Raw genomic sequence first — 69091 nt, forward strand, 5'->3', positions numbered from 1 at the left:
GAATCATTTCTTATATACGTAGATAAATAAACAGGTAAGACATTGAAATAATTCGCTATTATATTTTCTGTTTTTAACTGACTTTTAATCAACGCTTTCATTATTTCTGTGTACAGTTTTTAATTTTTGTTCTCAGTTTAATATTAACGAAATTATGTGCGGTAAAGTACCAATCCACACCCTATTACTTACGATCGTTACGCCGGTTATGTTTTATAATAGCATTTCGAGAACGTATATTCATTTTAATCTGCCTAACCAAAAGCCGGTAATAAGGAGTGTAAAGTCTTCACAATGCATTCTAAATGAATTCTGATTTTGCCATCTAGAATCATGGGCACAAAAAATTTAAGACAAAAACAATGTCTAGCAAATTCTTGCAAATTCTTGCAGATTATGCACAGTAAAGCTGGCTAAAGTATTTATATTAATTTATTCTGTGGTAAATACAGAAAAGGGGAACTACATTCTTAGTTTTTGTTGTTGTATATAATATCGAAATGAAAGAAAATATTATGACTACTTCATTTGTAGAGCATTGGGTATGCTATCGACTTTTAAAAGTATTTTCTCTGATTTGTTAAAATGTGTCTAAACATTCAAGTTTTCGCCAAAAATGTCTAAGGGATGGTTGATATGTAGACATCTGTACAGTTAGATGGATCGTTGATTGTTCATAGAAAAAATGTTATAATTCGGTACGTAACAGTATTGCAGAATTATGACTAGATTATTTTTATTCGGATGATGAAGGTACATTATTATGATACTTTTTTTAAACCTTAAACAAACCAGTGAACTTTTCTTTAGGGGACAATATTTATTTATGATAAATAACCTATGGCATGAACATTAATATCTGTCACAAAATAAACGCCCACTTATATAAACTACTGTACATCAATAATCGGTACAGGTATATGAAGCTGACGATCCATTGATAGAAGTGTCGAGTGTCATTGGTCGTATTATCATCCAACACGCCAACAGGCACTTGTCTCAGACATTTGTGTTCCTATATACCTTAATATATTATAACATGTGTTATATTAGGTATAATTTGGGGCGGGGGTCCGAGACAAGTGCCTGTGAATACATACTAATCAATTGTAAGTTCTATTTTGTCCAGTTTTTTATATCGTGTTTTTAAACAAATTCTATCCAACAATTATACAATAGAAATACACAGATCCTTCGGGAAAAAAGTACTCATATAATTCCGTCTCTCTTTTGTATTGTTAAATATCCATCAAATCAGGGTCATAGGTAAAAGATGAAAGGTCAAACATTTTGAAAGATGCCAGCATCAATTATTTGTTTTCTAACTTTTGAATATATTGGTAGAAAAGAAACATGCTTTCATATTCAACAGGATGCAGCAATAAATAATCGAATGCCTTTTATATTTTTCTGAAAAAAAGTTTCAATAACCAAGTTCTGAGTAATCGTAGCTAATCATATATAATTATCTCTATTGTCTATCTCACTAATGCAATAAGTATCAGATTTAAATATATATTTTTGATATCAAGAAGAGTAAATCATGTGTACATAAGTCTTTATAATAAGTCTGATAACATGGAAATGCTTTCATTAAAAACAAAATAGGTTAGAATAGAGAAAGCTTCCTGTGTTTTGCTTGTTTCTTTAATACTAGCAAACATTTTTATCAAGTGTTTCACATTGTTTTCGGTAACTTTTAGTCTTGAAACGGACATTGAACAAAAGGCGCTCAATTGGAACAAGTGTTTTCTACTTTTTTTTTCAACAGGAAGTTTCTCACACTTTGTTTAAAGAAGCATTAGCTACGAGATATTTTTATTTGTTCAAACATATCCCTAATTTATATATCTGAAGCAGAATGTGTAGTAATCTACAGAGAAACATTGATAAGGTCCATTTAGAACTACTAGTATTCAAATCTTTACTTTAGCTTAACATTCCCAATTAAAATCATTTCATGTACCTCTTCATAAATATAAAAATCTGAAAATATGCATGGTTTGATTGTCAATTGTACAACTCTCAACCGGAGACACAGGCACTTGTTTCTATCAATAGGAAGGTCGACTATCCATATAAATAGAAGCTTCCTATGGATAGAAACAAGTGCCTGTGACCGGAGATCAAAAGACACAGTCTTAGCTAACAACTGATAGAATAAACAACTACTAGAATATGTCATCGTAATATTCCTAGAAATCCAGCGGCCTGATTTATAAAATTTAAAACAAAACAATAATATTAAAAAAAATATGATGTACACCAACAAACGACAACAACTGAATTACAGGCACCGGACTTGGAACAGTCACATAAGTTCGATAGAATAGATGAAGCGTTGCATGAATTGCAGAACTTATGAGCGGAAGTACAGAAAATGTAACGGACAGAAAGCTGGATTGATGATCTTAAATAGTCTAGTTTTATGCATATAGTAAACTTGAATACAGCAGGTAGCTTTTAATCCGAATTAAATAAGTATATTATCCATTCCTTATATTCATGCAAAGACTCTTTTAACAGAAATGTTACCGCATCTCTGGAAAACTCAATATTAAGAAATTACGTCCGCAAACATACTAGTAATAACTCTATGACATATTTTGAATTGAATATATACTTATAGAGTAATGTCATACGGTCAACCTCCTTATAATCCAAACTACGGATGTCCCGGATATGGTCCTCCACAGCCATCCTATCCGTATGGACAAGGCGGACACGGCGGCGGATATCCACAGCAACCGTATCCTCAGCCATATTATGCACAACAACCACAAACGTAAGTTACGTTATTAGCACATATAATCTTTATTTTGGAATTCCACCTAACTCAGGCAAAGATGATTTTCTATCGCAGTCATAACTTATTTAAAACCAAATTCATACACACACCGATATTTTCAAATTTATTTGATCAAACAAACATTTTTTAAAGCTGGCAAATTTTAGTAACCTTAGTGGGTCTCCGACAGTCCTCATCTATATACTCTTGCTTATAATATCTTATTAAAAATCGTTTGTCTGATTCCATCAAAGGACGTCTTATGGAGAGACATAGAACTTAGTTATACTGTGTACGTATGCTGTTACTGCTTTTTCCACATTGACATCACTTTAATATAATTATAGTCAATTTAACTATCGTAAGTTTATTGTCTCAATACTACGGAAGCGTATTAGGGACATAGTAAAAATTAAATTGGCAATGTACTTTTTTTTCAAAGTCCAAAGTTTGACATTTCAAATCTCGAAATTTTGACTTAAACTTGAAATTTTGACTTTTTTAAAACTGGAAATTTCGACTTTCTTTAAACTCAAGATTCGACTTATTGTTAACTCAAAATTTCGACTTTTTATAAACTCGAAATTTCGACTTTGAACTCGAAATTTCATTTTTTTAAATCTCGAAATTTTTAATATAAAGATAAAATTTTGACTTTTGAAATCTCGAAATTGTAACTTTTTCTAAGTATTTTTAAAACTTTGTTGTTAGTATTCAAACAGTTATTACAATTTTAGAAGGAGTAGACATGGACGCAAATTACTAAAGCGTCATTCATACATTTTGGCAATTTAAGAAATTGGTTTTATTCTTAAATTAATATTGAAGAGTTTCATTCGGAAAGAACATGCATGTGATAGAAAAAAAAATTTCCCCCATATTTCATGTTTTAGTTTCCACGACATTGTCATAGGATCGTCAGCCCATGTTTTATAGTTGGTTTTAAAGGCCTGTTTTTCCCAAATAGCAAGTCACTGACTATGCCTTGTTTAAACAATGGTAAATTAAGTGGCAAATATGCCATGCATATTCAGGACAACTCATGAGCTGCTCAGTAATCTAGTTTATGAATTTTGAAATGTTGGTTCTTTTTTCTGGAACATTTATTAAACTCTACAAGTTGGCATTCTTATGACACAACTATTAACCCTTGTCTTTTTATATTAGACTGTTGAATACAAGTTTGGCTACACGTTTGGCGTAATATAGGTGTGTCGGAATAACGCCCGGGGTTGTCTTGATACTCATATCTAAAGTCCAGACTTGAAATATATATTTGTACGTGAAACATATCATTCCATTTATTCTTCCGCGAAAACAAGATTTTCTTTTTTTTTTTTTTTTTTTTTTTAAATGTTCAAATATTTTATTTGAATTTTACATTTGTTAGAGATACATGAAGTACCGGTACCTTATCCCGGCCTCGTTAACGTTAGTATATAGCATTTTATTGATAAGTAAGTACTTGTTAGTGCACAATATGTATATATAGTAATAATGACATGTATGTAACTGAATAGAAATATGATAACAAGATGTATAATAAATTCTAATTTATGAAATTAATTTAATTTTTTCTGCAACCAGATTATGGAATTTTTCATATTTGCCTTCTTTATTTATCAATATTTCGTGATATTGAAGAAATTCTTTTTTGAAAATTTCAAACATATTAATTTGTTTTGTTTTTTGTTCGGATGTATAGTATCCTTTGTATACAGTAAAAATAATAATTGTAATTAAATCATTTATACTGTAGTAACTTGTATCGTTTATTTTGTATCCGTACAAAAGTGATTTAATTGATATGATGTGATGTCCTATTTTAAGTTTATCAAGTAAAAGTTTTATTTTATCCCAAAATGATTTCAGAAATTTGCATGTTAAAAAGTAGTGCTCATAATCTTCGATGACATCACAAATATTACATAGCGGAGTTTTAGTTATTTTCCAAGAGAAAAGTAATTGTTTGGTTGGTAAAATGTAGTGCAGAAATTTCCATCTTAACATTTTGAATTTATTATCTTGTATATAATAAAAGATATAATTTAGCATTTGTTGTCTTTTGTTTGTGTTGTTTTCCAAGATAAATATGTTGTCCCATTTTTGAAATCCTATTGGTTTTTCATAATATCTATTTAAGAGGGAGATGTAAATGTCTTTGGAGGAAATGTTTTTAAGTGATACCATTTTTCCTTTTTTATCTTTAAATTTATATTCGGAGTCAGTGGCAACTTTTGTTTTTAATGATTCTTCTTTAGTTAGCTCTTGTAACCACTGTTTTGGTATTGCTTTCATTAATATAGAATATTCTGAAAACCAGTTAGCATGACAGGAAAGTTTATCTAAGATCATGTTTTGATTAAATTTTCCTTTATTATCAATAATGTCATTTAAAAAAAGAATTTTGCTGTTTATCCAGTTTTTGAAGATGAGACATTTACCGTTTAATTTGATATTTTTATTGCCCCATATAAGCTGCTGTCTTATTTGTTTATATGATAGATGATTCAATTCCTTTTCAGATTTTGTATTTATCCATGATTTGATTATTCTTAAGTAAAATTGTGGAATTAGTTCTTTCAGTTTATAGACCAAATTAATATTGTTGAAATTCATTTTAAATATAAGGAATTCTTGTCCAAATTTATCAAAATAAAATCTTGGCAATACTTTCCAATTGGGTGATAGATCTTCGTTTTCGATGAGTTTTTTTACCCAACTAATATTTATCGCTTCTAGATATTTATCTATGTTTATCATTTTAAGCCCGCCAGCATGGTAATTTTTACTTATTATATCCCTTTTAACCTTTTCAGATTTATTATTCCATATAAAACTGTATATTATTTTTTTAAATTTTGCTAGGTATTCGTTATCAATTTCGGTTACAGATGCAACATAAGTAATATTCGGTAAGATTAATGATTTAACAAGAGTTATCTTACCTAACATAGTTAAATTTCTTTTATTCCAATCTTTAATTATTTTTTCAGATTTTTCGTATTGTCGTTGCAAGTTTAATTTTTTACACTCATTTTTATTAAGTCCAAAGTATATTCCTAAAACTTTTATAGGTTTTTGTGTAAAATTAATGTTTTCAACTTTATCTTTGCAGGCTTTTAAATTGCCGAGCCATATTCCTTCTGTTTTATTTCGGTTAAGCTTTAGGCCTGAAAGTGATCCAAAAATTTCTATAATATTCAGAGTTAATGACACTTCTTGTTTTGAATTTAAAAATAAAGTGGTGTCGTCTGCAAGCTGGCTTAATTTTAATGTATGGGTTTTATTATCTAGTTTAATTTGAAAGCCTTTAAAATTTTTATTTTGTCTTAATCTACTAGCTAAAATTTCAACAGCAATTACGAAAATTATAGAACTCGCGGGACACCCTTGACGGATACCGCGCTCAATGTTGAAGGGTCTTGAAATCCAGCCATTATTTAATATGCAACCCTTTATATCTGTGTATAAAGTATTTATCCACCTCAAAAGAGATTCCTGGAAGCCAAATTTCTTTAAAGAACAATACATAAATTCCCATTCTAGCGAGTCAAATGCCTTTGTGAAGTCTAAAAATAAGATAGCTCCATCTACATTGAATTTTTCCGAATAATCTATAATATCCTGGATTTGTCTAATATTAAATCCTATATATCTGTTTTTTACATAACCGTTTTGATCACTATGAATGATTTTATGCAATATTGGTTTCAGTCTTTGTGCAAGAGAGTATGCTATAATTTTGGTATCTACATTTAGTAAGGTAATTGGTCTATAATTATCTAAATTTAATGGGTCATTTTTCTTGTATATAAGGGTAATCAATCCAAGTTTCTGAGAATTTGTTAATTCTTTTTTTTCATAGCAATTATTAAAAACATCTACAGCAAAGGTTTGTAAATTTGACCAGAAAGCTCTATAAAATTCAATTGAGAGACCATCGATACCTGGTGTTTTATTAAGTTTCATTTTAAAAACAGATTGTGTACATTCCTCTATTGTCAGGTTGCCGTCAATTTCATTACCTTCTTTTGTACTTAATTTGTAATTTATTTTAGTTTTTTCAATATAATTTTCAATTTCTGTTAGATCAGGATTAGTTGACTTATATAAATTGACATAATAATTTCTCCCCGTTTCTAATATTTTGCCTTGATCTTCTGTTAATTCTCCTTTACTGTCTCTTATAGCAGTAATGTTTTTCCTTGTTTGTCTTGATTTTTCTAATCCCAAAAAATATTTTGTATTTTTTTCGCCCTCTTCTATCCATTTAACTCGTGATCTTATTTGTGCCCCTTTTATTTTATCTGAATATAAAGTTTGTAGTGTTTCTTCTGTTTTATTTATTGAATCTATTATATTTGGCAAATTATTATTTTTTTCATCTATGTAGTTATCGTGAATTTCATTCAAAAGTTTAAGTTCTTGTTCTAGTTTTGTAATTTCATCTCTTTTATGTTTAGCTTTTATTTTACAATGTTCTATAGTTTTCTCTCTAACTTCTATTTTAAAAAGATCCCACACGATTGCTAGACTTTTTTTATTTCTTAATTTTTCATATTTATCTATCAAAGTATTTATTTTTAGTTTGTATGATTCGTCGTTAAGGATATTATTGTTTAATTTGAAGTATCCCTTTCCTTTGTTCCCTTGACAATGATTAATTTTAAGTGAAATCGCTAAGTGATCTGTATATTGAATTGTTGCAGGTCGTATATCAGTGCTGAGTACTCTTGGTCTCACATCTTCACTTACTAGAAAATAATCAATTCTACTAGCTACTTCATTATTTTTTCTTTTCCAGGTATATTGCGTTTTATTTGGATTTATAGCTCTCCATATATCTATAACTTTTAGTTTTTTTATCAGAGTTTTTAGCCCATTTGTCTTATTTTTTATTTTTTGTTGATCTTTTCTATTACTTTTTCTATCTTTTATATTAAGCGTTTCATTCATATCACCGCCTATGATAATTATACCAAGACTATATTTTTCAATGACACTTAAAGCTTTTTTAAAGAATATATTTCTATCTTTACTTGTGTTTGGGGCATAAAGGTTTACAAAAGTAAATATATTTTTGTCGATTTCTATGTTGATTAAAACAATTCTTCCGTGTTGATCTACATATTTATCTATGATTTCATACTTAATTTTTTGGTTGATATAAATCGAAACACCTCTTGATTGTGTGCTTCCAAAACTATGATATAAATCGCCCGTAAATTCTTTATCTATTAAATTGTTCGAAAAATGTGTTTCTTGTAAAAATATTATGTTGCATTTTTGTTGTTTTATCCATTCTTTTAGTCTAATTCTTTTTTCATATTTTCCTAACCCCTGACAATTTAAAGAACATATATGCAATGGATTAAGTGACATCTTGATTTTGTTTTTAAAAAAGTATTTGATACATGTATTTCAAATATAAAAAGCATAATATACATACAAATATATACAGAATTTAGAGATAAAAATACAATCATATGTGCATCTCTAGTGACAGTTTTAGCTTTGACTGTACATGTGTGAGTTGCTAGACGAAATATAATTACATGTACACACATACATTTAATTTCATATTGACCGACTTTAATAGGTTTCCACCTATTTCTATATTTAGAATTGTTAGCTGGTAAAATATATTGACCTTCACATGTAAAACGATTAATTCGCACGAGGATTAACTTTAATAGACTAATATACCGTACATAGAAATATATAAATGTGATGGATGTAATATATATCTTTCTGAATTGGTGAGTATTGAATTTATTTTTCGTTAATTGTATATTTTTAAAACACTTTTCAGAAATAAAGACATTAATAACCAAGTAGCAAAAATAACGGGAGAATATTATCAAATACTTTCGTATGCTTGTGATAACAGTACAGATAATATTACAACTATTTTGTTTAAGGGGCTTGACTTTAATTATACAGATATTTAGCAGAACACGGAGATTCTGATGCAAATAATTAAAAGAATGAAGACATAATACATGAATGAAAACTTTTGAGGCTACAACTAAAAAAGGATAATTATCTGCATATAAAAACAGGTATAAATAGGTCAAACTGATTTGTTTACATTTTGTATACAGGTGTGTGGAAATGGCGATGGAATTAATTTGCATATCTATATAAATATAGTAGAGTGCTATTGCTTTTCTGTTTACATGATTATATGACATAGCGCACATATTGATATTGTGGTACAATGAAGCACAAATTATTACATATATATATATAACTATACTAGTTGTTTCATATGAAAAAAAAAAGAATTAGTTTCATTGATCTATACATATTATATTGACAACAATCTATATATAGAGTTTATTGTTTTATTTTGTTTTGTGCAGAGTATATACAATCTAATGTTATTGTATCATACACTGCCACATATTTTTTTAATTGTTTTTTATGAATATATATAAAATAGGAGTATATACAGATATTTGTACAAGTACAAATTATTATGTCCATTGACTTAGGCATTGTTGTATGGATAATATATTTTGAAAGGAAATGGTATATGGTAACTGTTCTTGTACCTATGTCTTTGATGATTTACTGGAATCAGTTTGTCTTTTGTGATATTCATCTGTAGGGGTTGTTGCTGGTCTTTTCCCCTGTTTTTGTACTGGTGTTGTTGATTCAGGGTTTACAATGAATTTGTCTATTGGTCCTTTTGATTCAACTTTTGGCTTGTTTTTTGTTTTGTCTTTGTTTTTCTTTTTTCTTGTTTTTTTCTCCTGTGAATCAGGATCAATTTCTGTAACGACTTTACTGATAGCTGTTGTTGTTGCTGTTATTGCTTCTGTAGGTAGCAATATGGACTGTGAAGGTGGGGTTTCACTGTGATCAACATGATCACCAATGTCAGTCTCTTCCCCACTTTCACTTTCACTAGAATCAGACTGGTCATCTGTTTTATTAGCTTCATTGTCTGATGCTGTTTTACTAGGAGTGTCATTATGTGGTGCTGGTTTACTAGGAGTTTGGCATTCTTTTGCTTTATGCCCTTCTTTTCCACATTCATTACAAACCCAATCGTTTTGGCATTTGTCCTGTTTGTGTCCCTTTTTCAGGCATTTTTGACAAGTAATATGTGCATTTATGTAGATTTGGCCTTTGTAATATATTTTGGCATTGTACTTGCTTATCCTTGTGAATCTGGGTAGTGTGCCTTCCAATGGTTCGACAAAAAAGATTCTGTCTCCAGATTGGCAGTCGGTCATTTCGCCATTTATTCTCACTCTCTCTCTGAAATAGCTTGTAACGACTACGCCATTAGATTGAAAGAACGAGAAGATCATACCGTCCTCAGCTGATAATGGAATGTTGGACACACGTATTCGGAGGTATTCTGGGCGTTGTTCAGCTACAGGGATTCTTGGGTTTTTATCGTATACTGTTAAAAGTTTGTTACGTATAGATACACCTCTTGTAAGGAGGTGATCTCTTGCTAGTTCTTGTGCAAGATAAATACGCCACATTCCCTTGACTCTTTGTAACCCTTTCATTTGGAATCTGGGTACCTCTGAACCGATACTTTTGTAAACTTCTTCATGTTGTAAGAAGTCTTTTTGTTGGAGTTCTGTATTGCCAAATAAATCTGTTTCTAAAATGAATACCGGTTTTACTGACCTCAGTTCCTCAAGACCTTCATGTATCGGGTAAAAGTTGGTATGTTTATGATATGCTGGTTGTGAAACCGCATCGGAATATGAGTTGATTTCAGCCATGTTGTTTGTTTTGGTTTTCTTGACTGGTTGGATATATTAAATTTACGGTGTTAAGCGTTTGTTAAAATGTTTAATATACTTTTCAAACTTTCCTGATTGTTATTTTCTGTAACACTATACAAATTGGTAATCTTAGACGAATATTTCTTTGGTTATTTAACAATATTTAAGGAGCACGACGAGTTCCGTGGATATCGTTCGATGCCCCTTACATCCTTTTCTATCTAAAATGGTTTAGTTTATTAAAATATGCTTATCAAGATTATGATGTATATGGCTCTCCGCTTGATGATAAAAATGACTGTGAATGTGATAGTTGCAAGCGTATAAATATTGAGGAAAAGTCGAAATTTTGAGTTTTAAAAAGTTATAATTTGGAGTTAAAAAAAAAGTTGAAATTTCGAGTTTAGAAAAAGCAGAAATTTCGAGTTTTAGAAAAGGCAAAATTTCGATCGAGTTTTAAAAAGGGCAAAATTTCGACTTCTTAAAAAGTCAAAATTTCAAGATTTTAGAAAGTCAAAATTTCTTGTTAAAGTAAAAATTTAGTTAGAAAAGTGTCAATTTCGAGTTAAAGTCGAAATTTTAAGATTTGAAATGTCAAAATTTCGACTTTGAAAAAAAAGTTCACTGCCATTTTTGTTTTACTATGTCCCTTATACGCTTCCGTACAATACTGTATACCATAACCATTTAATATAAATGTGTTTGTGCTAATAAATATTGTCTTTTGTCTGTCACTTGTTAGTTTACAGTAACAGGTGTACTTATAGATCTCTGAACAATGGATAAATATTTATGAGACAAGTGTCTGTTGTTAGTTAGTACCAACATTATTTTTTACATACAGAGTAAGTTTGGTTGACAATACACGCATTGCTGTATCATATATGTCCCTGAACCAATAAAGAACGATTTGAACTCCCATACACATCTTACATAGCAAAAATCACAACACAGTGTTCAGGCAGCAGAAACATTCTGTATGTACTAAGCTATTACGTATCACCATCAATGCCTGTCTCTCTTTACAGGGAAATTTATAAAAAAGAGAACCAAGTACTTGTCTATAAATTTGAGTTGGTAAATGACAATATCTGCATATCGTTTGTATGAGACATAGTGGACATGCTTTTAATCATGTTAACTTCTTTGTTTTACAGAGTAGTGGTACATGACAGGGATAAGAAGAAAGATGGCTGTCAATCGTGTCTGTATGCTTTACTGGCCGTTCTTTGTTGTTGTTGTGTCTGTGATATGTTAGACTGATGTAGAAACATTTGTAATCAGATACTTTAAGTTATTTAAGAATATTGTTATAATTTTACACGGATAATACTTGAACTTTTTATTCAGAGTATTTCACTATGGATGAGTCTTTCTTGAAAATATGATTACAAGCAAGAAATATAAAATATATGTATTTTGTCAGTAGTTATATTGATATGAATTTAAATTAAATTCTGAATTTAGACTACCATTTAATATAGGGTCTTTCTTCGTGTACCACACAGTGCAGATAAATGACACACACTATGTCTGCTTATACTGTTATTTTGGTATGATGGATATTTGTTTCATTATGAATAAAGCTGTATTGTATTGTATTGCTTTGTTTTGAAAACTATGATATATGATTTATTAATTCCAATGAAAATCATAGAGCTGAGTCCAAATTCGGGTATTGGTTCCATTATTATGTTCTCCACTTGCATGTTGTCACAACCCCGTCCTCTTTCAACAAGCATCAAAGAAAATAACCGTATCGACTCTCTTGTTTTCAGCTGTCATATAAAATTGACCATGATAATCAAAATAATTATCAAGAAAATTCTTCTGATTCTTTCCTAGAACATGCTATTTTGAATTGCCTTCAAAATTTACTTAATTTAACATTTTTAAAGTGTTAAGAATAAGATGAAGTTCCGTGTGCAGTAAAAGAACTTCAAGGTTGTTAAGTCAAAAGGTCAAGATTAACATCAACAAGAAACTTTGCTTTATAAAAACTTTTGAATCATACTTCCCATCTTTATCTAAATGTCTATTTTCCATAGTGACTAATGCACATCTAGTGCATGCTAACATAAGTGTTGGCATTTGGTTTACCACTTGGTATACTTTCAATTGCATTTGTTCATTTAATAAAGCCCAGGGTGACCTGATGACATAAACATATTCACGTCTACACACTTTGTTCGACATTTTATTTTAAGAAAGACTTCCTTTTCGAACACCCTTCTGCTGAATAAATAAGCATTAACGCACACAAGAAGACATCAAAAATGTAAAAACAAAATGGAATTTTATTTCACGATCTCTAACAAAATGAATTAATCAATATAAATCCACAAAAAGTGTAAAAAATAAAAATATCAACAGATCTTAAACATAAACATTAACATTAACTCTTAATAAATGATAAATTGGATTTTACTTTATTTTGATCTGCTATCATTTGGAATCAGAATAAAAAAAGAGGAGGACACTGTTTTATACCACGAAATCTTAAACGTAATGTTCAGTAAATCATTATAAATCTATCGAAAACATCTTTCATACGGTTGCTAAAAAAGACACAAAAAGGCTTCATTTTGAGATCTTGTAATAGTATTTATGAAAAGGTTTTCTTTTATTTTTTCTAATACAAATATGTTGATGTTGTTCATCTTCGCTAGCCAAGGGTTACGATCCACTCCCTCTTCAAGAGAGCGGGAGTGGATCGTAACCCTTGGCTAGCGAAGATGGATGTTGTTATACTTGGTATAAAAAACTATGTCTACAAAGGTCAAATAAGTTAATTTTGCAAAAACGATAAACTGTTTATAGTGTCCAGAATATATCATTCTATACATTTATTAATGAAATTATCATTATATGTATTTGGAAATACTGATTAAATTTAGATAAAATATTACACAACTTAAGTTTTAGAACAGAATGAGAAAACATCTATGAATATTCATGAAATATATTAATGTAAAACAGCTATTTTGATTAAGTATTCCAGTAAACTTTTTACACATTTGATTCGAATAACACCAAAAATAAACCATTAAATCAAGGAATACATCATCTATAGAAAAATAAAATAAAGGATATTTAGGGTTAATTTGTCCGCATATATTTACATTATTTGTAATTTGTACACGTTTACATAAGTTTTGAGTTATCACATCTACGTCTTGTATAAAAAAAATAATTCCCTAAACAGAAAATGGTTCTATGATCAAGAAAGAACTTTAAAGTAAAAACAAGCATGCTTTGATGAAATGCAACACATCATAATGGATTTCGTATAGATATAGAACCGTGTATATATATATATGTTCTTTACTACGCTGGTATTAGATTGTCATTAAAAGTCAAAACTATTCAAAACTATTTGGTAGGAATTACGCATTGAATAATAGTCATGTATATTCAATCAAAGTATCTATTTGTATGTATTTCGAAATATACATATAATTTTAAATCTAACACATTAAAAACATACAGTTTTGAATCATTTTCACAAGAAACTGAACATCTCTATACAAACTTTTCTGTCCAAATCAAATTACACATCAACCTTGTGAGCTCTATTGTATGACAAATAAATCAAAATACATATATATATATTATATATGTCTCTCATTTTCATTATAACAACAACAGAGAAATTGTACGAGCTTGAGCAAGCACTGTATTAAAAACTTTGATCAGATCATTCGATATGTATAAACGACATATAATACTATTCTTCTTTCATAAACACAAACAGATCTTTGCCATTTATAATTATAACAATATGTGATGATTGATGGACGAAGTTAGTGAAATCTTCTCAGAAATCCGAACACAGACAGCAACAACACAACGCAGCTAGTAACACATACAGACATGTATCGTCACTCTTGTCTCGTCTTTCATGTACCACAACCCTACAACAATGTCAAAACAGAAAACATGTCAAACAGAAGTAGGAATGAAGCCTGGTTAATTAATAAAAGATTTGTTATTCACAATTCATAATGTAGATTAAACCATTTAAAAATCAATTCAAAAATTTACTGGCTTATAAGTTTACTACATTGTATGTAAACTTGTTACAACTTTTACTAAAAAGTTGAAACAGTGAACTGATTGCTTAATATAATTTCACGAATGGGTTGTGTATTTTTAAGTAACCACAGTAGTGTACCGACGTTCTAACTCCGAAAGAAGCGAGACCGGATATATAAGGGAGCTACCATTTGATTTTTATGGGGGGGGGGGGGGGGGCTAGGATGAAATTTGAAAAAAATAAGCAGGACAGGAGTTTTGAGTAAAAAAAAAGGCAGGATGAGACACTTACAAAAAAAAAAAAAAAAGTCAGGACGACAATTTAGGTAAAAAAAAGTCAGGATAAACTAAAAAAAAAAGGCAGGACCGAACAGAGTGAAAAATAAAAAGGCAGGACAGAGATTACAGCTATAAAAAAGTGCAGGACAAAATTTTTCATCCTAGCCCCCTATAAAAATCAAATGGTAGCTCCCTAACTGATCTTGAATGAAAAATAGCCATTTCATATATAGACATTGATGCTCTTCGTCAATTTTTTTGGTGCTCTCTCTGCATATGTTCACCTATTGTGAAGTAATATGTAGAAAAATAAAACTAATCAATGCATTATTTTTCGATTTTCAGTTATATTAACGAGTAAAAGTTGTATGCAAAATTTTAACAAAATCTGTGAAATAGCCCATCTAACTTGACCTTAAAATAAACTTAGTGAATACTTGCAGTTTTTGGTGGGTTTTGTGTTGCTTAGTTTTCTATGTTGTGTCTTGTGTACTATTTGTCTGTTTGTGTTTCTTTTCTAGTCATAGTGTTGTCAGTTTGTTTTTGATCTATCATTTTAGATACCCCTCTTATAACACTGTTTGGTTCGAAGTATTTAATATACTTACGGTTGTTGGTTATATACAACTGTTGTATTTTGTTGTCCATGTTGTTGTTGAGGATATCCTCCTCCCTGTCCATATGGAAACTGTTGTGGTTGTTGTTGATGATGCTGTTGTGGATACTGCTGTGGATGTTGTTGTGGATAAGCTTGTTGGTTTGGTGGATACTGTGGATATCCAGGTTGTTGTGTTGTTGGGGAATAAGGAGGCGGTGGTGCTGATGGGTAAGACATATTACTGTAAAATAAAAAAATAAAAAAATGATAATACATTGTATATGTTAATTGACATTTAGTCTTGGTTGATAAAAACTCCGATGATTAGTTTACCCTACAGACAAGTTAAATATAAGATATGTAAGCATTAAGGAGCCAACCATGCAGTCCTTGCTCTTATTTTTAAAATGTTGAGTACGTAGCGGAGAAATAACTTATACCCATTCTTTAGACTTTCTATTGAACCTACATAATGTAATTGTTGAACCAATGAGGTGAGAACGTTACAACATTTATCAGCAAATAAAGACCTTACTTTATACGTATACTTTGAGAGAGTGTTATGATTTCTTCTTTTCGCTGAAAAAGGGTTGTCTATGAAAAAGGGCACAGACATGATAGTTTTAGCCCTTTTAGATCTATCTATATATATATATATATATACAACTCGTCTAAACATCAACCCAACAATGTTAGATCTGTAAATTTGCTTTCGCAAATTTTTGGTTCTTCCCTCGCCGGGATTCGAACCCATGCTACTGTGATATCGTGACACCAAATCGCCTGCACTGCAGCCGTCCCGCTAGTCCACACGACCACCTGGGCTCTCAAAAAAAGAGCTTTCGCTGGCCATGTGTTACCTTTCCACGTCAGTTTTAATCTAGCGGCGTACTACAGTACATGATATATAAGGCATGAAGATGTTATTGTTACAGATCAGCTAAATTATCTATAGTAAAGGATCCTACAAATTAATGTAAGATACAGTCACAGAAAATAATTATATTCATAAGTACGTCTGAGTCAGTGACAACCCTACAACAGATGTATCCATCGGATCGCCATCAATGATGGTGATACATGGCTGTGTACATAATGTATATACAACTCGTCTAAACATCAACCCAACAATGTTAGATCTGTAAATTTGCTTTCGCAAATTTTTGGTTCTTCCCTCGCCGGGATTCGAACCCATGCTACTGTGATATCGTGACACCAAATCGCCTGCACTGCAGCCGTCCCGCTAGACCACACGACCACCTGGGCTCTCAAAAAAAGAGCTTTCGCTGGCCATGTGTTGCCTTTCCACGTCAGTTTTAATCTAGCGGCGTACTACAGTACATGATATATAAGGCATGAAGATGTTATTGTTACAGATCAGCTAAATTATCTATAGTAAAGGATCCTACAAATTAATGTAAGATACAGTCACAGAAAATAATTATATTCATAAGTACGTCTGAGTCAGTGACAACCCTACAACAGATGTATCCATCGGATCGCCATCAATGATGGTGATACATGGCTGTGTACATAATGTATATACAACTCGTCTAAACATCAACCCAACAATGTTAGATCTGTAAATTTGCTTTCGCAAATTTTTGGTTCTTCCCTCGCCGGGATTCGAACCCATGCTACTGTGATATCGTGACACCAAATCGCCTGCACTGCAGCCGTCCCGCTAGACCACACGACCACCTGGGCTCTCAAAAAAAGAGCTTTCGCTGGCCATGTGTTACCTTTCCACGTCAGTTTTAATCTAGCGGCGTACTACAGTACATGATATATAAGGCATGAAGATGTTATTGTTACAGATCAGCTAAATTATCTATAGTAAAGGATCCTACAAATTAATGTAAGATACAGTCACAGAAAATAATTATATTCATAAGTACGTCTGAGTCAGTGACAACCCTACAACAGATGTATCCATCGGATCGCCATCAATGATGGTGATACATGGCTGTGTACATAATGTATATACAACTCGTCTAAACATCAACCCAACAATGTTAGATCTGTAAATTTGCTTTCGCAAATTTTTGGTTCTTCCCTCGCCGGGATTCGAACCCATGCTACTGTGATATCGTGACACCAAATCGCCTGCACTGCAGCCGTCCCGCTAGACCACACGACCACCTGGGCTCTCAAAAAAAGAGCTTTCGCTGGCCATGTGTTACCTTTCCACGTCAGTTTTAATCTAGCGGCGTACTACAGTACATGATATATAAGGCATGAAGATGTTATTGTTACAGATCAGCTAAATTATCTATAGTAAAGGATCCTACAAATTAATGTAAGATACAGTCACAGAAAATAATTATATTCATAAGTACGTCTGAGTCAGTGACAACCCTACAACAGATGTATCCATCGGATCGCCATCAATGGTGGTGATACATGGCTGTGTACATAATGTATATACAACTCGTCTAAACATCAACCCAACAATGTTAGATCTGTAAATTTGCTTTCGCAAATTTTTGGTTCTTCCCTCGCCGGGATTCGAACCCATGCTACTGTGATATCGTGACACCAAATCGCCTGCACTGCAGCCGTCCCGCTAGACCACACGACCACCTGGGCTCTCAAAAAAAGAGCTTTCGCTGGCCATGTGTTACCTTTCCACGTCAGTTTTAATCTAGCGGCGTACTACAGTACATGATATATAAGGCATGAAGATGTTATTGTTACAGATCAGCTAAATTATCTATAGTAAAGGATCCTACAAATTAATGTAAGATACAGTCACAGAAAATAATTATATTCATAAGTACGTCTGAGTCAGTGACAACCCTACAACAGATGTATCCATCGGATCGCCATCAATGATGGTGATACATGGCTGTGTACATAATGTATATACAACTCGTCTAAACATCAACCCAACAATGTTAGATCTGTAAATTTGCTTTCGCAAATTTTTGGTTCTTCCCTCGCCGGGATTCGAACCCATGCTACTGTGATATCGTGACACCAAATCGCCTGCACTGCAGCCGTCCCGCTAGACCACACGACCACCTGGGCTCTCAAAAAAAGAGCTTTCGCTGGCCATGTGTTACCTTTCCACGTCAGTTTTAATCTAGCGGCGTACTACAGTACATGATATATAAGGCATGAAGATGTTATTGTTACAGATCAGCTAAATTATCTATAGTAAAGGATCCTACAAATTAATGTAAGATACAGTCACAGAAAATAATTATATTCATAAGTACGTCTGAGTCAGTGACAACCCTACAACAGATGTATCCATCGGATCGCCATCAATGATGGTGATACATGGCTGTGTACATAATGTATATACAACTCGTCTAAACATCAACCCAACAATGTTAGATCTGTAAATTTGCTTTCGCAAATTTTTGGTTCTTCCCTCGCCGGGATTCGAACCCATGCTACTGTGATATCGTGACACCAAATCGCCTGCACTGCAGCCGTCCCGCTAGACCACACGACCACCTGGGCTCTCAAAAAAAGAGCTTTCGCTGGCCATGTGTTACCTTTCCACGTCAGTTTTAATCTAGCGGCGTACTACAGTACATGATATATAAGGCATGAAGATGTTATTGTTACAGATCAGCTAAATTATCTATAGTAAAGGATCCTACAAATTAATGTAAGATACAGTCACAGAAAATAATTATATTCATAAGTACGTCTGAGTCAGTGACAACCCTACAACAGATGTATCCATCGGATCGCCATCAATGATGGTGATACATGGCTGTGTACATAATGTATATACAACTCGTCTAAACATCAACCCAACAATGTTAGATCTGTAAATTTGCTTTCGCAAATTTTTGGTTCTTCCCTCGCCGGGATTCGAACCCATGCTACTGTGATATCGTGACACCAAATCGCCTGCACTGCAGCCGTCCCGCTAGACCACACGACCACCTGGGCTCTCAAAAAAAGAGCTTTCGCTGGCCATGTGTTACCTTTCCACGTCAGTTTTAATCTAGCGGCGTACTACAGTACATGATATATAAGGCATGAAGATGTTATTGTTACAGATCAGCTAAATTATCTATAGTAAAGGATCCTACAAATTAATGTAAGATACAGTCACAGAAAATAATTATATTCATAAGTACGTCTGAGTCAGTGACAACCCTACAACAGATGTATCCATCGGATCGCCATCAATGATGGTGATACATGGCTGTGTACATAATGTATATACAACTCGTCTAAACATCAACACAACAATGTTAGATCTGTAAATTTGCTTTCGCAAATTTTTGGTTCTTCCCTCGCCGGGATTCGAACCCATGCTACTGTGATATCGTGACACCAAATCGCCTGCACTGCAGCCGTCCCGCTAGACCACACGACCACCTGGGCTCTCAAAAAAAGAGCTTTCGCTGGCCATGTGTTACCTTTCCACGTCAGTTTTAATCTAGCGGCGTACTACAGTACATGATATATAAGGCATGAAAATGTTATTGTTACAGATCAGCTAAATTATCTATAGTAAAGGATCCTACAAATTAATGTAAGATACAGTCACAGAAAATAATTATATTCATAAGTACGTCTGAGTCAGTGACAACCCTACAACAGATGTATCCATCGGATCGCCATCAATGATGGTGATACATGGCTGTGTACATAATGTATATACAACTCGTCTAAACATCAACCCAACAATGTTAGATCTGTAAATTTGCTTTCGCAAATTTTTGGTTCTTCCCTCGCCGGGATTCGAACCCATGCTACTGTGATATCGTGACACCAAATCGCCTGCACTGCAGCCGTCCCGCTAGACCACACGACCACCTGGGCTCTCAAAAAAAGAGCTTTCGCTGGCCATGTGTTACCTTTCCACGTCAGTTTTAATCTAGCGGCGTACTACAGTACATGATATATAAGGCATGAAGATGTTATTGTTACAGATCAGCTAAATTATCTATAGTAAAGGATCCTACAAATTAATGTAAGATACAGTCACAGAAAATAATTATATTCATAAGTACGTCTGAGTCAGTGACAACCCTACAACAGATGTATCCATCGGATCGCCATCAATGATGGTGATACATGGCTGTGTACATAATGTATATACAACTCGTCTAAACATCAACCCAACAATGTTAGATCTGTAAATTTGCTTTCGCAAATTTTTGGTTCTTCCCTCGCCGGGATTCGAACCCATGCTACTGTGATATCGTGACACCAAATCGCCTGCACTGCAGCCGTCCCGCTAGACCACACGACCACCTGGGCTCTCAAAAAAAGAGCTTTCGCTGGCCATGTGTTACCTTTCCACGTCAGTTTTAATCTAGCGGCGTACTACAGTACATGATATATAAGGCATGAAGATGTTATTGTTACAGATCAGCTAAATTATCTATAGTAAAGGATCCTACAAATTAATGTAAGATACAGTCACAGAAAATAATTATATTCATAAGTACGTCTGAGTCAGTGACAACCCTACAACAGATGTATCCATCGGATCGCCATCAATGATGGTGATACATGGCTGTGTACATAATGTATATACAACTCGTCTAAACATCAACCCAACAATGTTAGATCTGTAAATTTGCTTTCGCAAATTTTTGGTTCTTCCCTCGCCGGGATTCGAACCCATGCTACTGTGATATCGTGACACCAAATCGCCTGCACTGCAGCCGTCCCGCTAGACCACACGACCACCTGGGCTCTCAAAAAAAGAGCTTTCGCTGGCCATGTGTTACCTTTCCACGTCAGTTTTAATCTAGCGGCGTACTACAGTACATGATATATAAGGCATGAAGATGTTATTGTTACAGATCAGCTAAATTATCTATAGTAAAGGATCCTACAAATTAATGTAAGATACAGTCACAGAAAATAATTATATTCATAAGTACGTCTGAGTCAGTGACAACCCTACAACAGATGTATCCATCGGATCGCCATCAATGATGGTGATACATGGCTGTGTACATAATGTATATACAACTCGTCTAAACATCAACCCAACAATGTTAGATCTGTAAATTTGCTTTCGCAAATTTTTGGTTCTTCCCTCGCCGGGATTCGAACCCATGCTACTGTGATATCGTGACACCAAATCGCCTGCACTGCAGCCGTCCCGCTAGACCACACGACCACCTGGGCTCTCAAAAAAAGAGCTTTCGCTGGCCATGTGTTAGCTTTCCACGTCAGTTTTAATCTAGCGGCGTACTACAGTACATGATATATAAGGCATGAAGATGTTATTGTTACAGATCAGCTAAATTATCTATAGTAAAGGATCCTACAAATTAATGTAAGATACAGTCACAGAAAATAATTATATTCATAAGTACGTCTGAGTCAGTGACAACCCTACAACAGATGTATCCATCGGATCGCCATCAATGATGGTGATACATGGCTGTGTACATAATGTATATACAACTCGTCTAAACATCAACCCAACAATGTTAGATCTGTAAATTTGCTTTCGCAAATTTTTGGTTCTTCCCTCGCCGGGATTCGAACCCATGCTACTGTGATATCGTGACACCAAATCGCCTGCACTGCAGCCGTCCCGCTAGACCACACGACCACCTGGGCTCTCAAAAAAAGAGCTTTCGCTGGCCATGTGTTACCTTTCCACGTCAGTTTTAATCTAGCGGCGTACTACAGTACATGATATATAAGGCATGAAGATGTTATTGTTACAGATCAGCTAAATTATCTATAGTAAAGGATCCTACAAATTAATGTAAGATACAGTCACAGAAAATAATTATATTCATAAGTACGTCTGAGTCAGTGACAACCCTACAACAGATGTTGTAACAGATATACATAAAATATACAATTTCTTATATAAAATACTCATACGTACTCTATTGACTTTCTTGTTAATAGCACGTTCAAAGTAAACACAAAATATATTAAGAACTATAAATGCTGAAAATGTTGCTTATATGTAGCGTACATTTATTAAAGAGATATAAATTTATAGCTATTTTTATATCATATTCACCATTCTCTGATACAAGCATGAAACTTCAATGTACATCACTTCGAAACAGTGTATACCTTAAAACAAACGTTCAGAGTACGACCAAACTGTAAAATTTAACAAGACGAACGAGTTCGATGTGGCAATTTCAGGTTGTCTAAACTTTTGTTTATTTTCATTTTCACCGTCAATTCATGCTTAAAAAATGGTCGAATTTGTAATACTCATTCTTTGTGCTTGTTTCGATAGTTTTTGGTTATATGAAAGAACAATTTCTGTCTACTAATGACATTAAGGCCTAGTACACTAAACTCAAAATATCCCAAAACAATACGGCAAGGGCTCCACAAGGTCATTTAAAAAAAAAGTTGGATTTATATATTATATATCTTATTTTCATATCTATTAGTAAGTTATATTTTTTTTAGGAAATTGTCTACTCTTACCTCATTTGTTTAAAAAAAAGAAAAGAAGACACTTTTGAATTATCCTTTTTATAACGAATACATAAATTAAACATGAAACCATATGAATGTCACTGCTAAAAATGAATTTCTGGTTATTGGTTTGAGTGTTGACCTGCAACCAAAGAAAAGTTTTAAAATAATAATTAGAGTCTTACACCAACTCTTGCAACAAATGACAACTCTGGTTTCCTCGATATATAATTCAATAATTTCAGCATGTAATACAATTTAGTTAGTTGGTACTGTCCTTTGTAATACTAAATCCAAACTGCTCTATCAAAACAAAAACTATACTAGAACAGACTTGACATACATTTCTCTAAATGAGTGACAAATACAATTAACAATAGAACAGACTGAAGTATGTATCTTATTAGTTAGAAACAAGTCGAGACTTGTCTTGCCTTAAACCTTTAACAATAAAAAAAATATAACAAAATCTGTAAGTGAAACAATGCAAATACAAAAAAAAAAAAGGTAAAGATTTTACACAAAATTATCAATGAAAATATCCAAGATGTCTCAAAAATAAATTGTGTCTATTTTTCACTGCGACACGAGAGACATTAATTGATGGGTCACAAATGGCCACTGCCTTTTTAAAAATCTTACAAATATTCCTTCTCATTTAATTATATCAATCGGGTGTCAAATTCCAATCAAATATGGATACTTGAATGTTTTTTTTTTTAAAAACTTATAAAAAAGAGATGTCGCTATGCGTCATTAACAGCAACGCACCATAAATGGATCATAAGAATCTTGAGATCATTATATTTATTCAAATTTTTCATATAATATGGCAAGTTCGAAATCGCACCAAATCTAAAAAAAGAGTAGATATATAAACATGTGGCTGGCGGATTCATCTTTTCAATCACACAGGAGACCCTACATGCACATTGATTAGACTTATAAATTTACACACGTTGTTAAGATCAGAAAGTTTTTTTACATTACATGTATGTTTCATTGGGAGTCTATTACATTCCAAATTTAAATTTCATTTTCCCCATCAAATTAAACTTTCATAATTGTTCGTGCTTACGTCACAAGGAATGCATAGGAAAATAAACACAAACATCGATGTCAATCGTAAATTAATATATAGTTGTAGCATAAAAATGAACTTATCAGAATCGAATGCATGTTTTTATAATTCGATATGTTTCTTCAATTAAAATTTGCTTCAGTCAACGCTTTCATATACTCCCCAATAACATAAGAAAAGAAGACTTCGAGTCTTAAAATACTTCCACCAAAGACGGCCGTATGAAAAACAGATTCTACAAAATTAAGGTACCAAATTTTTCAAGAATTTAATGAAGACCTTTTTATACACATTTATATTTCTAGAACTCATAAAGATGGGGAATCATAACATTCGAAATTGCATTTCCTTGTTCAGTTTCGCTTTAATCTAATGCGTATATTTTCTATGTGTGTTTGCATATACATATATATATAGTCATACTTATATACATGTATGTTAAACTTACCAATTTCAAGTTAAATAACAAATTGTTGATAAATCCTTGTTTATATAAACGTAAGTGTGGAAATCTGTATCAATTCCGCTTTTCTTGTTACCAAAAATTGAGATAAAGAATGACCACTGTCTTATTTGTGTATTTACGTTCTATATTTCATAATACATACGTGTATTAAATCTTATGTGTCATAAACATGGGGTCATGCGTTAGTTCCTGTTTCGGCTTTAACAACCATATCAACAACTTTATTTGGCGGTTTCTTTTGAATTGGACGGATTAAAAGTTGACCTGTGTTTTTCGTTGACTCTTATGTAATCTATTATCACTCGATTCTTTTGCTCATATACGTTGGTAAACTTTATTCTCTGTAATCCTAATATGGTGTGTGAAGAAACAGTTAATAGATTTGTTCAGTCCAACAAACACTGATGAACAGCAAAGAATTTGATCAGAACAACGTGTGAATTTATAAAGATTAAGCCATACACTTTATCTTTTCAGTATTATCCAATATATATATGTCTCTGTTCAACTTTTGTATGTCTCTGAATATTATATATTCTAAATATCTATATTCCAATGTATTATGGTTTGCTGAGAAATAAAGATATCTAAAGTAAACGTTTTCATTTATTTGTGTAGCTTAAATGCAACCGATATTTCCCCTTCCTCCTTATCATTTTATTTGGAAATGTTACAAAACAAGTTATATGTAATTCTCAATACAAAGGCTGTACATTCTGAGTCATTCTGTAGATTTTATCAGTTGAACATTCACAGATTCTGTTCAAGATGTACGGCTTATTCAACTTGCAGTCATTTTAGATAGTTGATAAACACCTATTGTGGAATTGAGTGTTGAATTTATCAGTGCTTAAAAACAAGTATTACCTGACAGCAGATATTGCTATTGACGGAAACTTAAATAATATATACATTGCAAATTTTAAGCTTTGTGTAAAATTTTGTATTGAAGGGCATACAGAGACAAAACAATGAATTATTTTTATAAATTTTCAAAAACTGGAGGAATAAATACAAGCACAATTCAAACCATAAGTTGAGAAGGAAATCGTTGAAATAATGGACACGGAAAGGACAACCGACGAAAATACAAACAACAATTAACTGGAATAGTGTTTTAGATATATATAATAAATCCTTATCCTTCAAAGTTTTAGACAATCGTACACCACACCTATCTCAGTAAACTTTTTATAGAACACTAAATTATAAATAGGAGTACTCACTAGTCGTTTAGCAACTATGGCTTTCATTTCCTCAGCAGAGCTGCAGGATTGTGAAAATAAACACAGATTGGATGGTCATTATAGTTTACAATGGACATTCATAGATATTGATTTAGCTTTTAGACGAAATTTTCAATAACAATTTCATTAGTGTTTGTATTACGCTGTGTTTAGAGGCATTGCTGGTCATTTTTATTTATTTTCTAGTTGTTTGAAATGAAACAGTATCAAAGCATGCTTTTTTCGAAAATAAGAACTGCACTAGCCAGAGGTCTCAGCCTGGTCGTACTCGGTAAAACTGACACAGTCAAACTCCATTCTACCTACTCAATTGAAGGAATTGTCTATTCAGCGTCGGGTTTTTAGTAAGTGTATGAAAATAGTGTATCGATGCAGTCCAAAATCGCTGCTGACCGTGCAAGAGCTGTACATGTATAACCAGTCAAGGTCGTTAAAAACTTCCATTTGTTGTCCAAAATCGTCTGTATTTATTTTAAAAACGTATGACAGAATGGACGCTGTACTTTGATACATCATAATGATCTTCCAAAATACCTATCCAAACAAAAAGGTAACTCTAAATCAGTAATGATACGTTGCAACCCTAAAGGCTTCATTACAAAGAGGTACTGCTAGAAGTATTCTACCTTCATATATTCATAGCATAATAATAAGATCAATAGATAATTAATGAATTGCTTAATTGCTTAAATTAAAAAGTAAATAGAATGACATAACCTGTTAAAAGGATAGATATGAATATACCTAATCAATAATTATATCTGGGTTTAAAGGGAACATGTTTATGTGTTATTTAAAAGCCGATAATTGTTGGATAAATTTAAATCGTTCATTCAATTCATTTGTACAGTTTCAATTGAAATAATTTAAACTGAAAAACGTTACGGAGGATTAACTCTATGGACTGCGCATGGTTTTTAGTTACATTAAAGGCGTCCTTTCCTTAGCAACATGTCCGATTTCCGGTAGTTCTTTGAAATGTGAAAATGTGAAATTAGCAGTATAAACATATAATGTTTACAAATTTACTTAATATATAAAGGATATAGTAATAGTGATTTAATTAACCGGTAAGACATTTGTTTACTTTATACTTTCCACCTTGAGGAAAGGTGATCTCTCTTTAACATCTGACTTGCAGTCTCTTTATATACATTCCATATATGTTTAATACTATATATTTTTTTCTTCAATATGTTTTAGAATAAGTTATTTCGATGGTATTTGTGGTCTTCTACTGTTACTGTTTTGGTATCTCCTGTATTAATTTTATATGTTACTAGTTTTAATTCTTCTGGCAAGTTAACATACAAGTACTAGTAATTTAATGTAAACAAAATATTTACAATACACGTTTTATATACATTTTAATTGACACTTGTCGTTTAAATACCTTCTTTGGAAATTAGAAATATAAATATCTCTCTGATACAATCTGTTTAACACCTCCTCTTCAATGCGAACAGTTATTTACAGTGTGATTTACGCGAATAATATCAAACTTATATATAAAGTCAGAATTTAAAAATCGAAAAACTTTTTCACAAAAGTCCAATAAGAAATTTACAAAAATACAATTCTTCATAACTCCTTCAATGTAATGAATTTAACCAATGGAAATATATTTTATGAGTAGCAAGACACTGACGATACAGATATAGACAAAATTAATATGAATTTTTATAGGGTGTAAATGATAGCAACAAGATATTACTCTGCAGTGTAAATTTGGTTCAGATTGACATTTTATGCTCTAGCATTCGATTTTCTACGTTCCACATATCAATTGGATATTCAAGTGAGATATTTTATATAAGCCTTAACAAATAGAGATATTTCTATTTGCGGCAGGTTGGAGACGATGTTTGGTGATTACGAAAAAAAGTAACCACATAGTTTGAGCTCCAAAAGGCCCTATTAAAGATACTTTACCTGAAACCCCGAGCTAAACTGCTGCCTATATTTGATATACAAGTTTGTAAACACCTTAGACCGAATTTTTGTATCCCTATATTCGGAAGAAATTTCCTAATCTTCATTTTTATTTTTATTCTTTAAAAATATTACACACATAAATATGAGAAACAGGTAAATAAAAAAAGGTAGATGAATAAAAGCCGTTCCATTTTTGTCTACCCTTTCACTATGTCTTTTTCAGAAACATTTTTATATGTCGTTGAACATAATCACTTTTATGCAATGTTTGTATGAAATAAATGCCATATATGTATACGTCATTTGCATTAAAAAGTCGGGAGGTATGGCAGTATTGAGAAATGACATTATCTACTAAAATTTAACAGCTAAATCTTATTAAAACATTTATGCATTAGGTAAATACTTAAGAATACCATAAAAGTCAAGGTATTTAAAATCAAACAAAAACTTAGGTATATAAACCTCTATCTTGATACCAATTACTGTATATGGTTACTTAGTACGCTATGAACGTGACCGATCTTATATCAATAACACATTGATTTTTGTCTAAGGGAGGCTTTAAAAGCTAAAACCATTTTAAAACATAAATTTGTCGCCAAGTTTATGGACAATATTTCATTAAGCTTTTTTATACCTAAAAATCGAAAATGCATTTATCATTTATCAATTTAAACCAACCACTCTAAAGAAATGAAAAGCTTCGTGATAATTAATTGAATTTAAAAACCATACATAAATATCACTATTACTTAAAGGTTGAAATGATTAATCATTTATAGTTTTAATTACCAACCAAATGTATATGAAAATACCAAACAATCCAATAATTACCAATGGGGTTGCAGTTTATTTTAAGCACAAGGGTGGCTGTCGTTGTTATGTAATAATTTCTTGTCAACTATGCCCTATCTTGAATATGGTCCATCCATACTACGTTTAGAATAAACTGTTACACTAGTACTTCTCTTTCAGTGCAGTGTTAATAATTTTAGTATTTGGTCATGCACACAAGATCATATCTGTTTTTGAGCTTAAATCATATATTAAATTATTGAATTATGTGTTTTCATTTTCAGAATATTATAAGGGTTCACTATGAGTCAGTCAGATTGCCAGTCTAGAACTAGTCCAGAGAGACTCGGAAGTGCAGCGAGTTCGCTTGGAATTGTTCCATTTGGATTCCATTCTAAAACGCAATATGACGCAAACGAAACACTAATTCAAATACGAAGTGAAAACTATGAACCAAAAGAACCTATTAAAGACAATAATATATGGAAACGGCCACCCCCGGATTTTAGACCCCAAATATTTGCCCCTAAACCCCCAAAACGTAATTCTCGTGAATCTATGCAACCTTGGAACTATGGAACAATACCAGGACAAAGAGAGATTATAAAACGTGAACGACAAAAAGTAATCCCCCACATTCTACTTCCAATAAAGGATGACATAACACGATTTGTGACAACGGGGAGGATAATGAGACCATTTACAGCAAAGAAAAAGTTTGTGACAGAGGGAATGTACAACCCGGGACCGTTTGCAGATATAAGAGAACACGACTTCAGAGGGGTAGGTTTGATCAAATTCAGTATTTTTTGGCAATATATTTTGCCATTTTCTCACAAACTTTCTCAATGTGTTAATGTATATGCCTAGAATAGGGATTTTTTTGTTTCTTAGTGGTCTGGAAAACCATTTTTAACACCTGACGGGAGCATATTTTGGCAGCTTTATTTTAACCATTTAAACTATTTTGCAAAGTTTGTTTAGACTGGTTTTATATTTTGACTTGTTTTTGTGTGAATTGCAACATCTATAATCGTATGTATATTAGTCTTAGTAGAACAGTTTTCTTTGTTTCCTCACAATCTTATAATTGTGAGTTTTATCCTTGCTTTTGCGGAGGTGTAAGTATTTTCACTGAACTAGTACACATGTTTATTTAGGAGCCAGTTGTGGTCCACCTCTGGGTGCGGAATTTCTCGCTACGTTGAAGACTTTCGGCTATTTTCTGCTCTTTGGTTAGGTTGTTGTCTCTTTGACATATTCCCCATTGTCATTCCCAAATTTTGTTACCAATGAGACGAAAACAAAACGACACAAACTAAACCAACCAAAGACATTCATAATCTGGAAAAGTAAGTATGCTTTCACTTTCACATCCACTAATGACAGAAACATTAACATACAAGTACTGAGAATGCTATATATAGTAGTATTATAACAAAACAATGTTGGTTCGATACATTTCTAATTTCAGCATCATGTTTTATTTCTTAAATTTTAACGATATAACATTTCTTTTTTTTTTACTTCATCAATAATTTATGTATTATTTCATTTTTTGCAGTATCCACCTCTGAAGAAACTTGGCCTGTCAGAATTTTTATCGAAATATGACAGAGATCCATACAACTTGAAATTCCATTCAGAAAGACTGGATATAAGTAAGCACTCGAGTTTCTCTATGTAATGTACCGATCAAACGCAGTTTACTATAACTGTTTCTGTCTAAACACACAAACGAACATATAAATCTGAAACATGACAATTTTGACTTAGTTTAGACTACTTTTATTTTGAAGCATTTTCTTGTCTTTTATATATAGATTTTAAATATCATATTTCAATTTATAAAAAAAATATGATTCAAAGAGAAAATTAAAGTTGATAAAGAAAACATGCTTTTTATTCCGTCTGAGTTGTGAATATGATTGCTAAGTAAATTTCATTGTACCCCCCCCCCCTTTTTTATATATCGTATCTAATATTGTTATCTTAATACAAGTATGTAATACAATGTACATGTTTTATGAAAATCTATATTTCAAATTATAAAAAAAAAATAATTCTCGTAGTCTCCATGCGATTTTTCCATTTTTCTGTTTTGCACTTTACTGAGATGACTTTATTTTACAGTTCACGGGGCACGCTTTGACAAAGCAACGGACAGAAATATTAAAGGTCAACAGATGGCACCGCCTAAAACACCACAGCCTCCATTTGATTCTCAACTTATCCTGGATAGAGAAAAGTGGCCAATGAAACCTGGTGAATTTACAGTAAGTATTTGCAAAATGTGTTGTATTTATATGTATTTGCGTACGCGTCGAAAAATATTGGAACAAGAAAGTGTTTCACTTTTTTCACGTTTATATACCAAAGATAGTATCTGTCACGTTATTGGTTATATATGAACCGCCTAAATCAAATATAACATGAAAACACTGAAATACCGTGATTTAAAAGAAAAGTGCATTTAACATTTAAAATAAAACATTAAACAGGTTGATATACTTTAGCAATAGAAATCAAGAAGTTTTATGTCAAACGGGACCTTCGGACATTGTTCGTACGTTATACTGCTTATATATTTACTGTAAATTTACTGAGGTAATTTTAAAACGACAATGACTCGTATCACACATTTCAAATTGTATGGAATAAAAACTGAAATACCACGAACTTGTTTATAGCAATACAGCTCTGAAAAGTTTTTAGTATGTGTTTTGAGGTGAGTTAAATAGTTAATTTGATATGGTGTATAGTTGGCTTATTGTTTTTATTCATTTTGTTAAATAATTTTATGATATTCATCAATTTCAACATAGCTCTGCATAATTTGTCCTTATTGACCATTATATATAGATCCAGTCCTGGTTTAATATCAAAATTTGAAATATATTTGTTTTCATATTCATTAATTCCTGCGATGAATTCAACTGAGAAATGATATATAAATGTTAATGTGCGGACAATAAAACAATAAGATAAGTGTACTGCTTGAACTTATAATACTTTGGACACCAGTTTAATAAGTGGAAGAAATCCTACTGCACCACAACACAGTACGCCAATGCTTCTTTCTGACCATTAGTTTTCAAAATGCCTACTGTCTTTTGAAACTTAAAAAAACTCCCGACAATAGCATTAACAAATGTTGTAAATATGGCTATTCAACTTTATTTTTTCAAGTTCTAGTGGTCAACGGGTAAAAGTATAAAGATTGATGGTAGTTAAATTTGATTAACATATTTATTTACATTCAATGGGTATTATACAATCTATAGATTTTTATTTAATACTTGGATAAAAGGTACATTAATAAAATATACTCGTTAATATATATTCTGAATAACTTATGCTTTGATCAGTTGGTATTGGTTTATTTTTATTTTTTATTTCTACATGTCATTTGGTTAGTTATAAGTATATGAAAGAAAGTCAGTATTTCTTGCCAATGTTATTTAAGGAATGACTGTAATATTTTTTCTGTCTATGAAGAAATAAAATAACACAATTTGGTGCACACTGGATAACGCGCGTAGCGGGTTATTTAACAGTGTCCACCATTTTTTTTAATGTTATTTCGAATAGACAGAAAAAATATTACAGTCATTTCTTATAATTTAATTCTAAATTCCATTTTAAACCGTAGAAAACCATAAAAAAAACGTTGATGACGTCACGGTCACATGACTAAATTATGTCTATGGGCTGATAACAAAATAACGTCAGCCAATCAGAAGACATGTAACATCCAAAATTAAATTATTTTAATGTAAATCTAAGCAATCATTTGTGCATTTAAAAATAAGATGTGGTAGCCTTTTGATTGCCAATGAGACAACTTTCCACCAGTGACCAAAGAACATAATTTTTTTCAACTACTATAGGTCAACGTACGGCCTTCAGAAATGAGAAAAACCATGCCGCATAGTCAGCTATAAAAGGACCGATATAACATATTTTGTGTGCATGTTATATGGCATAAATTACAATTTATTAAATTTCAATCTGTTAACAACTGTTTTCAAGATCTGAAACGGTACGGTGCTCCACAAAACTGCTGTTGTATGGACTAATATCCTGAACCAAATTTTACTTGCCATGTTACATATAATGATTAATTGAATACTCTGTTTGACAATAGCAGTTTCGATATCATGATGAATGTCTATTCAATTTTCCAGCGTTTTCGATTACGTCATAGACCCGCCAAAAGTGCTTTCATGGAAAGAGTATCTAACACACTTGAATCAAGATGGGCTAAAGAGAAAATGGAAGAAACTCTGGCTACTGTATCAAGCTGATGAAGGATATTCCTAGTGGCCATTGATTTGTATGGTTGGGAATCATGATGCATCGAAAGACATTTCTCCCATATATTGTACCCTGCAAACAACGCATACAATATTTCGATCAATTTCGGGGTTAGCTTTTTTATTACTGAATCTCACTCGGCTTTGTTCCCACAACTCGAAGTTGTTCGCCATAATTAGCCTCTTGCAAAAGCATGACATGGTATATGATTTTTGAAATATCAATACCATATGAAAATTGAGACTACCATTGTGTCCTTTTATCTAGTTTACTGTGCACTTGCCTTTTTTTTATTCCTTTCATGCATTTTTAAGATTTAATGTAACATTTGCACGTAGTTTATCTCCGTACATCTGCTACTTCCATTTTTTATACTTTTGTTTAAATACATAGATCCAAAATGTTAAATACATAATTTTTGTGAATGGTTAAATAACGAGTAAAGTCAAGTAACATTATGTTAAACTTTTTTATGAAATTTCTTTTATAATTAGCACTTTGTTGAGTTATATTTCGACGTTTTTGTTTATTTTTATAGTATCAAATGAAACGCTTGCTCATAAATATAATAAATATACTCAGTGCCAATATTTGTATTCCAGTAACGTTGTGATGTGGTTGTCTTTAGGGTAAACATTTTATATCATCTTTGTGATATTTTTCTTGTTTGTTTTGTATATCTATTGATTGTTTGTATATGTTAAATCTGTTTATTTCAATATTAAAATCTCTGTTTATGTTTTACATGTTTGTTTGGTATATGTTTAGACTCTTTCTCTAGCAGAAGAAATTTAGAAAAAGAATGCGGACGAAAATCTTACATTCTAGTTAGTTCAGAGGGTAAACAAGTGTCAAAAAATATCTTGTATTGAGACCAAATGTCCATAATAACACCAGATCAACAGTAAAAAATATCTCTTTACGTCTATTCATACTGGAATTATACTGAACAAAAACAATGTTCAGCAGATTGTATTTACACAACTCACCTCTAATGTGCAACGGATGATATATAACAAACAACGAACGGAGGGATTAAAATTTAAATTTGACTTGGGTTTTCCCCATCTTAATACGTCTGACATTGAGTCGGATACAGCATAAAATAAAATAAATTGAATATGTGATATTGATAAAAAGTAAAATCACAAAAATACTGAACTCAGAGGAAAATCAATTCGGAAAGTCCATAATCACATGGCAAAATCAAATAACAAAACGCATCAAAAATGAATGGACAAGAACTGTCATATTCCTGACTTGGTACAGGCATTTTCAAATGTAGAAAATGGTGGATTGAACCTGGTTTTATAGCTAGCTAAACCTCTCACTTGTATGACAGTCGCATCAAATTCCATTATATTGTAACCGATGCGTGAACAAAACAAACAGACACAATAGGTAAAAATGTCAAAAATAGGGGTACAGCAGTCAACATTGTGTTATCATCTTAATCACTATAAAAACAACAAATGTAACGAAGAAGCACAAAAAGGCATACATCAAATTAACATCCTCATTTTGATTATATTATACGATTTTATTTGTCTATGTAAAATGCACCCATCAAGGAAGGAGGGTTTTGAGTACTGGTGAAAATTGCGCGTTTGAAATTCGCACAGGTAGACATGAAATAATTTTGTCGTTCAAAGTATGACGGGATGCATAAATACAGTCACGCAAAATAGATATAACAAAAACTGGCTTAACAGTTAAAGTAATAATAATTAATAAAATAATAGTGCGGTTCAAAGTATGACGGGATACATAAGTACAGAGGCACGTCAAATGTATATCACAAAAACAGTGGGTTAATAGTAAAAGTAATATTAATAAATAAAATAATTTTGTCATTCAAGGTATGACAAGATACATAGGTACAGAGTCACATCATGAAATAATTTTGTCGTTCAAAGTATGATGGGATACATCAGCACAGAGTTACGTCAAAAGGATATCTAAAAAAACAGACTTAACAGTAAAAGTTATATTAATAAAGACAAATAAAAGAATAATATAACACGTTATTAAGATGATAAACAACGTCAGTACGCAAAATCTATACTTTAAGACCATCGTGTATTATTTGTGAAGTTGATACGGAATATTTATCAACAAGTTCTGGGTACCTTCCGATGAACTTTTTTAGAAAAAGGACGAGACGTTCTTTGACATACCCCTGGTTCATCAACTTTCTGCTCAGACACTGGTGACGTTTTACAAAGTCTGAGTAGGAGTTGATGAGTTTCTGACACAATATTGAAAATTTTCGATTTTCGATTTTTAATATGCTTCAACTTCGTATTCCAACTAGCGACACTGATTGGTAGACGAAACGCGTTTCTATAAGCCTTAGATCTTTGAAGAGTTTTTACAATTATAGATTTATTTATTTGTTCCTGGTTCATATCTCGTTTAAAACATCACATTTAAAATATTTAGTCAAGAAATAAAAAGACCAATCTAGCAGCGAAAACTATATTAATCATAGGACACAAATATAATATAGGCCAGGACCATAGCGTATGTTGACCTTCTGTATTTTCATCTCGCCCTGAAAAAGGCAATAGTAGTATACCCTGTTAAATAGTCATGGATCGACTTAATTGATACAAATAAGGGTAAAAAAACAGAGGGAAACACATTAACAACGGAACAACAGAAACACTGAACTGTTACAAAAACAAACACCAACATAGATAGAAACGAACTATTTGATTACAACTGCCATATTCCTGACCTTGGTACAGAATATTTCAAGAACAAATAGTAATTTAAACATGGCTATCCAAACCTCCCGCTTATATGGCAATTTAAAAAATACCGCTAAAATGACAACATTACGTGACAGGAATACAGAACACATAAATGCAAGAACATTTAGGATAGAGAAATATACTAATACACAACATAATGATACATTTCAACATGTAAACCACAGAATAACAAACGAACACCTAAAATTAATTTACAACAGTACACAAGTACGGCACAATAGAATTATAAACTTGAGAAACACAAATGTATCAACGCCACAAAAAGTGACGTCACAAGTAAATTTTCTAAAAAGGAATACTAGTATAAAATTGGGATTACGTTTGTTATGGTGTTATTTGATTATTTTCTAACCATGCTTTATATTTAATGAATGGCTGTTATTTATTTTGAATTTATTGAACCATAAAATTAATTTTTGACTCTTCACATTGAATAATCCGCGAAGCGGATTATGTTAAATGTGAAGAGTCAAAAATTAATTTTATGGTTCAATAAATTCAAAATAAATTATTGCCATTCATTATAAATAAATTTCTATCAAAAATAAGGCTCAAAGATGTATATTAATACGAATAACAACGTACACAGGTGTTTGCGTATGAATACACAATGTTAGAGTGGGCGTGTCGCCATAAAATTGATAACATTGAAAATAAAGCTAATTCTTTTAACCAATCAGAAGACAGAAAATACACCAAATTTATTTATAGAAATGTGTTATTAATGGTGTAATTATTTGTATTTCTAACCATATCCGTTTTTCGTCTAAATCAAACTGTGTTAAAACAAACAAGTCCTGTGCATATAGATGCTACAAACTAAAAATCCTATAAATGAATTAGCTGATTAGTTCTCTTTACTTTTACATAAATGTAGAAAATAAAAATAGAATTAAAACCACAAACGATAAAATATATCACAATATCCAACACAATTTACGAATGAAACATCATAACTAAATCCAGCTAAATACACGAACGTTTGCATGTATAAATTCCTAGACATATCTAATAGCTATGCGATTTCACACTCGGCAATGCAAACTTCATATTTAGATCACGTTCTGTACTTCACAAAATGCATGGTTTTCATTGTATATCGTATACTGTTTTTGGTGTTCAATTGAACAGTTTTGTCAGGACTGTAACATTATAGTCTGACCCTGTCTAACTTTACCATTGTTATGGACCCTAATATACATATGGCACGTTCATATAAAAAGTAAAATCACAAAAATACTGAACTCCGAGGAAAATTCAAAACAGAAAGTCCCTAATCAAATGACAAAATCCAAAGCTCAAACACATTAAACGAATAGATAACAACTGTCATAATCTTGACATGGTACAGGCATTTTCTTATGTAGAAAATGGGGGATTAGACCTGGTTTCAAAGCTAGCTAAACCTCTCACTTGTACGAAAGAAGCATTAAAATCCACATCGGATCAGTCAAATGTGCACGATCCAAATACCTCATCATTCTTAACATTTGTGCAATTTTACTATCATGAAAACTAAGAAAAATTAAAAAAAAAATGATCCCTTTGAGATAACAGTGTTCTTACATTTTTTTGTAAATTTAAGTTAATTTAGTTTGTAAACACTTTGTAACAAGCGTGACAATTAAATATCGACAAAGTTTTCTGACAATTTTACAATGTAATACAATTTTATGAAAATGAAAAACCACAAATATACTGAATTTCGAGGGAAATTCAAAACGGAAAGTCCCTATTCAAATCGCAAAATCAAATGATAAAAAACATCAAACGAATGGACAACTGTCATATTCCTGACTTGGTACAGGTATTTTCAAATGTAGAAAATGGTGGATTGAACCTGGTTTTACAGCGCTAAACCTCTCACTTGTATGACAGTCGCATCAAATTCCATTATCTTTACAACGATGCGTGAAGAAATTGTCAAAATAGAGGTACAGCAGTCATCACCATGTCACAATCTCAATAAGAACCAAAAAAAAATATTTAACAAAGAAGCATACAAAAGCATAAATCAAATTTAACAACCACGTTTATTGCTTACTTATTTTTGTATGTTAAAATCGAGTTGTGAATGTAATTACTTGTGAATTAATTGCTTTTGTTAAGTTTTGCTATGGACTCCCGGTACTGTGCTACTTCTGCACCTTCCCAGTGTTTAACTGACAGTGGATCTAGATATCTGAAAAATATTTAATAAATGTAAAAAAATGGCAATTTTTATGAGAAGACATGCATTTTCATATTCTTAAGTACTTTAAAGCCTCGGGACGTGAAATTAGAAAATACACATTGCTTTCTTAAATTAAGAACAAACAATAGAAACAGTGAATACAAAAAAGTTCTTTACTCTATAATACCATTGAAACACGTAAAACCATTTTAAACATTTCAATTTTTCATACCAAAGAACAAAAGCAATCAATGACAACTAGTTGAAAGTAAAACTACTTAACATGTTGACATCATACAGTCCTACACTCACATGCTGAGAAATAATCAGCAAAACTACATTGACCCCACAGCTATATATATATATAAATGTATTTTGTATTTTTTGACTTGCTGACACAGTGTTATTTTGCAAAAGATGTTCATTGAAGTCATTTTTACTTTTCGTATGTATTGATAACGTATCTTGATCTTAAACTGTTATCTTGCACAGTTTTGTATAATGTAAAATTATTTTGGTTTTTTATTTCTTTCTTATTTTTTTGCTTAACTTACGTTTTGATTACATAACTTGACACCTGTTTCTCCTTTTCCGTTAGTGGATTGTATACTGAGTCAAGGTTCTTTTTCATATTCTCTAAACTAAATGAAAAGTAATGGACATATTGTAAGAAAAATCACTTGATATTGAACAATAGATACAAAATAAATTATTGAATATTCTTCAACTACATCTATGAATTGTAGAAATATATAGACTCTTGAACTCCAGAAAAGAGAGTAGCATCAATGAGTTTGATGAATAATAATTTTTCTATATTTAGTTAATTTTTGTCAAATGACAATGATTCTGTAAAACATCAAATCTTTTAAATCCATCTTTCCTACCTTGCAGAACTGACCAATGTTGTAGCTACTTCTTGTTGTAAAGTAAAAGCTGTTGCTATTCGGGAAATATCTACATTTTGTTCCTTCGAAATACAAAACAAAATACAAATCAGTTATACATAATAAGAATACGATTGATTTATTGTTGGTTGCTTTACGCCGCAATAAGAATAAGAAGGCATGTCATGGTTCTTAATGGACAAATATCAACCAGAAACCAAAATGACGTGGATACAATCAATTGTTGTTCACCGTGTGACCCTTAAAAGCGAGAAAATCCCAGGCATACCGTATCGTTATATCACAACACATTTAAAGAACAAACTATTGGAAATTGACTATTTGACGAAACACAGATATCAACTAATAAAAATGAAACAGACACAAGTACAGGTCTGAGAGTACTGGTATCATTAGTTTATACCATAACAAAACATTGATTTTAAAACGGTGCAATTTTTAAAACGGAAAGAATTTATCTGTAAATCATATTGCAACTTAAGAAATAAAATGCGTCCTGTAAAAGTTCGTAGCAACTAGTTGTTTTCGATATTATGTAAATTCACAATGTATTTACCTTACAGTACTCTGCACATTTCTTGCAAGCATCTTTTATTTCAGGTAATGCAGGATGCCATTCTGGAGGTCCTCTATTAGAAAGTAGCCCCATACCAATAGGCGAAGCATTGACAATACCAATACCCTTTTCCTATTAAAATACAATGCCAATAATATTGATGGTTCTTGTATGATATGAATTAATACTTTGAAATATTTAGTATAATGCATCCAGACTACCTCTTTGTTATTGTTGGTATTTACTTATATGTAGCATAGTAAATATTGATATTGAGACTTTCTGAGTTTTTTTAATACTTTTTTTTTTGCATATATCCATATTTTCATACGACAGTTGTTATACATTCGTTTTATGTGTTTTAGCTTTTGATTTTACCATTTGATTACGGACTTTTTGTTTTGAAATTTCCTCGAAATTCGGTATTTTTTTATTTTTGTTTCATGTTTTCAGTCTAAAACAAATAATTTAAGATTTTCTTATACAATATTTTCCAGATAAAGCATAATATAAATGTTGTTCAATAACATAAAGTTATAAATAAGTTTAAAGAAAGATAATCTACTCTTTAACAAGGATAACATACAATAAAAGAAACTCCTTTACAAAACAAAACAAAAACCCCAATCAGACTCAAGTTTGTGTTTATTAGTGAATGTGAAAAGAAACGCCTTTGCAGTTTAATTAAGATACTTGGAATTGGAATTGGTGACCCATATCTTGGATGAGTAAAAACAGTTTTTATACCTGAAAATATGGAATATAATCCACCAGTGAGTTATCGTACATACATGCTCTACAGTATGTTAATACGGTATCAATCTTAATAGTACTTTTATCTATCACTGTTCTGAAAAGCGAAAAAATTATAATGAGACCATTTAACATTCCAAACAAATTTTTAAAGTTCAAAATTAATATTGCAAAATGGTGTTAATAAAAAAAAAAAAGTTTGCAGTACAAATGAATGATACATTTCAAACTCTACCATTCTCTTCCATAACAGAGGTTTTAAGTATCATAAAGGCTTATAGGTTTTAGTTATTTCTATTTTTTTTCTTTCCCTTTTGGGTATTTGTTACAAAAGAGCACAACAACACTAGAAGTGAACACATACAGTAGCTTCTATTTTAGGATTGAGTTATGCGCTTTGTTTAAGGTAATTAGAATTACACTCAGTCTAAATGTGACAATACTGAGATGAATGAAATGTCAGGTTCGCTGCTGTAGACGACTTGGTTCTGTCAATTTGTTGTTACTTTCATATATGTAAGGGTTCGCTGGGTATATTGTACTGAATTTTGTATTTTCAGTACACTTCACATCACCTATCGTCAAACAATGGTCGTGCTAAAGTAGTTATTTTCTTAATTGACTGCTCAGCAGAAACAGTGATAAAAGGCAACAATCGGACTGTGTCGATACAACTGCTGTTAGTGGTTTCCTCTACTAGAGTATCTACAGCCCAGCAGTCAACACAAAACTACACAAAACACCTTACAAATATAGATTTATTTCGTCTTCTAGCCATTGCTCCACTACTAAATTATCTATTCTTCTTACCAGTACACTTGGTACAATCAAAAACCTGATAATAAATAGTTCAAATAAGGCCTTCGAAAATAGTGGAATTAATTACTTTTGGAGTGTCAAAAACTCGTTGGAAGTACTTGATAAATTGCATGCTTATCTTGGTGATTTTGAATCTGTTCAAAGTTTTGATTTTTCTACCCTATATACCACATTGCCTCACATTCTCATTAAGAAAAAAATCACACACCTAATTAAATGGGCATTTAAAAAGTCAAAATGTGAATATATATGTTTAAATTCTTTTAGGTTATTTTTTAGTAGCAATAAACAAAAAAAAAACTATGTCAATATGTCAATTGGACATGCTTTGATACTATATCTGCCCTTGAATTTTTACTAGATAACATTTTCGTTCGCTTTGGAGATTCCGTATATCGTCAGGTTATCGGAATTCCAATGGGGACTAACTGTGCACCACTTATTGCGGACCTTTTTTTGTATTGCTATGAGTTACAATTTATGACAAAAATCAGCAAAGACCCATCGAAACAACATCTGATACACAAATTTAATAATACTTTTAGATATTTGGATGATAGTTTGGCTCTCAATAATGACGACTTCAGTATTTATACTAAAGAAATTTATCCTGTTGAACTTACTTTAAATAAAGCTAATACTAACAATGACCACTGCTCTTTCCTCGATCTTGATATATATATCATTAACGGAAAGCTTAATACTAAAATTTATGATAAAAGAGATGATTTCTCATTTCCTATCGTTAATCATCCATTTTTAGACGGTGACGTTCCATTGTCACCATCTTACGGGGTTTATATATCTCAACTTGTACGATTCGCTCGTGTATGTAACAATGTTTTAGATTTTAACGAGATAAATTTATGTATTACTGAAAAATATTACACCAGGGTTTTAGATATCACAAACTAGTCAAAACATTTACTAAATTTTATCATCGGTATAAGGACATCATTCGTAAATATAGCTCAACATGCAGACTTCTTATACGTTCAGGTATTTCACATCCAATATTTTATGGAAATATTCCTTATAAAGCAAAAAAATGTCAGTATTCACCTCAGAAACTGACAAAACCTTTAAATAGACTTATTAAGAAGGGATATAGTTACGATACCGTTGTCAAGTCACTAAAGATTGCATATTTTGGCGTTAATATTGATTCACTTATAGGGTCTTTACATCGGAACTAAACACACTTATTATAAATAAACCAGTTGTTGGCATGACACGGGTTATGTTCTTCTCATATATGTTATGATGGTATGATACTAAACCCCTCACGGGGAGGATTGTGCCTGATATTCATATGATGGCGACATAATTTTTCAATCAGTTTAATTGAAGTCTGGAGCTGGCATGTCAGTTAGCTGCTAGTATTCTGATGTTATTTATGTATTATTGTCATTTTGTTTATTTTCTTTGGTTACATCTTCTGACATCAGACTCGGACTTTTTTAATTTTGATTAATTTTAATGTGCGTATTGTTATGCGTTTACTTTTCTGCACTGGCTAGAGGTATAGGGGGAGGGTTGAGATCTCACAAACATGTTTAACCCCGATACATTTATTGCGCCTGTCCCAAGACAGGAACCTCTGGCCTTTGTTAGTCTTGTATTATTTTAACTTTAAGTTTCTTGTGTACAATTTGGAGTTTAGTATGGTGTTCATTGTCACTGAACCAGTATATATTTGTTTAGAGGCCAGCTGAAGTACGCCTCCGGGTGCGAGAATTTCTCGTTGCATTGAAGACCTGTTGGTGACCTTCTGCTGTTGTCTGCTCTATGGTCGGGTTGTTGTATCTTTGACACATTCTCCATTTCCATTCTCAATTTTAACACTTCGGTGATGACATGAATTATCATTAATATTGGGATATTTATAAATTGATTGTGTAATATTAACGGTACCAATTTTCCTGCACAAGATGCTCATTTCGACAATTCATGTCTCTTCAGTGATGCTCGTGTCCAAAATAATTGAAATCCAAAGCTTATATAAAAGATGAAGAGCTATAATCCAAAAGTTCCAAAAAGTATAGCCAAATCCGTGAAAGGAATCAGAGCTTTGCATGAGGGATATACATTCCTTAATTTAGAATAATGTCTAACATTTTGTTTTTTGAGTTGTTTTAAAACTAATGATTTGCTACCCCAGGAATAGATTACTTAAGCTGTATTTGGCCTTACCTTTCAGAATTTCGACCCTCGATCAATGGTTTTAATGTCCGTGCGCCTCAAGTACAAACTAAAAGCCTGATATCTTGAGGGTTTTTTTTTTTAATTGTCAGTGCATTTATACGTTTGTTCCATACGAACATTACATTATATGTTATGTTGCTTTTCAAAGTTTTCTTTCTATTAACAATTGTTTTTAAATCTGATTTAAAATTCTTGACTGAGAGCATTATATTAGAACATGTAGTTTTAATGACGGGATATCTCGGGTAAATAAATGTTAAACCAACTTAACATACGCCTGAAAGAAAGAAAAAGATAAGCTAGAATAAAATATCTTCGGATTATCAGTACACAATTTCATATGGTAACGATATTGACTAACGCCTTTGTTATGAAATACGCACGGATACATTTAAAAAAAAAATTAAAAAAAGTACTGTAAAAAAACTCACCTAAAATTTTCTAAAGGATAACCTGTTATGCCAATAAACTTTGCCTTTCCACTGTCTTTGATTTTCTGGAGAGCTGGTAGTGTTTCATTGATAATTATGTCTAAATTAGGCGCAAATTCCATGTCGTGCACCTAGAATACATGTACATAACTTTTCAAGACCATACCCCTAGATTTTAATACCAAAATATAAGTTCTATTTCCTCATCCTTATCAATAAGTATACATATCATTTAGTGATTGCATAAGGTCTATCTGTTAAGTATGTACATGTGTTAAAACGTAAACTGACCGTAGAGTAACAATACTAGTATAGAACATGTATTGCGGGTATCTCGGAATCATTTTGAAATACTGTAACTCGAATAGTTCATGGTTGTCACTGTTGTGGTATAAAATTCAAGAGCATTGAGGACCCAAAATTCCAAAAAGTTTTGCTAAAACTCGAAATAAGGACAACTGAATAGTTTAAATTCTATTTTTGTTTTTCTCCTTTCACCAAAATCATATCCATAAATAAAGGCAACAGAGTATACCGGTGTTCAAACAAAAACGTTTTTGTGTTCTAATTAAGATTTGTATTTCAATGGTCAGTATTATACTGTATTATGAAGTCATATATATGACAGAATTATGCAAAACAAAAATACTATTCGATTGTGTGAATCAGTTCATAAATACTGTACAAAAAATCTATACACATTATAATTTGCACAACATTACAATTTGTACACAACATACAAATTGTTTATTTTTTGGCATTTGACATTCATGCTTACTTCTTTTGTGAAGACCGATTGATATTGTCGGTTCCAAATGAAAGCTTTGTCTATGGCAGTGTTGAATAATCTTTTTAGTCTTTTGATAGTGTTATCCCAGCGCTGGTTTTTTTTTCAGAGATTTCGTTTTCTTCATTATAAATCTAATTAAGATATAGAACTGTGATTTTTTTATACTTCACTATATGGAGTATGACGAAGTCAGAGTTCAAAATTTAATTAGATTGATTTAGTGTGTGGAAGATGCGTTCATCAATCTACCATTCTTTTATGTTTAAACATATTTTATTGTTCAAAATGACAAAAGGATTAGACACAAGTTCTACGACTTAGTAACGTCTTCTACCATTCTTTTGTTCTCTCTTGACAAGTTATTTAGTCTGCCAGATGCTTGTAAATATTCACATTTTAGTGAGTGCTTGCATATAATATATCCCAGTGAACTTGATATAAAGGATACTACCGCAAGTATAAGATATAATTCATATCTTGATCTCGTCTTCGATATTGTCACAGATCTAGAATCTAAGACAAACGTAATGGCTTTAGCTTTCCAATTGTCAACTCACCCCGATTCATTGTCCACTATCCCGGGTATAACTTTTATTTTGTTTCCTAATGAACTGTTGCTAATAAGGAACAAATCCTGTGTTTTCTTGCCGGTTTGTTTACTTCCTTTTGGTTCATGACATTTTGGTTTAGGAAGCGATCTTAGCTGATGTCTTGCATTCAACGGGACCCTGTTTTACTAAGTATTATTTTACAGTTTCATATTCCCAATGATATTGACCAGTTTTAAGTCTGCCCAAGCTATACACATGATCCCACTGCTATCCTGGACATGCTCGTGTGGATGTGAGAATGCTATTGAATGTCTTCTTAATCTCAATATCGGCGGGATAATTCTAAACGCAGGTTGCTTGAGCCTGTTATTTTGGCTTATAGTATATGAGTTCAAAGTTTCCATTTATTTTTATTCATTCTGGTCCAAAATATATATCATAAAAAATATTTCCTAATCTGTTTAAATTTTCTGTTTATATAATATTGAATCATTCGAAACACTAGTGTTTTTCTACCACTAGTATAGATTACCAAATTTTTATTTCAGGATCAAAATTTTCTATTAACGCCAGACGCGCGTTTCGTCTTAAAAAGGCTCATCAGTGACGCTCGAATCAAAAATGATTGAAAGGCCAAATAGAGTACAAAGTTGAAGAGCATTGAGGACCAAAAATTCCTAAAAGTTTTGCCAATTACAGCTAAGGAAATCAATTCATGAGGTAGAAAAGCCTTAGTATTTCATAAATTCATAGTTTTGTTAACAGTTAATTTATAATTATGAACATATCAATGATAACTCAAGTCAACAAATAAGTGCTGACTACTGGGCTGGTGATACCCTCGGGGAAATAAATCTCCACCAGTGGTTGCAAATAAACTCATCATAAATACCAGGATCAAAATTTCATATTTATGCCAGACGCGCGTTTCGTCTTAAAAAGACTCATCAGTGACACTCGAATCAAAAAATGTTTAAAAGGCCAAGTAGAGTACAAAGTTGAAGAGCATTGAGGACCAAAAATTCCTAAAAGTTTTGTCAAATACAGCTAATGTAATCTATTCCTGAGGTACAAATGAGTGAATTTAAAGGACAAAAGGTCATTTCAAGAATTGAATAAAATAAATTTGGTCTTACAATTAAACTCTTTTTTTTTTTTTGGCTTCGTATAGTTTTGTTTATATTGAATTAACCTTTTCACTACCATATATCGTAAAACATTTTATATGACAGTTGTTTTTCACTCGTTTTGTTGTTATGTTTGATAATTTTTGATTTTGTCAGTTTTTATGGATTCTCTTTTATGAATTTGTCTTGCAGAAGACAGATTCAACAGGGGTTACGAAAAATGTAATATTAATTCTATACATTATGCGTTCCATCGTTCGTTTCTATGGACGTTGCATTGTTGTTTGTTCTTTGTTGCACTTCTGTGTTCTGTTATTTCGTTGTTTTTCCTCTTTCAGTTAACGTGTTTCCCTCGGTTTCTTTTTGTAACCAGGATTTTTTTTCTCTCAATCGATTTATGACTTTTGATCGGCGATATGCTACTGTTGCCTTTGTTTATACCCTTTATCTTACCTGTATGATATCAATGTATTCCAACCCACGTCTACGCTTAAGAATAACAGTACTATAGTCGTAGCGGAGACAGTAAAACGGAAATATGCGACCGTCAAATCAAAATTGACGGTTTCAACTCTTCAACTACAGTACTGTTATTCCGATTATAAATTATAATGCATTACAAAAAAAAATAATACGTTAGAGCTTGAAAACATGTATAAATTTGACAAACAAAAATAATCCACGAAACTTTTAAATAACTTAATGAACAATTTTGGCGCAAAGACGTCATGACTGAACGTGACGTCATACAAATGAAAACTTACTAACTGGAGGTTATAACGTTACCTCTACGATTCAAATTCGGATAAAATCACATTAAAACGGAGAATTAGAGTTAAGTGTTGTATTATTTTCAATAATACTAGAACACACCCGTGATATCGCGGGTCCGTGACTGAATTAAAGTATATAACTATGCGCAAGCCTTATCTTAGTATTAGTACTGTCATCTGATAAAGTCATGCCGATTATAAGATACACAATTTTCTCTGCTTTCAAATCTTTCTGTTTGAACCCGTCGAACTGGAACTTATCAATTATTGTTAATATTAATTATTTGGAAAACAAAAGGTCCTGAAATGGAGTATTTTTTTAATCAACAGCATTGTCCTATATTAGTTATAAATAAAGTTGAATTCTTTGATTCGCTGTTTTACGTCATGCCCGCTAACAAATTGAAACTTATTTTTAGTCCAGATTTTTAGTATTCGTATTGTTATCTTAGAAAGTCTTACGGATTAAAATACTACAATAGGTAACAATTTGACAATTTAGTAGTGTCAACCCTGTGATTATGACAGGTGTATATAGCATATTAATCCTGAATACACCGTTTGGTGGTGCGCCTGTCAGATGCGGAACGTACAGATAAGGTAATAGGTAACAGGTGATTATACTATTGGTATCGGTATCGGACTCGACCCGGAACTTCCTAATTATTGGCAATATTAATTACGTGGAAAACAAAAGGGCCTGGAGTGGTGTAATTTTTAATCTACACCTTTGTACTATATTAGTTGTATATAAAGTTGAATTCTTTGATTCGTCGTTTTTACGTGATGACGGCTGACAAATTGGACCTCGTAATTTTAGTATTATAGATTATAGTAATCGAATATTTGTTGATCCATTCAATTCAAAACGGCGGGCCCCTTCTTAGTTACGCCTGGTCAACTGTGGATTTGACGGTAAGTTCTAGCCAATGAAAAAGATTGTTACATAAAAATTGCATTAGAATATGTATTACCCTTTATCTTACCTGTATGATATCAATGTATTCCAACCCAAGCCTCTGTAAACTCTCGTCTACACTCTGTATTACCCTTTCTGCTCTGAAATCAAACATGTTCTCTACCTCTGGCTGATAACGTCCCACTTTTGTTGCCAAATAATAAGATTGTCTTGGAACTGATGGCAATGCCTAAAATGATACATTTTTTTAAATGCTCCTTTTTGTACTGAACATGCCATTCTATCATACTCCCGATTTTTATTCAATAATATTCAAAGTGTGGTAAAACAAAAATATTATAACTCTGCATGCATTAGGAAATTGATTGTAAATGAAGAATTTTGGTATTGATATACTATCTTTGACAGTCTATGTGGGTGTTAAACTTTTCGTTGACTTTTTTTTTTTGCACTGGGTGTGGATTCTTTGGTTTTGCGCCGAAGGTTGCTGTCTCATCGACATATCACACCTAAAACTTTGTCACTTTTTTGTAGTTTTATATAGACAAAACGCGCGTCACTGCTGATGGACGTTTATCGTCCCCGAGGTTATCACCAGCACAGTAGTCAGCACTTCGGGGTTCACATGAATATCAATTATTTGATAATTTTTATAAATTTCCTGTTTTCAAAACTTTGAATTTTTCGAAAAACTAAGGATTTTCTTATCCCAGGCATGGATTATCATAGCCGTATTTGGAACAACTTTTTGGAATTTTGGATCCTTACTGCAGCTTTGTACTTGATTTTGCTTTATAACTATTTTGATTTGAGCGTCACTGGTGAGTCATATGTAGACGAAACGCACGTCTGGCGTAGTAAAATATAATCCTGGTACCGAACTATTTTGTCAATTTGTTTTGGTTTAAAATCAATCCTTTGTCCTTTGTCCATACTGTATAGCATTAGTTGTTGAATGTAAAAAAAAAACGTTGATTACATTTGAAACACAAATGCCTGCTCCTGCCTGTATCATATCCTTTGATTTGTTCTTATTATATGGTTTCATATTCCATTTGAGGAACAACAATTCAAATAATATGTATGAATGGATGCAGTTTAAAACAAGAATTCAAATAATTGAACAGCTCCTTCTTAACAATAATTTGGAAAAGATATCATTATACACGCAATGTATTGTTAGTGTCTTTGTCTACTATCTACAATTATACTTAACCTTGTAGTTTATAAAAAATAATTTCATATGTATATCTATTTCGAGTTTTTTTTATTATAAACGTTTACGCTGTTGTAGTTACATAGCTGCTAAAAATTCTATAAATGTTCTCTTCCTTGTAAAAAATTTGCCTACCTTGCCTAGAACTGTTTCTGATTTACCATGACCATACCAAGGAGCGGTGTCTATATAGTTGATTCCACTTTTAAGGACGAACTCAACAACTTTCTGTGACTCTGCATCATTAGTTTCATGAAAAACGCTGCCTAGTGAAGAAGCGCCTGTTTTGAATTACAGAAATTATTTGATTAGTATTTACCAAATACAAAAATGTACGAGTAATCCAACCGGAAACGTATTGTGGTATGCATGATAGGTTAGATAAAAAAAAAAAAGATAAATCTACCACTGAATATGCGATATCAAACTTAGATATGAATGAACTCATCATAAATACAAGGCTGAAATATTAAATATTTCAGAAGTGCGTTTCGTCTACAAAAATAAATCACTATCAATATAATAGGTACGTGCAAGGTAGGTCGAGCAGAATAAAGTTTGGCAAATTTGCACTGTCACTGACTAGAAATAGTTATCAAAGGTACCAGGCTTATATTTTGATTCGTCAGACGCGCGTTTCGTCTACATAAAACTCATCAGTGTCGCTCAAATCCAAAAAATAAAAAAGGTCAAATAAAGTATGAAGTTGAAAAGCATCGAAAACGAAAGATTTTACCAAATTTAGCTAAGTTAATTTATTTCTGGTTGAAAAATCTTTAGTATCTTACAAAGTTTTGTAAAACAAATTATTTTTAATTATGACTATATCAATGTCAAATCATGTCTACACAGAAGTACTGAATACTGACTATCAATGCCACAAACAATAATTACGAGATATCTACCAATGAATGTACGGCATCAAATTTGGAAATGAATGAACTCATCATAAATACCAGGCTAAAAATTTTGTATGAAAGACGCGTGTTTCATCTACAAAAGAATCATGAGTGACGCTGAAACCCAAAAATTTAAAAAGGTCAAAGAAAGTATGAAGTTGAAGAGCATCGAGGACGAACGCTTTTGCCAAATACAGCTTAGCTAATTTGTTCATGGGTGGAGCATATATAGTATTTTATAAAGTTTTGTAAACATTTTATTAATAATTATGACCATATCAATGTCAATTCTTGTCTAGCTTATCATGGACGAAGCGGTTGTAACCCAACTCATCATAGATGCCATGCTTGCAATTGTGTACGTCGGACGCGCGTGTACAACTCACAATTATAAGACATGGATTCTACGCCATAACCAGGATAACTTTTTAAGTTACAAGATAATGAATAATACCAAGAGCGCATTTAGCTTTACAATTTAAAAGGTCCGTAGCCTATGTGTTGCTTTTAATCATTTGAAGCGTTAGTGAACTGCTAAAATGTTGGAGAGTTGCTAATAAATTACGATATACTCTAACACAAATAGGTTGTGGAGCAGATCTGCTTACCCTTCCGGAGCACCTGAGATCACCCCTAGTTTTTTTGGTGGGGTTCGTAATGTTTATTCTTTAGTTTTCTATGTTATGTCATGTGTGCTGTTGTTTGTTTGTCTTTTTCATTTTTAGCCATGGCGTTGTCAGTTTGTTTTAGATTTATGAGTTTGGCTGTCCCTTTGGTATTTTTCGTCCCTCTTTTAAATAGGTTATGCTTTTGATTTTAAAATTTTTCAATTGTGATGTGATTTCCTTGGCATTTTTTCCAGATAAGGAACCGGACCAAATTCGAGGACAATAAAATCTCTTAAGCAAACATAGGTTTAGCACTTCTAGCAAACCACTTCTACAAACACGTGTTTTCCTCACAAAACGAATAATCACCTGTTTAAATGATATATCGATATTTGAGGTATGATACAGACTTACTTCATCTTGAAAGTAAGTATAGTTAGGTGTCATGACAATACATACCGTAACTGAGAACTGATACTTTCATGCCAGTGTTGCCCAAGTCGTTATACCTCATCTTTGATACTGAATCCCCATCATGGAATTCCTCGACAAAAGTTTCTGGAAACCTGAAATGTTCAATTTATTTATTTAGAATCTCTATTTCCTAAAACTGCTTCATTATTCAATAGAAGTTTTTAATTGAAGAATGTACAAACCGAGAAACGTTTTAAACGAATGCTTTATAGCTGAATGTCCATCAATGTGCACCATCAATGGCTATTATTACAATTTCGGTTTGGGTCAATACTGAAGAGACATGAGATGAACTTTTTACTGTAAGAGGTATTAGCTATCAATTTGTAACAACGATCAATCATTTTCGAATCTCGCATAAATAGATTTATATCCACAGAATGACTGGATGTCCCTTAATTTACAGTTAGCTTGACAGTAAATACGATCAAAGATATTCTCTACATAAACAAAGGTCTTTAGATTGATTTTATGAAAGAAAATGGTTTAGATTGACAGGCAGTAAATTATTTGAAGTTCTAGGATTAGACAATCTCAAGATACTGTATAAGATTGGGAGTCTCCCTTTTTATCAGTTCTAATAAGATACTAGTAACGTATGCAATGGCTCTTTTTAACTGCTTTTCGAATCCTTTATTATATGAGATAACATTTCAATATTAGAAAATAGCTTCATTTAAGGAACAATTTATCTTCTATTAAACAGCTACTTGATTAATTGCCTTTATACGTCAAGTGTTATGAATCGAATAAAACTGAACCGTTACATGATCAGGATTTGGTCAATATTTACATCTGTATACATACTGTACTTATAGGTCGTTATACGGTGATTTAAAAAGATTATTTTTTGAAAGATGAATATAAAAAAAAAGTTTAATAGCAAACAAAACGAACTTCAAGGAAATTTCGAAACGGAAAGTTCTATATCAAAAAGCAACCAAAAGCTCAAACACATCAAAACGAATAGAAACAACTGTCATGTTCCTAAAGACTTTTATTTCATTACACTTATATTGCTATTCATATATCCATAATAGTTGAAATGTAAATTAAGTTGTTACTAACATACGTATTAAAATGAATAAGAAATACATATATATAGGACATAAAAATGAAGAAAAAAACCATCAACTATAGGAAATTCAATATTATGAAATGATTCTAATTTGCTTTAGTTAATAATAATGATGTAAAAATACTTGATTAACAATGCAAAGTAAAGGAAACACTCACATGTATGTTATATATATATTCTAATACTATTGTAAATAATAATATCCGTGTATGTCAAATTTATACATGTGTTATATGAAGCAGATGTACCGCTGATTTTCATCAGTAATATATATTGATTTTCTGTATTTATTCTTGATGTGCTAAATTACGTTCCTTATTTTGAGTCTTACTATGTTTTAATATATTGATTTGTATTGTTTATTTCCAGAATAAACCTTCGACAATGTTATATATCAACAGGTGACAGACATGCACTTCCTCAAATCTTCTCGACTAAACGGCTTATATGACTCTCAAAATGCTGTAAAAACTGAATTTGGCGAATACAAATACATAACAAAACTCAGTTACAAACAGCTTTATAAATTGGGCTTTTTTTCAAATTTTATCGTGTTTTGTAATCACTGCAACATTAAATGAACAACCCCCGTAAATTGTTCGGACAAATTGTTTTTGTCTATTTATATATCAGGATTCTTTCGTTTTACTGTTAACCTCCATATGCACGTTGTCTGGCATAGTACTTTTTGTTTTTGTTTTGTATATCAGTGTTGTTTTTCTTCAATTCTGACAAACCTGCTGCTACGTGCAGTGTTTTCGTTAACAGAAATCTGTTTTCTGACACTCATGTTTCAATCATTTTCATGAAAAATGACACGTAATCAATAGTGCTGTAGTATTTTCTAGACAGTAGAATATTAAACCAAACACAAGTTATTTTGCTTACCGTTTCGTCGTCATTTTTGAACATGTATGTTTATAGAGACTTTATCGTGTTGACTATTTGATAATCATTTTAGATATCCGGTACATTTATCTGTCTGATAACAATTTCATATTTACAGTGTAGTTCGCCGAATGAAGTGTACTTAATAAATTCTTTAATGTGACAAAAACTAGTGTACATCTGGTTTCAATCATTATTTATTTAACATGTTGTATAAAGCCAATCTTATTTGCTCTAATGTGTTTTTCCAACTTAAATTTTATTTTGATTTGTAAATTTAAAATATTAAAATTGATCTGACATTATCCAGTTATCTAAATCTTTTCTGTTTGCATGACCTATGCATCCACATTTATTGTATCTTATAGTATAGTCTTATACTCGGATGATCAGTCTGATTCGGCTTGATGAAAAGGTAAACAACATCCAGCCTTTAAGTATAACATAAGACAACAAAGAAAAAAGTTAGTGGATAGTTTCACATACCTGTGAGTTGTTATAGATACCAGCGAAAAACAAATGACTTAAAAAATATAATAGAAAAAGGTAGAGCAACATTTTACAAAACAAGAAAAAAATACGGGCATCAAAATAATACAGTAAGAATACTAAAATGAAAATGAAAATTTATATAAACAATGTACTGTTGTTATGTGTGGCTGAATTTCGGAAGACTAGAAGAGATATGGCGGCAAACTATACACCTTTAACACTAAAAACTAGCGTAGAACTTTTATGATATTGTGACCAGATACGATTTCCAACTTAGAACTGCTACGAGAGACTACATGTACAGGCTCACCAACACCATTTAAAGCAGGAGATGGAGTGGGTTATGTCAAATTTTGAAGAGGGACATATGGCACGATTGTTGAATCACCTAAACGTGGACACCATCAGGAAAGAGAAATGTAGATTGTCCAAAGGAAACTTAGGATACGAATGATAGGCATAGAAAGAACAGTCATTGGATGGAGAACACGAAGAGAAGAACACAAGCAGAAGACACTCAAATGGAAGGTGTCTGTTCGCGTCATGTGTCCAGCGCTAACAGGAGTTGTAATTTTTCTGTGATTAAAGCATACCAAAATGTAAAAAAAACTGCTTGCTTTTATCATAGCACTTTAATTGTTGAGCATTTTTAAAAGATATAAGTCAAACAGTTACGATTCAGTCGACCTTTTCTGTTATTTAGAATCTAATTCAAGACAAGGACAAGAGGCAAATATATCTACAAAAATCCTTTAATTTATCTTTCAGATATATGAAAATGCCCTTTCCTTAGCATATTTTTTTTATTTCCCTGTTTTCTATGTTTTCGGTTTCTTTGTTTGGGTCTATGTTCCAATAATTTGTCAAAGGGGGCATCATTGAACTATGTTGCATTGGGTTTCAGCACAGCACTAGATCAGTACATCGGTTTTGGAATGAAATTATAGATATTGTATGAAATTTGTAATGACAAAACTTGAGGAATGCATCTCCTTTGTTAATACCTCCGATTCATTGTCCATGTTGTAATAACTAGTATATATTTGTTTAGGGGCCAGCTGAAGGACGCCTCCGGGTGCGGGAATTTCTCGCTACATTGAAGACCTGTTGGTGACCTTCTGCTGTTGTTTTTTTCTATGGTCGGGTTGTTGTCTCTTAGGCACATTCCCCATTTTCATTCTCAATTTTACTTTTATTCTTTTTCGGTTATATCAGATAGATCTTCTTGGGGTTGGGAATACAAACTTCTGAGGGGTTTGTAAGTCGCATGTTGCAAGATAAAACATTTTCTCTATTCAACTCACCTTTACATGTCTTGTATAAAGTCAGGAATATTGCAATTTTTATCTAATAGTTCGTCTTTATGCATGTTGCATTATCGTTTGTTTTGTTGCACTTCATTGTTTCTATTGTTTCGTTGTTTCTCTTATAGTTGTTGTGTTTCCCTCGGTTTTAGTTTATACCCGGATTTGTTTTCGCTAATCGATTTATGACTTTTGAACAGCGTTATATTACTGTTGCCTTTATTTACCCTCATTTTCCAGTCAGTGGCAGTGCAAATTTCGCAAACTTGATCCAGGTCGATCTACCTTGCACTTATCTTTTATAATGCTTGTTTTTATTTTGTCCTGAATAGGTATGATAATAACATTAACGGTACCAATTTTCCTGCACCAGATGCGCATTTCGACAATACATGTCTCTTCAGTGATGATCGTTGCCAAAATATTTGAAATCCAAAGCTTATATAAAAGATGAAGAGCTATAATCCAAAAGGTCCAAAAAGTATAGCCAAATCCGTGAAAGGAATCAGAGCTTTGTATGAGGGAGATACATTCCTTAATTTATAATAATTTAACATTTTGTAACAGCAAATTTTAATAACACAAAAAATCCGTATTTTCATGCCAGTACCGAAGTACTAGCTACTGGGCTGGTGATACCATCGGGGACTAACAGTCCACCAGCAGAGGCATCGACCCAGTGGTAGTGATAACATTAACAGTAACAATTTTCCTGCACCAGATGCGCATTTCGACAATACATGTCCTCTCAGTGATGCTCGTGGCCAAAATATTTGAAATCCAAAGCTTATATATGAAATATATTAAGTAACGGTTTTGCAATTAATAATCAATCAATCAATTATTATTTTATATTAAAACTGAGAAAGGAAATGGGGAATGTGTCAAAGAGACAGCAACCCGACCATAGAGCAGACAACAGCCGAAGGCCACCAGTGGGTCTTCAATGTAACGAGAAACTCCCGCACCCGGAGGCGTCCTTCAGCTGGCCCCTTGAAAAATATCTATACTAGTACAGTGATAATGGACGTCATACTAAACTCCGAATTATACACAAAAAACTAAAATTAAAAAATTAGACAAGACTAACAAAGGCCAGAGGCTCCTGACTTGAAACAGGCGCAACATTGCGGCGGGGTTAGACATGTTTATGAGATCTCAACCCTCCCCCTATACCTCTAGCCAATGTAGAAAAGTAAACGCATAACAATACGCACATTAAAATTCAGTTCAAGAGAAGTCCGAGTCCGATGTCAGAAGATGTAACAAAAGAAAATAAATAAAATGACAATAATACATAAATAACAACAGACTACTAGTAGTTAACTGACATGCCAGCACCAGACCTCAATAAAACTGATTGAAAGATTATGTCTTCATCATATGAATATCAGGCACAATTGCATACTTAAACAGGGGATGATCTTAAAGCTACAAGTAGGAAAACTAGATTTCTTACCAAAATCTGTCCAGTGTGTTAAATATTTTAGGTTTTCTTTAACAACATGAAGGACACAAAAATTCATGAATTATAAACATTCACGATAAAATGAGACCCAATATATAGTGTTGAACCATGTCTGTATTGAAGGTATAATTGAATAATTTTTTGAACTGTATTTATATTTTGAAAACATCCAGATTAACTCTATATGAGTTTAATGTTTTGTTTGAATGAAATAAACTGCAGATTTCAATTAATAACGATTATATTGGTCTTCATAATGGGATTTATAAATAATGTTTGCGTTCAATTAATGTACAATGATTGTACTTACCTAGTTTGTTTCCCGACCGTTATTGGAATTCTTGACAATACCTACAATAATATTTGTATATTCCGAAGTCATACTGGATATTTTACGGAGGGACCAACCTAGTACTTACCATGCTTACACTCAAAATACGATGATTGTATGTTATACTGATGGCATTAAAAGATAATGATGTATGCTTCAATAGATTGTTGGTGTTTTAACGCCACTTTCAAGCGCCACTTTTGGGCTATTTCGTGGCGGCCAGTCTTTAGTGGTGGAGAAAACTTGAGTACCTGAAGAAAACCACCGACCTACGATATGGATATGTATGCTTCAATATGTACTGATTGTTAGAAAAATGATGCTGATTAATGTTCTACATTCGTAAAATATGACTATTGTAAGACTTAATATCTAAATGATTGTGTAATGTACTGATGCCCAAAATATGTGTTGATTTTATGGGTTATACTGTAGCCATATTTTGTGTGATGGCTGTATGAGTTATATCAATGGACTTTACTTAGTTGATCTATTATTTTCAAATAAGATAATGTCATTATTGACAATGATAATAGAACATGAAAATGAGTTTCAGATTAGACAAATCCTATCCGATCAACATTGCGCGTCTGGCGTATTAAATTATAAGTCTGGTACCTTTAATCACTATTTACACCTTATAAAGATTATAAAAGCAAAACATAGTTGACCCATTACTTATAGTTTGACCATCTGAATACCTAAATTAATTTAAAACTCGACTATGCTAATTAAACTCCAGGGTTTTAACTATCTGTTAGTAACTATGATTACTCTCAGATATGTGCATAGTGTCTTTTAGTTGTATGGATTAGGGATTGATATATATATAACCTGCCACGTCTTCCCTCTGTTTTTGTTTGATGATCGATCGATCTGATCGTCTGATGCGGGAAGGGCAAACGCTCATAGACATGCATAACTCCGCCATAATTTTTCATTTATATTTGTGTCTGTCCCTTGTCATGGTCCAGTAGTTCAGTGGTTGTCGTTATTTCATGTGTAATATTTAATTTTCGTAAATCGTTTTGTTTTAGATTAGGCCATAGTTTTTTTTTTCAATTGAACGGTTTAATATTTTTCATTGTTTTTCCTCGTTGTTGAACGCTTGATACGGTGCTTTTTGTCCGCAATTCGCTTTTTGTCCGCTTTTGCTTTTTGTCCGATAATTTTGCTTTTTGTCCGAAACTTTTGCTTTTTGTCCGTTGCTTTTTGTCCGTTTTGCCTTTTGTCCGATTATTTTGCTTTTTGTCCGAAACTTTTGCTTTTTGTCCGTTGCTTTTTGTCCGTTTTGCTTTTTGTCCGATAATTTTGCTTTATGTCCGAAATAAAATGTGTATATTTTTGGCAGGTTTCATTTTGAACTTCAAAATACCATGTCCTTTTAGGAGTTAAATACAGACCATACTCACATTATAAATGATTTGTACATGAAATTTCATGTCTTTTACAATATATCGCATTACCTCTAAAATGGCTCGAAGCACTAATATCCTAGACCCGTAGGTGTTGGTCAACAGAGGGCAAGGGAAATACTCTTGTATATCCCTAAGTCTAAAAAACAACTATTGAAAGCTGGCTAAACTAAGACATACTCCAGGTAGGCCATTATACCAGAAGAAGAGGTAGTCAAACCCTTATAAATGGCTTATAGCACTTATGTCCTGGATCTACACGAGTTTATCAGCAACGATTTAAAAGGGGCATGAGTTTCGCCGGTATATCACGAAGTAAAAATAAACCTCATTATTGCCAGCTCTTCAAACTAAGAGATTCTCCACGTTGGCCATTATACCAGAGGTATAGGTAGGCAGTGCCTCTTAAATGGTCCATGGGCCATGGCACTTATGTCCTCGACCCGTACGAGTTGGTCAGAAGAGGGTAAGGGGAATACTCTAGTATATCACACAGTCCACCAAAAATAGTGACGGCTGCCCAAACTAAGACATTTTTAGGTGCGCCCTTATACTAGATGTTGGAGTAGTCATTCTCTTAAAAATGGCTCATAGCACTTATGCTATAGACCCGAACGAGTTTGTCAACAATGAGTTAAAAGGGGGATGAATTAGCCCGGTATATAACGAAGTTGAAATAAACTGTTGCCCGCTGGCTAAACTAAGAAATTATCCACGCGGGCCATAATATGAGAGGTAGAGGAAGGGATTGCCTCTATAAAATGACCATGAGCACGTATGACCTAGACCCGTACGAGTTAGTCAGCAAAGTGTAAGGCTGGTACCCTAGTATATAATAAAGTCGAACTAAACTATTGCTGGATGGCTAAGAGATTCTCCGCGTGGGCCATGATACCAGAGGTAGAGGTTGTCATTGCCTCTAAAATGGCCTAAATCACTTATTCCCTAGAGAAGTACGCGGTATCATCAAAGGGGTTAAAAGGGAGTTGGAACCTCTGTTTACAAAGAAGTCGAAATAAATTATTGCCGGCTTGCTTAAGTACGAGATTCTCCAAGTTGGCCATTAATCCTAGGTTAAATGTGTGCATTGCCTTTTAAATGGCTGATAAAACTAACGCCCTAGACCTGTACGAGTTTGTCAGCAAAAGGTTAAAGGGGGGATGCGATGCCTCTTTTTACAACGAAAATATAAATTAAGCCGACTGGCCTAACTAAGAGATTCTATACGCGGGGTATTATATCAGAGGATGAGGTAGGCATTACCTCTAACATAGCCATAACACGTATGTCCCAGACCCGTGTAAGTTAATCAGCAAAGGGTAAGGGGGGTACCTAAGTATATCACAAAGTCGAAATAAACTATTGCTGGCTGGCTAAACGAAGAGATTCTCCACATGGGCCATTATAACAAAGGTAGTGGTGGACATTGCATCTAAAATGGCCCATACTTCTTATTCCATTGATCTGTACGAGTTTGTCAGCAAAGGGTAAGGAGGGTACCCTGGTATATAACAAAGTCGAAATAAACTATTGCCGGATGGCCAAAAATAAAAGATGATCCACGTTTATCATGATACCAGAGGTAGAGGTGGGCCTTGCCTTTAAAATGGTTTATAGCACTTATGCCAGCAAAAGGAAAGGAGGGTATTCTAGTATATCGTAAAGTCGTTATGAAATATTGCCGGCTGTTCAAACTACGAGATTCACCACATGGGCCATGCTACCAGAGGTATAGGTGGTCATTGCCTTTAAAATAGCCTATAGCACTTATATGGCATATACCCGTACGAGTTTGTCAGTAAAGAGCTAAAATGAGGAGGTGGTACCTCTGTTCACATTAAAGTCAAAATAACTGTAGCCGGTAGGCCAAACTCCGGGATTCTCTACGTGGATCATTATACCAGATGTAGAGGTTTATTTCGACTTCGTTGTAAACAAAGGTAACACCTTTTATTTTTAACCCCTTGCAGGCAAAATCGTACAAGTCTTTGGAATTAGTGTTATATGCCATTTTAAAGGCAATTACCATATCTATCTCTGGTAAAATGGCCTACGTGGAGAACCTCTTAGTTTGGCCAGCCGGCAATACTTTATTTCGACTTTGTTGTAAACAGAGGTACCATCTCCCCCTTTTGATTCATTATTGTCAAACTCGTACGGGTCTAGGGCATAAGTGCTATAAGAAATTTGTATGGCAATGCCCTCCTCTATCTCTGGTAAAATGGCCTACGTGGAGAATCTTTTAGTTTGGCCAGCCGGCAATTATTAAAGTGTATTTCGACTTCGTTGCAAACAGAGGTACCACCTTACCCTTTTAATTCATTGTTGTCAAACTCGTACGGGTCTTGGGCCTAAGTGATCTGTGCCTTTTTTAAGGCAATGCCTACTTCTACCTCTGGCATCATACCCCACGTGGAGAATCTCTTGGCCAGCCGGCAATTGTTTATTTCGACTTTTTTATATACCAAGGTACTTCCCTAACCCTTTGCTGACTTACTCGCTGGCTTATCCCTTATTGTAAGTAAGTAAGTTCAATAAATATAAGACTATATGCCAGGTCTTTCTGACAACCAATTACAAACAAATTGGGGTTTATCTAATGAGGCTTTTCCCAGGATGCAATTGCTCGTAGACTGTATACAGTTGACCAAATAATCCACAAATTCCGCAAAAGGATCTTTAAATTATAGGCCATGTCCATTTAGACATTAAGCAACAAAAGCCCAGCATGACCGATGCATTTGTCTTTAACATCTCCGATATTGATTCCGCGTGGCCTTCCAATTGACATGAGTGTCCATTGGTGTTCATTGTTAAACCTTTGGAGCTATATCAGTTTGTGTGGAAATTAAGAGCACGATGACCTTCCCTTGGTGATAACAACATGACCAACAACCATATCGTGTGTTACCAAAAGCCGTCAGCGATAGTCACACCGACAATTTGCTACCTTCGTGGACAAAAGCCTGGCTTTTCGCTGGATCCTAATTAACATCTAGTGTTGTCACTACCATTTGCTGTAGAGATTTAGTTGCACAACATAACAGAAACATTCTTTGTAAATACTCTATGTTGATATTTTGACATTTGGATGGTTCATATACCAATTGTAGCCGAAAAATGATAATGAAACATTTCTGTTTAATATCGATCTATTGTTGGAATTGTAAATTTTCATATTCAATTTTTGTTTGTTTAAAGATGACCATTTTAAATAAAGATTTTAATTTTTTAAAAAGCAAGTGTTAGACTTGTGCTTTTATTGCCACTCAGTTCATATAACCTGTCATTTTAGTCGAGCCTGTAACTTTTGTTGCAGAAAGCTCGACATATGAATAGTGATCCGGCGGCGGCGGCGGCGGCGGCGTAAGTTAACTTCTGAAAAACTTAATATTTTAGAAGGTGGAAGAATTGGATGCTTCATACTCTGTATATAGATGCCTCATGTTACGAAGTTTCTGTCAGTCACATGTCCAATGTCCTTGACCTCATTTTCATGGTTCAGTGATCACTTGAAAAAAAAGTTCAGAATTTTTGTAATGTTGAATTCTCTCTTATTATAAGTAATAGGATAACTATATTTGGTATGTGCGTACCTTGCAAGGTACTCATGCCCGTCAGACAGTTTTCACTTGATCTCGACTTCATTTCGTGGATCAGTGAACAAAGGTTAGCATAAGTTTTGGTGGTCAAGTCCACATCTCAGATACTATAAGCAACAGGGCTAGTATATTCGGTGTATGGAAGGACTGTAAGGTGTACATGTCCAACTGGCAGGTGTCATCTGACCTTGACCTCATTTTCATGGTTCAGTGGTTATAGTTAAATTTTTCTGTCTTGGTCTGTTTTTCTCATACTTTATGCAATGAGTCTACAATATTTGTTGTATGGAATGATTGTAAAGTGTACATGTCTAGCGGGAAGATATCATCTGACCTTGACCTCATTTTCATGGTTCAGTGGTCAAAGTTCAGTTTTTGAGTTTTGGTCTTTTTATCTAATATTATATGCCAAAGGTCACTATATTTGGTGCATGAAAATATCTTATGATCTATATATAAGTCTCCCAGGTTTTATTTGACCATGACCTCAATTTCACGGTTCATTGCACAGTGTTAAGTTTTTGTGTTTTGGTCTGTTTTTCTTAAACTATAAGTAATAGGTCAAGTATATTTGTTGTATCGAAGAATTGTTAGCTGTTCATGTCTGCCTGGTATGGTTCGTCTGACCTTTACCTCATTTTCATAATTCATTTGGTCTTTGTTTAGCTATCTTGGTTAATGTTAAGTTTATGTGGCAGTTGTAATAAATCTTTATACTTAGGGCTATCAACATAATATTAATGATGAGTAAAGTAGGCGAGACATTTAAGTGTGTGCACTCTTGTTTAAATGTGCTTATTTATCCGAGTCCTGGACTGCATTCCAGTGGCTTTCATTCGTTTACTTTTGTGTAAATTTTATACAGATCAGTATTTTTTCAAATATTTTACCAATATTTTAGCTGCATGTAACATCTTGAACACTCAGAACAGCAAAACAAAATTTAGATTTCAGAAATAAATAGCCTTTAGTCATCGACGAATAGCCGATGATTTCAAGAGTTGTTTCCGTTAAAGGATGATTCCTTTTGTTTTGTGCAATACTTGCTCTTTCGGAGGCTCGAGGGTAATTTCAGCAAAAATTTTATCATTTTTGTTTTCATTACAAATTTTATTTATTACACTATTAGTTATAACTTTATGAATTGGCTCAAAAATCAACCCAAAAAATCGAATGATTTTGGCCTCAGATTTATTTTTCAAATGTTTATATCACTGTAAAAGCTCCAAATTGTCTCCCTTTAGTGCAATAATGACATTTTGTTTTGGCATTAGAATTAAAATGTCTTTTTCAACTCATCGGTGACCTATAGATATTTTTCAAATATGCTTTACGTAAACTAAACAGTTGTAAAATTAAATCGATTTCTGTAATTTAGTTCTTTTTTTATTTCGATATATATATCTCTCTATTTCTCCTATTAGTTCAACTTAAAAAAAGTACCTTAACAAAAATGGTCGCTTCTTTCGAGGGCAGATTGTGAGCTTAAGTGAACGATAACCCAATGTTTTTATTTGATTTTTTCTATTTAGTATATGATAAAAGTTCATCTATAGAAAAACAAGCAAAATCCTACATGTATATTTAAAAAATAATGGATTAATACCCTCCAGTCCCCTTAACGACAAAAAAAATAAATAGAACATTACGTTTAAGTATCACCTACAGTATTTTACAACCTCCATTGGTGATACATTATATGTATTTCTGCTGTTGTTTTATATAAGTTATTGTCCTGAATAAACATCTTTATGCGTTTTTGCGTTTTTGCGTTTCAGTTTTTATTGTGAAATTTCTTCAATCAGCCAAGACAAACTTTAAATTTCGCCTTAACGATGTTTTCGCGAGAAATCCATGTATTATTATCGAATTACTACATTTAATCATTGTCTAGTGCCCTAAAATGAGATTTTCCGAGACGCTGGGTTTGAAATGGGATACCCTATTTAATTTAAACAATATTTGCAATCTTTTCAAAAAGATGCAGATGGGAATTTTCGTTCCTTATGAAAGTGTTCGCAAGGAGTTAATTTATAAACTCCTTATAGGATTATCAAAAAGCAACTATTAAGGACCCCCTTGGAATAAAGATCTTCCAAGACAACGTGTTCGAGAGTTTGAGTTTAATACATGACTTTTTAAAACTTAATGGACGGAGCAGGATTATCTTACTCTTCCAGTTAACCATACATCATCACAGTTGCATTGGTTCTTGTTGCTCAGATTTTAAATTTCAATGATTTCGTCCGAGACCACAATTGTCGTCCCTTGATTTTCGTTATTAGTCCCTAGTGATAACAGTGGGTTACTTGCCAATAATTTTTATACCCCTTCCAAATTTATTTCTCCTTGTTTAATGCCTCACATTGTAAGTAAGGGGGGGGGGGTGAAATTACACTGTAAAAAAATTTGGGTCCAGAATTTTACAGGAAAGTAGTGATTTGGTCCAGCTGAAAAAGGTTAAAAATTAGCACTTCGGAAGCTGTCAAAAGATTTCAAGACACCCTAAACACAAAATTGTCCATATTTTGAGTTAGACGCGATGAAGTTTTCTATAATTTTGATATAATTTGTCCCAAAATTAGTACAACACACTGTAAAAGTTTCATTGAGAAAGCGCAGGTGGGATTTTTTTAATTTTCATTTATGTTCTAAAAGAAATGCACTACGAATTAATTGTGTTCTCGGACCATTTGTTTTGTGGTCTGTTGTGTATCTTGTTGTTTTTCATTCAGCTGCGGCTTTGTTGGTTTGTTTCAACCCTTTTTAGTGTGATTATCCTTTGGTACACTTTGCCTCTCTCTTATATATGATATCGCAATAATTATATATATGTAAGCGTTCATATACATTTATATGGATACAATATTGAATTAAAATAGATATAATAATTAGATGAGTGAAAAAAAGAAAATGAAGTAATAATTGTACGTGTGAGGAGTTGGCATTCTTATAAAAAAGAAGATGTGGTATTATTGCAAATGAGACAACTATCCACAAAAGACCAAAATGACACAGACATTAACAGCATTAGGTCACCGTACGGCCTTCAACAATGAGGAAAGCCCATACAGCATAGTCAGCTATAAAAGGCCCCGATAAGACAATGTAAAACAATTCAAACGAGAAAACTAACGGCCTTATTTATGTCAAAAAAATAAATGAAAAAACAAATATGTAACACATAAACAAACGACAACCACTGAATATACAGGCTCCTGACTTGGTACAGGCACATACATAAATAATGTGGCGAGGTTAAAGTCTTTTACACTAGAAATATTTTAGATCTTGTTATATAGACTAATTCTTATTCATTCTGGTCGTAAGTTAGTCTGCCATCCTCAAACGTGTGAGCAATGGTGTACGTACACCAATTTGTAGAATACATGGGATATTCAAAGACTTAAACGAACGTTAAGTCTCAGAGGCATGACTTTTTATTAGTTGTTAGTGGCTTTAAAATAGCTGTCAGATAACTGTGAGTACTCTCAGATCTGTTCATTGTGACTTTTTGTGTCGGGATGTATAAGTACCCGGCCACGTCCACTTGTATTTGTGTCTATCTGATGAGTTAAGCCTTTTTCAACTGATTTTTATAGTTCGTTCTTATGTTGTACTGTTATACCACTGTCCCAGGTTATGGGGAGGGTTGGGATCCCGCTAATATGTTTAACTCCGGCACATTATTTAAATCTGTGCCTGTCCCAAGTCAGGAGCCTGTAATTCAATGGTTGTCGTTTGTTTATGTGTTACATATTTGTTTTTCGTTCATTTTTTTACTTAAATAAGGCCGTTAGTTTTCTCGTTTGAATTGTTTTACATTGTCTTATCGGGGCCTTTATAGCTGACTATGCGGTATGGGCTTTGCTCATTGTTGAAGGTCGTACGGTGACCTATAGTTGTTAATGTTTGTGTCATTTTGGTCTTTTGTGGATAGTTGTCTCATTGGCAATCATACCACATCTTCTTTTTTATATGCTCGAAACTTTAGAATAGTTTAGAAATTTATCAAATCAAATAATCCTTGAGTGATGGTTTCGTTATTGAAATTCTAAATTGATGTTTAACCGCGCTAAATATTATATATGATAATCATACGAATAAGTCAGGAACGGAGTTTCAATCTGTAATTCAATAGTTGTTGTTTGTTTCTGTATTTGTTTGTCGTATAGTGTTTTGTAAATCAATGGTTTTCTCGTTTGAATAGTTTTATCATTATGTTAAATGGTGTCGGCGTTTGCTACATGTGGAAGTGCACACATTTACGACATGTTATTGCTTAAACGCACAGTTTCTTCTTCCCGCTAATAATATATAGTCACCATTTGCACTTATATGCGAATGGCCGATTGACAGTCGCTCCAAAATATTTTGCAACATTTCAGTTAAAAAAAAACTTTTTTAAGTCTGGTAATATTTTCGTCATATTTCCAACAACTTTATTTTTCTTAAACATTACAAATATTACAAATATAACAAACAAACAAACTTCATTTTTGGAACACTATCACAAAGTTTACGTAATACATGTGTAGCTATTTATTTAGATAAACTGTATTAATCCATACATTTCGGAATTATTTAGCAACTATATCCAAATGACGAGGAAGTTCGAGGTTATTCAAGTAATAAGATTAAGGAAACTTTGGTTAACACAACAGCATTTTCAACAAAGTAGTTTATTTTTGTTTGACAAACTCGAAAAGAGGGGGGAAAGTAATAAAATGGTTACTTAAGCATTTACTTAATTTCTATCACGAAATAAATGCGTTTAATATTTTAGATACAGATACACTATAGTGCATTCGTAAATGTAAAACACTTTTTAATAGAAAATTTAAAAGAGATACATCAACAGTGTTTATTTTAGAATTGCTCAAGTCTGTAGGGCTTATTCCCGATTGTCCCACTTTTTTTTAAATTAAGAGCTCATATTGTCCCACATGAAAAGTTCTGACTGGTCCACATTATTTTATGAGGCGAAATGTTCTTATCCCTTGTTAGATTGTCTCTATGGTTTTGTTTCAGATATATAAGCCAAAATCTACATTTTATGCGATGCTCTTCTTTTAGACATTGCGGCCATCTTAATTATTGGGCGGGGTCATCGGATACTTTTTTGAAACTAAATACCCTAAGGATGATTTTGGCCATGTTTGCTTTAATTTTGCCAGTAGTTTCAGAAGAGAAGATTTTTGTAAAAATTAATGACGACGACGAATAATGAGAAAATGAGAAAAGCTCACTTAGTCCTATGTTCCAGGTGAGCTAAAAAGCAAAACGGACAAAAAGCAACGGACAAAAAGCAAAAGTGTCGGACAAAAAGCAAAATTATCGGACAAAAAGCAAAACGGACAAAAAGCAACGGACAAAAAGCAAAAGTATCGGACAAAAAGCAAAATTATCGGACAAAAAGCAAAACGGACAAAAAGCAACGGACAAAAAGCAAAAGTATCGGACAAAAAGCAAAATAATCGGACAAAAAGCAAAAGCGGACAAAAAGCAAATCGCGGACAAAAAGCACCGTATCAAACGCTGTACGGCTATCTTTGATTGCTTACATCCACATTATTTGAACTTTGGTGGATAGTTGTCCTATTTAATAGCAATCGTTCCGCGCTTTTGTGTTATCAAGTGAAGCATAGATAAATGCGACAATAGTATATCGTTGTTCAAGCGTCATCAATCGATTGAGAGAAAACAAATCCGGGTTACAAACAAAAACTGAGGGAAACACATCAAATATAAGAGGAAAATAAAGGAACAACAGGAACACTGAAGTGCAACAAAAAGAAACACTAAAATACATAAAAAGGAATTATTTGAAAACAAATGCCATATTCCTCACTTGGTATATGAAATTTTAAGAAAAAATGGTGGGTGGAATCTGGTTTAATGACTAGATAAACCTTCCGCTTTATGACAGTGTTAAAAATATTCCATCAACGACCACATGATATTGAAAACAGTGACACGCTTACGTTTCTAGTATGCATTCTCGAATTTTATACAATTATTTTCACAATACTCGTACAAACAATTTCCATTACAATGTTTTATAGAAAGCATGTCAGACGATCTTACACACAATACAAGTCGGCATCATCCTTCTTGACATTGCAAGGACAATCAACAACGTACCACATCATTGCTTTTAACTCAAAATATAATATTAGGGAGTTAACCGTAAAAGCTACAAAGGGATTCGTGATTCAGAGCTTAATATTAGATGGAACCGTCTCCTCTCAAGTTCCGGTGCTATCTGGCGTTCATCAAGGCACAGTTCTTGGACCTTTATTGCTTCTGACCTACATAAATGACATGCCAGAATATCAACATCATCTGAACTATTTGCAGATGAGCGCTTTCTCTTTAGAAAAATTAAAAACCAGGTAGACCTTTTGCTAAAAGACCTAACATCATTAGAAGACTTGGGATAACAAATGCCAAATGAGTTTCAATTCAAATAAATGCATAATAATCAGAACAACACAGAAGAACAAAGAAGTAATAGATATTTCATACAAACTTAACGGAAATACTCAATACAATGTTGATAACAGCATATACTTAGGCGTAACCATCAGTAAAAACCTATCCTGGGTTAGACACATTGGTAACATTGTAGGCAAAGGAAACAAAACATTGGGGTTTATCAGAAGAAATCTGAAAGACTGCACAAATCAGTGAAAGACACAGCATATAAAGCCATGGTAAACCAGTGGAATATGCCTGCACAGTTAAGGATCGATCAAACCATTATAACAAGTTCAGCAAAAGCAGCAAGATTTGTCAATCATAACTACACAGACCGAACACTTGGTTGTGCAATACACATGATTAAACAATACAGTTGGAAAGCTTGAGAGGACGAATGAATACCAACAGACTATAAATGCAAAAATGCAACATAAAATCTAGCATAGGCTATATAAATAGATATAGACAGACAACAATAATATAATCCCCAACGACAGCCAGATCAGAGGTATGGCGCTTTTACCAAGAAAGAATAAAAAAAAAAATGACATATATGAACATATATCAGGGATTGGAATCTACTTCTGTCTAACACAACATCAGCCCACAAGATAGAGGGATTCATCAAATTAACATTTCATGATGAAGGTAAATCCAGAAAAGCGCTTCGGACACAAGAAATTATTAAAAGTGTTGTTTTCAATTTTTTACCAATGTAACTCAAAAATGAGACAGAGGTCAGATGAAACATGACCCCTTATTCCATACACCAAATATATTTGATCCATCTAGAGAGGTTAAGCTCCATTAACACTGTTTGGGGACAGTACAGTTTGCTGTTCAGTGTTTGTCAAGGCTCCATGTTGAAAGCAATACTTTGACCTAGTGACTTGGATGGAAAGTTGTCCAAGTGGCACTCATACCACATCTACTTAGTTATATGTAGACCTTGCACGGTTTCTCATATACCAAATACAGTTATTGTATTACTCTTAATAAGTGAGAAATTCCAATGACATGATGCATCTGCATCCAGGGTTTCTATTCTCTAAAATGAATAGCTTCATTTGAAGCCAATATGGTCTTTTAATTTAATTTTTAGTTATATCTTTATTACATTTCTGCATAGTTTGATTTCATTACACCTATCTATTTTTGAAAATAAAATAAAATCTAATACCCATTGAGTTTTAACCATGAATAACTTACCAAGTCAGGAATATGACAGTTCTTGTCCATTCGTTTTTGATGCGCTTTGTTATTTGATTTTGCCATGTGATTATAGACTTTCCAAATTGATTTTCCTCTGAGTTCAATATTTTTGTGATTTTACTTTTTACACTTCTGCAATAATGGCT

General features: G+C 32.7%; 3 protein-coding genes across 6 annotated transcripts; 1 reads left to right on the top strand and 2 right to left on the bottom strand.

Annotated features, from left to right (window-relative positions):
- Positions 1-12824: 12824 nt before the first annotated feature.
- On the bottom strand, positions 12825-24570 carry LOC143065105 (uncharacterized). Of its 3 annotated transcripts, none has more exons than XM_076238457.1 (3): positions 24379-24570; positions 15468-15698; positions 12825-14459 (listed from the first exon to the last, which is right to left on the bottom strand). In XM_076238457.1, exons 2-3 carry the CDS (start codon positions 15692-15694, stop codon positions 14363-14365), a joined length of 324 nt encoding a protein of 107 aa, XP_076094572.1. In that variant the 5' UTR covers positions 15695-15698; positions 24379-24570; the 3' UTR covers positions 12825-14362. The 3 variants fall into 3 exon arrangements, with proteins under 3 accessions (XP_076094572.1, XP_076094573.1, XP_076094571.1); XM_076238458.1 differs by lacking the exon at positions 24379-24570 and adding an exon at positions 23035-23754; XM_076238456.1 differs by lacking the exon at positions 24379-24570 and adding an exon at positions 22859-22988.
- Positions 24571-26552: 1982 nt separating this feature from the next.
- On the top strand, positions 26553-33437 carry LOC143065108 (putative uncharacterized protein C7orf78). Its single transcript, XM_076238459.1, has 5 exons — positions 26553-26713; positions 28661-29159; positions 29941-30037; positions 30510-30652; positions 32564-33437. Exons 2-5 carry the CDS (start codon positions 28680-28682, stop codon positions 32681-32683), a joined length of 840 nt encoding a protein of 279 aa, XP_076094574.1. The 5' UTR covers positions 26553-26713; positions 28661-28679; the 3' UTR covers positions 32684-33437.
- A 4047-nt stretch (positions 33438-37484) lies between these two features.
- Positions 37485-52761, bottom strand: LOC143065109 (uncharacterized). Of its 2 annotated transcripts, none has more exons than XM_076238460.1 (10): positions 52639-52761; positions 50658-50764; positions 48827-48972; positions 47543-47704; positions 43316-43446; positions 39855-39957; positions 39108-39239; positions 38531-38613; positions 38198-38284; positions 37485-37652 (listed from the first exon to the last, which is right to left on the bottom strand). In XM_076238460.1, exons 1-10 carry the CDS (start codon positions 52650-52652, stop codon positions 37562-37564), a joined length of 1056 nt encoding a protein of 351 aa, XP_076094575.1. In that variant the 5' UTR covers positions 52653-52761; the 3' UTR covers positions 37485-37561. The 2 variants fall into 2 exon arrangements, with proteins under 2 accessions (XP_076094575.1, XP_076094576.1); XM_076238461.1 differs by lacking the exon at positions 52639-52761 and adding an exon at positions 51909-51927.
- Positions 52762-69091: the final 16330 nt, after the last annotated feature.

This window comes from Mytilus galloprovincialis, chromosome 2 (assembly GCF_965363235.1).
Source record: "Mytilus galloprovincialis chromosome 2, xbMytGall1.hap1.1, whole genome shotgun sequence".
In the NCBI taxonomy this organism is placed as follows: domain Eukaryota; kingdom Metazoa; phylum Mollusca; class Bivalvia; order Mytilida; family Mytilidae; genus Mytilus; species Mytilus galloprovincialis.

Bases quoted from the DNA above. Each gene is read 5' to 3' on its own strand.
- LOC143065109 (XM_076238460.1), bottom strand. The intron at 47,705-48,826 runs GTAGGCAAATTT...GTATCATTTTAG, and splicing joins CAGAAACAGTTCTAGGCAAG to GCATTGCCATCAGTTCCAAG. The intron at 38,285-38,530 runs GTAGGAAAGATG...CTTTTCATTTAG, and splicing joins ACATTGGTCAGTTCTGCAAG to TTTAGAGAATATGAAAAAGA.
- LOC143065105 (XM_076238456.1), bottom strand. From the start codon at position 22,932: ATGTTTAATTTATGTATTCGTTATAAAAAGGATAATTCAAAAGTGTCT. The intron at 15,699-22,858 runs GTAAGAGTAGAC...TTTATTTTACAG, and splicing joins CTTTTTTTTAAACAAATGAG to TAATATGTCTTACCCATCAG. The intron at 14,460-15,467 runs GTAAGTATATTA...ACATTGTTGTAG, and splicing joins GTTGTATATAACCAACAACC to GGTTGTGGTACATGAAAGAC.
- LOC143065108 (XM_076238459.1), top strand. From the start codon at position 28,680: ATGAGTCAGTCAGATTGCCAGTCTAGAACTAGTCCAGAGAGACTCGGA. The intron at 29,160-29,940 runs GTAGGTTTGATC...CATTTTTTGCAG, and splicing joins GAGAACACGACTTCAGAGGG to TATCCACCTCTGAAGAAACT. The intron at 30,038-30,509 runs GTAAGCACTCGA...TTTATTTTACAG, and splicing joins TTCAGAAAGACTGGATATAA to TTCACGGGGCACGCTTTGAC.